This window comes from Mytilus galloprovincialis, chromosome 6 (genome assembly GCF_965363235.1).
Source record: "Mytilus galloprovincialis chromosome 6, xbMytGall1.hap1.1, whole genome shotgun sequence".
Taxonomy (NCBI): domain Eukaryota; kingdom Metazoa; phylum Mollusca; class Bivalvia; order Mytilida; family Mytilidae; genus Mytilus; species Mytilus galloprovincialis.
The window spans coordinates 76,681,165-76,740,951 of record NC_134843.1 but is presented as its reverse complement, the minus strand read 5'-3'; the positions used below and the strand labels follow the sequence as shown (position 1 = coordinate 76,740,951).

Here is a 59,787-nt window from a genome sequence, read left to right as displayed (position 1 = left end):
TTAACCAAATAACACAGAAAGCCAATGATAATAAATACAATCCTATGACACAGCAGGCTAATGATGATAAATACAACCAAATGACACAGCAAGCCAATTATAAATTTAACCAAACGACACAGCGAACCAATGATTTAATAATATACTATACGATATGGGCTTTGCTCATTGTTGAAGGCCGTACGGTGACCTATAGTTGTTATTTTCTGTGTCATTTTAATCTCTTGTGGAGAGTTGTCTAATTGGCAATCATACCACTCATTTTTTTTTATATCCATACAGATGTAGACATTTGTCACTTAACTTTTAAATGACACATCAAGCCAATGATAGATTTAACCAAATAACAGAGCAAGCCAATGATAGATTTAACCAAATAACACAGAAAGCCAATGATAATAAATACAATCCTATGACACAGCAGGCTAATGATGATAAATACAACCAAATGACACAGCAAGCCAATTATAAATTTAACCAAACGACACAGCGAACCAATGATTTAATAATATAACCAAATAACAGCAAGCAGCCAATGAAAAATTTAACCAAATGTCACAGCAAGCGAATGATAACCAAATGACAACCAGGGGTCAACCTACAGTGTTCAGCAAAAGACAGAAGTCAATGCAAATCAAAACATGTGAAAACTTAAATATAGATCATTACTATCTAATCTATTTGATCTGAGTATGAATGCCTTTTACAGCTGCCTTACAGAAACATCTTTATCAGAAAAAAAAGTTAAGTTTTGTAAATAATTGTAGCAACTTTCATATGCTAAAACTTATGTTTAACTGATCTGAACACATGGGGGTCTAGTAACCATTCTTAACATGACAAACGTTCTAATGAAGAATGGATTATTCTTCTTTGCTACATTTGTTTGTAAATGCCTAGTGGCAAATGTGTTATGCATTTTCAGGACATGGTACTTATGTAGATGTTCATATAGTATACATAAACAAGAATGTGTCCAAAGTACACAGATGCCCCACTAGCACTTTCATTTTCTATGTTCAATGGACTGTGAAATTGGGGTCAAAAGTCTAATTTGGCTTTAAAATTAGAAAGATTATATCATAAGCAACAAGTGTACTAAGTTCCAAGTTGATTGGACTTCAACTTCATTAAAAACTACCTTGACCAAAAATTTTAACCTGAAGCAGGACAAACGGACGGACGAACGGACGCACAGACCAGAAAACATAATGCCCCTCTACTATCATAGGTGGGGCATAAAAAGATGTGGTATAATTGCCAATGAGACAACTCTCCACAAGAGACCAAAATAGCACAGAATTTAACAACCATAGGTATGCCTACTTTACAATAAATACACTATCCTTTCATTCTGTCCATGCCAATTTAGTCAAAATTAATCAACTAGAAATACAACTAACACAAATACTTTTCTTTGATATTTTATTGAATAATGTTTGGTTTTTATCACAGAATAATGTATTTCTTACAAACAATAAGCAATGCTTTTCCTAAAGTTTTTTAATTCTTCCATCAAAATAAATATTCACATATACATACTTTTAAATCACAAACAATCATTAAACACTAAACTGTTAAAATACTTTTTCATCAACAGAAACAGATACATTGTAGTTAGATACAAGATATGTACATATTCAAAATCATGCTTTGTCAGTTTTACTGAACCAAGTCCAAGTATTGAATGTTAAAAAAATAAAACAATCAAGTAAGATACTTGTTAGATTACTGTTCTTTCTTGGTTTCAATTCAATTCTTATTTTCCATTGCTCATGAAAACTATAATATAAAGATTAAATTAACACCAAGAAAAAAATTTCATTGCTCATGAAAATCATACATTTTAATACCATGTAAAAAGAATATGTTTCATTGACAGGGTTTGATGTCCAATACTAATAATAAAATCTCATAAAAATCTCATGAGCAAATTTTTTGTCAACAGAATGGAAAAACTGTCATTTAGGATTATGAATATAAGAACTTCTACAGTAACACAAAAACAAAACAACCATAAAAATAGAACCAATCTGACAAGTGTTACATAGATACTTAAAACATGGAATGTTCTATAATTAATCATTCCAAGTATTAAATGTAGAAATTTTTAAAAGACAATCGGAATCAAACCAAATATTTTAATAATGAAGTGCAGATAATTTGTGTTTTTCATAGAACGAAATATTCATTGTCAAGTAGTTTTACATTTATGAGGCATAGAATAAGTTATGTTTATTTTCAAAGAATATTTCTCTGGATTTCTGAAATACTATAAAAACTTGTTTAAGTGAGTGTTGCGAGAAGAAAAAAGACAAAAATTCAAATAGTCATGTACTTGTCAAAATTAGTTAAAACATATCTTTAAGAAATTAGATCAAAAGGACTAAACAATTAAATAAACAGCTGCACCATGAGCGCATGATACGTCTTCTTGTGTTTGAAGTTTATGCAATAATCATGAACAGTTTCTGAGATACAGTGTGACATGTGAAACTCCCCCCCCCCCTTTTTTTACAAAAAAACTCAATAACTCTACAATAAAATTTAGAATCATCACCAAAAAGTATACAGATTTTAAGATTAATCTAAGTAAGAAGTGTGTAAAGTTTTAAGCAATAATCATAAATTGTTTTTGAGATACGGTGTGACATGTCATTTGAAAAAAAACACACCCTGGTTTTAGTTACAAAGTCCCGTAACTCAAAAAGTTTTATTCTAATTTCCACCAAAAAGTATACAGATCGTTTGACCATCATAAGAAACAACTATGTTAAGTTTCATGAAATTTGGATAAGTCGTTCTCAATTTAAGGTACAACATGTTTACATGGGACAGACAGACTGATAGACGGACAGACGGATGCTGGACATTTATATACCATAATACGTCCTGTCAAAATTTTGACTGGTGAATAAAAAGTATCTATGAAAATATGTTAACAGTATGTCAAGTCCACCGAAAATAATCCTAGAAAGACATTGCCTTTTTAATATGCCCTTTAACGCTACATTTTTACAACTGCAATTCACAAAAGCACACATTTCAATTATTTACAGAAATTATTTATCTTACAATAGCAAATGAGATCATACATATATCTAATTATAAAAAAGAAGAATCAAGATTATACAGTTTTCTGCAGTCAGAGAACTATTTTACACTAATCCTAATAAGAATGCTGAGAGCTGATAGTTTTGAAATGGCAGAGATGTTGGAGCTACGTACCTCTCAGATGTGCAAAATATTTTTTTTGTTTCTGTTAAGTTACAGAATTTGATTTATCAGAATGTTTAGAAATGTATGATATGATATGAATCATCATTCAAATAGCAAACATGTGACAACTCAAAATGGTGTCATATCAAAATTGATATGGAAACATGGACAGAGGTAAACCAGTATACCAACCCTTCTTTGTAAAGGAAAGAAATAATAGTTTTTATTGCACTCATAGTGGAACAATATAAATAATATAACTATATTAACTTTATTAGTGAAAGGCAATACATTAAGACTAATGCATGGACTTTTCCTTATCGGCCTGGATATCATCCCGACACCCCCATATATGCCCGAAACTTAATGCAATCCCAAAATTTTATAACAATAACAGATGCTTCAAACAAATAAAGTAGTAACTTTTAGACATAGTTTTTATATGACCAATCAGATTTATGACAAGTTTCAAATTCCTGTACAAATTTAATAATCATGATAATTTTGTTATATATTTTGATACATTACAAATGAATATTAAATTATATTCAAGACATAAATATACTTTCATTGAATGAAGTTGTGACACAATGATTGGTTAACCCTTTCCTCCGTGGAATTTATTTTCTTACATACTTGATTTGCATAGGATTTTTTTAATAAAAAAAAAATCATCGGGTTTAAAGTATTAATGCATTGTGAAAATGAATATTTCATCAATGAAATTCAAATCAGATATTCTTATGAATATCCTTTTCATATTGGATGCTAATTTTTTTAAGTCTGATGCAGACATTTCGTAGTCAAAGCGTTTCAACTGAGGTACTACACAGGCGTCAAAAGGCTTATTTATGGAGTAAAGGGGGTGGCGTCAAAAAACGTCATTATGGAGGAAAGGGTTAACAAGTATATCCTGACTATCTCCAATCAAATTCGCAGTCTAAAATGTCTGACAACAAACAAATCTCATTATTCACTCTTATTTATACATGTAAACCCGTAAAATTGTTACTGTTCGAATTACATTGAAAGGGATTTAGTTTACTATGGAGATATGAAGTATATGTCAATTAAACAGCAACCAAACAATAGAAAAAAACACAAAAGACACCTAGAGGTCAACATATGGTTTTCAACAATAGAGAAGAGTATATTTATTAGACTTATTATTATTATGATTCTAGAAAAATTTTGTTTGAATACAAATGTTGTTTTTTTTTGGGTTTTTTTGCTTTTATATACTGTGGATTCATTATTATTTGTTGGAAACCAATTTTCGTGGATTTTATAGGTACAGGTTAATCACGAAATTAAATAATCAATTAATAAGAATTTTTCTAAAAGCTTGTTTGCAGACTTCAACACATGAAAATAAATATCCATGAACATGTAAGCTCTCCACAAAAATTGGTACCTATGAAGATGTAAGCTCTCCACAAAAATTGGTACCCATGAACATGTAAGCTCTCCACAAAAATTGGTACCCACGAAAATAAGTGAAGCCACAGTATTTACTAAGGGACAAAATTGATAAGAAACAATTTTGTTATTTGAAAATGGTTGATTTATAATAAGCACTGGCAAAATCACTAACATACTAAAGTAACTAAATAACTAGTTAAAATCTGCTATACACACCAAATTCTCTAAAGATAAACAAAGTCATATCTGTTATGTCATTCTGTAGTTAAACTGAAAAATCAGTAGGTTAACAAAAATTATATACACAAAAACTTCTTTTGTTTATGCTAAAATTTTACTCACTTTGAACATCTTTTTTTACTAAAAAGTAATTCTCTGTAAACCCTTAAAATGTAGTCAAGAAATATATAAAACATTTGTTTGTTAAATTGTTTTCATTTTAAATAACTGTATATCTCCCTTAAACAAATAAAACAAATTGCATACATATAATATGGGATTACAACCTACCAGAAACTGTGGTCATTTATAGAGACTTTTTTAATTATACATTTATTTTTAAAAGATAAATAAAGAGCTGCTGAACCAACGCCTCTTATGTTTTGTGCTGGTAGAGTTCCCTTAAGTGGATACCAGATGGTATGCAGGGTTGTCAAATAAAAAAATTTAATACCGCTACAATGACAACAACACTTAAGTAAACTGCATCTTTTATTGTCGACATGTTTCGCCGATTAGATCGGCTTCATCAGGACAAAGTATACAAAATTAGAACCCCTGAAGTACAAAAAAACGGTATCATGTATGTGACGTCATAATTGTCCATTGTTGACGTTGCTATGGGATACTCTATATCATTATGTAATGTTGAACAGAAAATGAATCAAACATAGTACAATGCAAATGAAGTTACTAAATTTAGAGTTAATCTATAATTTTTCGAATTGTCTTTAACTTTAAAATGGTTGTAAACTATTATAATGGTAAGTGTATAAATAAAATGTGTTTTTAAATAGAAATTAAATTTGTGTAACATGTATGTAAGTACAATGTCAGTGTACAGTTTTATAAAGTTTCTTCCTAATTTGGACAACACTAATAGGGCACACCCCTACCACTTCGACTGGGTTCCCTTTGGCCGGAGGTACTACTTCCAATCGCGTCGGGAATGCCGTAAAGTGGTTTACTGTCGCAAAATTTCTTGGCAATGTTGGTTGAACTGGAAATGGTGGTGGGAAGGATTTATGTTCTTTGTATCTTACTTCTTTTAACTTTAATTTGCTGCAGGTTTAAAATAGTACTGGAAATCTATCTTGGCTGTTTTGTGTCATCTTCATTGACTTTTGAAAGATCCTTTTTAAGGTTTCACACTAAAATAATTTTACATTTAATTTTCTGATGGCACAGAATGATGGTACATATAAATCTTGATATATTGGCCGTCCTGTTGTAGGAATGTAGTCCTCTGTTTGTTCTTCATATAAGTTTCCTTTTGTTTGGTGGTTTCTTGGCAGTAATTGATGGTATCAGTTGTTTGTTGGCTTCTTGGAATTCTTCGTTCTTGCTCGGTATAGAGATGGCCGTGGGGTCGGCGCTGTGTGATATAGGCGGATCCGGGGATGCAGGGGTTCAGATGGAATATCAAAAGATAAATAAAGAGCTGCTGAACCAACGCCTCTTATGTTTTGTGCTGGTAGAGTTCCCTTAAGTGGATACCAGATGGTATGCAGGGTTGTCAAATAAAAAAATTTTTAATACCGCTACAATGACAACAACACTTAAGTAAACTGCATCTTTTATTGTCGACATGTTTCGCCGATTAGATCGGCTTCATCAGGACAAAGTATACAAAATTAGAACCCCTGAAGTACAAAAAAACGGTATCATGTATGTGACGTCATAATTGTCCATTGTTGACGTTGCTATGGGATACTCTATATCATTATGTAATGTTGAACAGAAAATGAATCAAACATAGTACAATGCAAATGAAGTTACTAAATTTAGAGTTAATCTATAATTTTTCGAATTGTCTTTAACTTTAAAATGGTTGTAAACTATTATAATGGTAAGTGTATAAATAAAATGTGTTTTTAAATAGAAATTAAATTTGTGTAACATGTATGTAAGTACAATGTCAGTGTACAGTTTTATAAAGTTTCTTCCTAATTTGGACAACACTAATAGGGCACACCCCTACCACTTCGACTGGGTTCCCTTTGGCCGGAGTTAAACATCTTTTCTTCTCATGAAAATGCAACCACAGATGGATTAACAACCATTAAAATATAAGTTGCCTGAACTAGAACATGTTTTATTATTTAAATTAACTTAAATTAACTTTTACAACAATGAAAAGTTTCTCAATCAAATCAAAATTTAACAAATAAACTGATATATTTTAAACTCAGTGGTCACTTCAAATAAAAGTAAGTATTACAAGTAAAAAGAGAAGATTTAATTGAAAAATTAACACAAAAAGGGACTTAATCCATCTACAATGATTAAAATATTATACATATTTGATGAAGGATAAAAACGAAACGAGTAGAGCTCATTTATTCAAACCGTTATTACCCCTTATTTGTGAGATATGGCAAAAAATAAATATCGTTTTACCATATTTCGCATAGGTGTTGTTTTGTAATAAAAAAAAATCAAAATTGCAGAAATAAAATAAACAAATGAATACAGTGATCACTCATAACTCTCTCTGCTTCATTACATTAAATAAGAGTGTCAGTAAAAATATATGAAGTTTCATCAAATACAGAAGTTACTGGTCCGTGCAGTATGAAATCTAACATCTAAAATGTCCATGATTGATAATAAACTAATTATGCATTCAAAACATTCTCTACTTCATTAAATAAGGTTTCAGTAAACATACACCACATTTAATCAAATACAGAAGTTACTGTTCCGTGCAGTATGAAATCTAACATCTAAAATGTCCATGATTGATAATAAACTAATTATGCATTCAAAACATTCTCTACTTCATTAAATAAGGTTTCAGTAAACATACACCACATTTAATCAAATACAGAAGTTGCTGGACCATACAGTATGAAATCTAACATCTAAAATGTCCATGATTGATAATAATACTAATTATGCATGCAAAACATTCTCTCGCTGATTTTATTCTCAATTTAACCTTCCCATATCAAGATTCTCTTCTGTAAGGAAATACCCTTTAACTTACAGTCTACTTCTGACTCACACATCTTCTCTTATGCAACATACACATACAAACATTTTCTCCTTTTATGAATTCCAGCCATATCGTTTTACCATTCTATTAAATGCGTCTCTTGCTTCCTGTTCTCCGTATGGTCTATCTGCATCGTTCATATCAAGTGAAGCCTGTTTATCAGACATTATCTCTGATCGAATTTGAACTAAAATCATCTACAATGGTACAATATGTATATCAGACAGTTCGTAAAATCAGTAGTACACACACACACTTCAAAATTTCGATTACCACAACTTAATTATTTATCAGTCTAAAATTGCTCAGACAATCTGACGGCATTTATGTTACATGATTGGGCTAAGGTTCATTCAATAACCCCATCAAGTCCCTATAAGGCTGTAGGAAGTCAGAGCAATCATAGACTTAAAAAAACATGTTTAAATATAAAAAAATGAAAACTGAAGTGAACTAGTAAATGAATTTTACAATTTCAACTTCATTCTATAAACATCATCTGAGACATCTGATCATAAAAATATTTTGTAATTTTCAGAGGGTTCTCATTGTTTTGTGATCTGAAAAGATCATCTACAGTGATCTCTAACCTGTAAAAACTATGGTTGTGAGTTCAAAACGTGATCTTGGTAAAGTGCATTGGACTTTATTCTTTACTAAGATTGTCAGTTTTCTTGCCAAAGTTTATTGTTCTCTCTTCAAACTATTAACTTTCTCAACCAATAAAAAATGGCTTTCATGTTTGTCATAATGCTTTGTGTTTACTCTTATGAATATGGAGTTAAAAGAAGTAATTGTAAATACTATTAACCATATGTTTTGGCAAAGACAATTTAATGACATATGGCAGGGCCAGTTGTATGTTGTTGCCATATAATAATGTCTTGCCTTTCTCAAGCAAAGGATTTTAAAGTTTCCTGATATGTCACATTTTGATACCATGAAAAACAATTTTTCTTTGTAATGTCATTACCTCCCTTTTACCTCTATTACCCTTAAGTATACCATTAGACATCTTTCCCTTTCTTATATTTCTGTTTGTTGTGTTTTTAGACTGTATTGACATTACCTCACCTTTAAATTCATCATAATATTAACACATACACTGCTCTTATCATTACCTCAATATCATTAATTGGTCGCCAACCTGACTTGGTTAACATTTCCATACAAATACTGCCACCAATTGTTATGTGACCTGTAAATATAAAAATGTTCAGAAAACACATGTCAATTCATATGGAATATTCAATTCTATCAGAAATAGGGAAAGCATATTGCAGCAGAGCCTTCCTTATGTCACAAAGACAACATTCACCAATACAAAATCAACAGTTGTTCTTCTTCCCAAGTCAATTTTTATAGAGTGTTTATAATAAAATCGCCTATTTTTTATATACCAAATTTATCTTGTACACATCATAACACTTCTAGTCTAAATATTTATACATAAATGGTAACATTAAAGTAAGATAAACATTCAATTCTTACCACTTCCCTGCACTATGACTATGAATTTGGTTGACCTCAAGTTGCATTTAGTTTTTTGTGGCGTTACTTTGTAACTGATTGACCAATATTCATATATCTTCTTTTTATAACTTCATAAAATCATAAAACAATTGAGACAAAGATCTCAGTTAGAAATCAAACATGCATTAGATAAAAACATCTATGGATAAATTTCAAGTTCCTTTTTATGAATGATTCACACTAGTTTAATAATCATTGTCACATCTGAAATGTACGGGAAAATACATGACTGTAAAAGTCCTCTTTATCAAACATAGATGTGGGCAAATTAAGATGGTCCTCATTTGTGAGAAATTTAAATCTGGGTCTAACTACTCTGTTAAATGGTGGTGTCATTGGATAATCATGTGGGTACTCACCTGTGAGAAATTTAAATCTGGGTCTAACTACTCTGACAAATGGTGGTGTCATTGGATAATCATGTGGAAACTCACCTGTGAGAAATTTAAATCTGGGTCTAACTACTCTGACAAATGGTGGTGTCATTGGATAATCATGTGGAAACTCACCTGTGAGAAATTTAAATCTGGGTCTAACTACTCTGACAAATGGTGGTGTCATTGGATAATCATGTGGAAACTCACCTAGTCATCCCGTCATACTTTGAACCACACCATTATTTTATTTATTATTATTACTTTTACTGTTAAATCTGGTTTTTGTTATATCTACTTTACGTGAGTCTGCATTTATGTATGCCGTCATACGACAAAATTATTTTTATGTCTACCTGTGCGAATTTCAAACGTGCAATTTTACACCAGTAATGAAAACCTTCTATCATTTATGGGTAGACTTTACATAGATAAATTCAGCCGTATTTGACGTGAAACTGTACTTATGTGTCCCGTCATACTTTGAACCACACCATTATTTTATTTATTATTTTTACTGTAAGTCTGTTTTTTGTTATATCTACTTTACGTGAGTCTGCATTTATGTATGCCGTCATACGACAAAATTATTTTTATGTCTACCTGTGCGAATTTCAAACGCGCAATTTTACACCAGTAATGAAAACCTTCTTTCGTTTATGGGTAGACTTTACATAGATAAATTCAGCCGTATAAGAAAAGCAAAATGAGAATGTTAAATTTGATGTATGCCTTTTTGTGCTACTTTGTTACATTTGTTGTTTATGTAGTGATATTAAGATGATAACACAATATTGACTGTTGTACCCCTATTTTTGACATTTTTACTCTTTGAGTATGTTTGTTTTGTTCATGCATCGTTGACAATGTAATGGAATTTGATGCAACTGTCATACAAGTGAGAGGTTTAGCTAGCTATAAAACCAGGTTCAATCCACCATTTTCTACATTAGAAAATGCCTGTACCAAGTCAGGAATATGACAGTTGTTATCCATTCGTTTGATGTGTTTGGACTTTTGATTTTGCCTTTTGATTTTTGATTTTCCTTTTTGAATTTTCCTCGGAGTTCAGTATTTTTGTGTTTTTACTTTTCACCTGTGAGAAATTTAAATCTGGGTCTAACTACTCTGACAAATGGTGGTGTCATTGGATAATCATGTGGAAACTCACCTGTGAGAAATTTAAATCTGGGTCTAACTACTCTGACAAATGGTGGTGTCATTGGATAATCATGTGGAAACTCACCTGTGAGAAATTTAAATCTGGGTCTAACTACTCTGACAAATGGTGGTGTCATTGGATAATCATGTGGAAACTCACCTGTGAGAAATTTAAATATGGGTCTAACTACTCTGACAAATGGTGGTGTCATTGGATAATCATGTGGAAACTCACCTGTGAGAAATTTAAATCTGGGTCTCACTACTCTGACAAATGGTGGTGTCATTGGATAATCATGTGGAAACTGCATCTCTAACTGTATTACTGGCTGAAATACACAAAAGGGAGTGTTACCATGTACATTCTCATATAAACAAAAAATAATGTAAGCTTGGTTTTTTTTCTAAGCGCTTTAAAAATTTGTAATTAGATATTTAAAACTAAAGCATGTAGTCCAGGGAATACATTAATTAAAACAATTGTCATCTATCCACATGTATATAATAATACATTGCAACGGGTTTGGATCCTTTAGTAATTCGAGCCATACTTTTAGTTACTGTATGTTACCTTGACTAGTCTCTTCCCATAATGATTTATACTGTACATCAAAACTTACTTCTCTTTTGAATTTTTGAGAATATTCTGTAAGGTTTTTACCAAGCTTTGAGTCTACTGGAAAATCTTTCAATTTAATATCCTATAAAACATAAGAAATGTATTTAATTCATGATTTAATCTAATAACCAGTAAAATATTGAAATATAGCAATTCTGCTTGCATTAAGCAAATAAATTATTCCATTACAACTGAACTTATGTAAATATCATAATTTTTTAATAAAAACAGCCAGAACAAAAAAATAGTTATTAGCCCTGAAATTGATAGGACTTATGATGTTATGAGTGAAACATGTATATACAGTTAAGTGTTAAGTAGATCTTCTATATGACATCAACATAAAAAGAAGTTAAAACAATGAGAGTGCATAACTTTAGGATATAGAATTTACACAATCACCAAGGCATACCATTCTAAAATGTAATGTATTACCCATATAAATAAATTATCTCCCCTTGGACTTCCATCAAGTCCAAATTTACATGATTCTTTCTTCATAGTTTTTAAATCTGTAAAACAAAATAAATGCATTTAATTAAAATATAAGAAATGTGTTAATTTGACAAAAGGCAATAAATTTGCATAGATGATATAAGACATGTAGACTCTTTAAGATGAAATACAATCTTCTTACTGTAAATATATATTCAAAACATTTTACCTTCTCATTCTAAATTTTATCAATTAAGTTTTTTCTATTACCTTAATATGCATGTCATGACCAGAGAATTATAAACATTTCATTACAAAACTTGAAGGACAATATTCTCAAAAGGTCATTTTTAACATTATCACATTAATGTTATACAGTATAGCGGGTTATTTTCGCGGATAGAACAAAATCGCCAAAATAAATTCCGCCACTATACGGTATTCCTTATACATTTTGTGCTGCAAAACAACACTTCAAGACTGATAAAAAATATTATCAATAAAACTTCTTTAGATGTTAAGTTTGATAAAGTGTTTAATGTCTGATTCACGTCAAGTCAAATATTCATTCCACTGACAAATTATATGAGACAAACTCCAATTATAAGTCATTCTTAGTGTGTACACATAATAGATGTAGGAGCTCAAGATAAATTTATTGCATAGACACATCATTTGAGGTAAACTCCAATAAAAAATCATAGTTAGATAACAATTAGTAGCAAATTTAAAGCAAACTTACTTATAAATGTTAACCATATTTATGTATTCAATTTGTTAAACATACGCATGATACAAGAATCTTGAAAAAAAGACGTTAATTACCTGACATGAGTCTTGCAACAGCAGCTTTTGAACCAACATCACCAAAGAAATTAGCTCCAAGGTCATCTTCTTCTCCACTTAAATAAATAAAGGAAAAATATAAATTCCTAAAACAGTAGAACTTGCAAGTGATGATGTAGTGTGTTGTTACCCACTTTTCTGGTTATAGGAACTTCGAAGAATCTATGGCTCCCATACTGCTTATACCATTGTATACCCTCCAGTGAGTCCGCCTGTCCAAAGCTAGGAAGGTGTAATCCACTGGTTATTGTTGGTTGTTTGCTTTCTAGATACATATTTTTCATTCATTGTAGTGTAAATTAGGGAGTTAGTCTTATCTTTTTAATTTTTCACATTTTTTCATACAAAGGCCTTTTTTAGCTTACAAGAATAAGACTAATCTGTAAATTTACTGATTTTGTCCTTTTTCCAATTGTGAGTTTTTGACTACAAGCTTATATATGATATGTCTTACCTATCTGCCCCTTCAGCACCTCTTGCCATATCTTGATCAGCCTCTGGCATAGAAGCATCAACATCATCATCAGCATAATAGTCATCTTCTATCTCATCTGCATCAGATTCATTGTCAGGATCAGTTAACTGTAAAAAATAATTTAGAATAAGCTTAAGTTAATTATACAAAAGAATTGAGAATGAGTTATATATACAAAATATCTAGAATCAGTTAACTATCATGACTAAAAGAAATAATCCCCAGAATCAGTTAACTAAACAAAATAATCAAGACTCAGTTAACTATATGAAATAATCCAGAATAAGTTTACTATACGAAATAATCTAGAATCAGTTAATTATACAGCTATCAAGCTATAGCCACAAGAATTTTGATTGCATTTCATGCATGTTTACCTCCTAAAAATTCAAAATCAATTTGTTTAATTATGTTGTAAGAATTGCTAACTGTATACATTTATATAACATAATTCAGTATCATTGTCTGGCTTAACTACTTATATACAATGATAATCATATAATACAATTCAGAATCCACTTTAAAAATATGTTCACAATACAATTTACTTCACATCAATTTTAAAGACCTGTTAACATGTAACATAATTCTGCATCAATATGGTCAAGTTTGTTCACTATATACATGATATAAATGTATTGTTGTTCTTGAATCAGACTGTATTCTTAATCAGCTGCAGTGTTCTCCCCAGGGCCTTTTAGCATCATGGTAATGTGATGTTATAATCTTAAATGTGATGCTATCTCAATTAATTTTCCTATAGTTTTTGTTATGAATGTGATGCTATAATTTTAGAAACAAGATGGTATTTCAATTTCATTTTTTACCAGGATGCTATATGAAATGTCTGGGGAGAACACTTTGCTGTATGTAGATTTCCTTGGTATCAAGATCTTCTCTTTGTTTGTTGATGTCCACGTAAAACTGTTTTGTAAGTAATAATTATCATATTGTCTGACTTATAACCTTGTGCTTAGTTCATTGTATCACAACTGACTTTACTTACTGGTTTTAACAAGCAATCTATTTTTGAAAGAATCTGTAAAATTGATTTTTCTTTACATGCATCTGTGTAGTCATGCATTTCCATTATTTTGTTTAATACATCTTCATTTTCTGACCAAAACATCTAAAAGAGAAATGCTAAATTAAATTTGCCATGTTATATTAAGATAACTTAAAAGCATTGACTTTTACTAACTAATACATACACATTCTCTGGCATTGTCTGGAGAAAGAAAATATTGGTTCAAGTTTTGTTACAGTACAGTAACAATGTGGACCTGCTATTTCTATTTTCTGATGATTTTTTTTTTGTTAGTACCTGTATTACAATATGGCAAATATGGCAGATGTTATTTACATGTAGATAGATACATGTTATTTATATATATATATCTACCTTTAACATGTTTAGAAAAATTTAGTCTGTGTAAACTCTGTACAAGCTGTAATAATCTTGACACAATAATAAACAAGACACAAAATATTGTACTCTTGAAGTTGATCACATTAGCAATGTTGAAATAGCAGCATTGCACATGCATGACATGAGTTACACCATATAAAATAGAGTTTCTGGGTAATATCTATCTATTTTTTGGGTTTTTAATCAATTGTTAAGGAGTTTTTCAGGTTATCTGTGAAACCTCCTTGTAATATTCTTATTCCCATATATGTTAGTAATACGTCCTTGCTTTTAGGAATCTGAGCCCAGAGGCATGGAGGCAGAGAGATTATTCAATTTGGCTGCCTCAGTATCCAGTCAAGGGTCTAACTTAAATAATTTATTAGAGAAAAATAACATATATGTTGTTATTGTGGGCTAAAATATCAAAAAACTGTGATAACATATGTATGTTACATGTTTCAAAGGGAAAATATACAACCTTTATTTTGTTAAATTTTTCTCAAGTTCTATTGAGATTATAATTTTCTTTATGTATACTAATCTTTGCATAGATATAACAGCTCATAGTTTACCAATCATGCATAGTACACCTATGTTATTACAGAAAATATATTCCTGCAATAACAAAAGGGTGTTATTACAGCTTCTCTATATCTCTTAAAAGGCTTTGCTCCGACATGCATAACAATTTATTTCAATTCATTGTAAGAAATGATGATCAGAGTTTATAATGAGGCACTGCGCACGATTCCAAGTCTCTCATTTACTCTAATATAGTAAGTTACATGCTTGTAATAACAAGGCCTAGTTACTACAGCTTAGTTTGCCCTTAAACGTTAAAGGTCTTGTCTCATTGATTTACCATGATGGTTGATCAAAATTGTATTAATGGAATTAGAAAATTAGTTATCAAAGTTTTAAGAATTCCCAAGTGCAAAATATTTATGATATATTTAACTGATAACAAACATATGTTATTACAAATTAAGGAAAAAAGAGTAGACAACTCATGAAAGTGTCTGTAATAACACATGCATGTTATCATGGTTATTTTTCTCTGATAACTTATTTAAGTTAGACCCTTGACTGGTATCCCTCGTGAAGCCCTTTTGAATCTATTTATGATTTTTTTTGCCAACTAGCTCATCTTGCTGCTGACTTTTAATTCCAAAAGGGATGATCATGATACATTTGTACATGTAGATAAACTCATCATAGATACCAGGGTCAAAATTTTATATTTACGCCAGACGCATGTTTCGTCTCAAATAGACTCATCAGTGACGCTCAAATCAAAAAATGTTTAAAAGGCCAAATAGAGTAAAAAGTTGAAGAGCATTGAGGACCAAAAATTCCTAAAAGTTTTGCCAAACACAGTTTATAGTTTATTGCGTTGCATATTGCATGGTGCCCTAATACCTTTATGTAACTTTTGACATGTTTAATTGTAGTGTAACGGCGACCCTATGTTTTAGGACAGTATTATGTCCCTTTAAAATGGACTGTTGTAAAATTAACATTTAATTACTATTGGTAATATGAATTATTGATAAAAATTGTTGTTTAACATGTTTATATATTTAGTTACATTATGGTGCTATAATTCATTGAATTTATTCTCATATTTTGTTGAATTTGCAACTTATAATTTAGTTATAGAGTGTTTATATTTGAATAGTATTTGTTAAATAACTGATGATTTAAATAATTGTACTGGGCTTGTTTTCATAAGCCATTTGGTTGATTAAACGACTGCTTATTTTAGCTTTTTAGTAAGAGCTTACTGGTGTTGCACACCTCGCTGTCTAACTGGTCTTGCACAGACCTCAGTCACTGTCTACACGTAAGGTCCAGCACAGACTTTGCTGACTAACTGGTCTTGCACAGACCTTGCTCACTGTGTACACGAAAGGTGTTGTCTACACGAAAGGTGTAATGCATTTCACAGCATCTAGACACAATGTCGCTATTGTGTCTAGAATTATACTGCATCTAGACAAAGGTTAAAATGACAGATTAAGCTATGTCACTTTTATGTGAATTTTAACTTGCTTTTTATATTCATGTTTCATGTTTTTATCTTTACAAATTGTTGATATTTGTTGAATTATGTAGTTTGCTAATAAACTATGAAAACTTGCTAGTGTTAAGTTTTGCAAAGCCAAATATGAAGGATCAGAGACTCAGGATTCCTATACCTACTCTTTACACGGTCTGGGGTAAAATATGTTAAAGTTGACACAGAAAATACACAACGTAAAAACCCCTCCGGTTACATTTTGGTGGCAGCGGTGGGATCCTGAGGTGAAACATCTGATCTTCTCATTAGGCGGCAATACTATTGATACAGTTAAATATGTTAAGAAAAATTGTCAAATTTTAATATTGTGAAATAAATGTCATTATGCTTGCTTGATGTTAATTTTGATTTTAAAAGATATTGCCATGTATATGTATGTAATAATGATGAGTAATCATTTCAGTTTAACTTTACAAAGACTGATTTTAGATTGGCACAGAGATAAAGTATGTATTGATAGTTATAGAATGTATAAGCAATTAATTGCATAGATGAAAAAATTCAAATGGTTTAAAGAAAGCTTAACTTAGATTGTTTAGATAGAATGGTATATTTTGATCATATTTGTCTTACTTAACACATTCAGTAATTACACATAGCTCAAGATGAATGTGTATGAATCGACAGGAACAGCATTATAAAGTACCTCATTGTTGTATCCTTTAGACCCATGAAAAGGGCTGTCGCTTACATCATTTTATTTTATGCTAACTTGCTTCAAAATTATCATGTTTATGTGGATATAAGCTTGGACGCCAACATAATTGTTTCTGCCCGATTGACGTGTTTTAATCGCTAATGTGAGCCTCTGATTCACGTAATCGCTTTTGGCCTTTTATAATAAAGTGCTGGTTGTTGCATGATTGTTTTATTCTATAGTAAATATCTCTTAAACACATACAGAATATCTAGTACATTTTAGACAGTTACATTATTTCCATAGCATTTGACACAACAGTTTACTGGGTGACGATTCAGTTTAACTATTTGTTTAATTTTGTTATTAAATTTTTCAGCACTTGTTTTCAGTGATGGTGATGATATGAGATAATATATATGAGTGTTATAACTGATATTGGAGATGATATGGCCAGTATTTTTAGTGTTCAATTGATAAAGGAATTGGAATGTGTTCCGTGTGCAATATATATGGATGAATATACTGTTTGTATATAATGGAGATTCATACCAGCCTTGTTTTTAAACTTCATGGCTTCAGTTTTTTTTAAGGAGGGAGGAATGTAACGGCGACCCTATGTTTCAGGACAGTATTATGTCCCTTTAAAATGGACTGTTGTAAAATTAACATTTAATTACTATTGGTAATATGAATTATTGATAAAAATTGTTGTTTAACATGTTAATATATTTAGTTACATTATGGTGCTATAATTCATTGAATTTATTCTCATATTTTGTTGAATTTGCAACTTATAATTTAGTTATAGAGTGTTTATATTTGAATAGTATTTGTTAAATAACTGATGATTTAAATAATTGTACTGGGCTTGTTTTCATAAGCCATTTGGTTGATTAAACGACCGCTATTTTAGCTTTTTAGTAAGAGCTTACTGGTGTTGCACACCTCGCTGTCTAACTGGTCTTGCACAGACCTCAGTCACTGTCTACACGTAAGGTCCAGCACAGACTTTGCTGACTAACTGGTCTTGCACAGACCTTGCTCACTGTGTACACGAAAGGTGTTGTCTACACGAAAGGTGTAATGCATTTCACAGCATCTAGACACAATGTCGCTATTGTGTCTAGAATTATAATGCATCTAGACAAAGGTTAAAATGACAGATTAAACTATGTCACTTTTATGTGAATTTTAACTTGCTTTTTATATTCATGTTTCATGTTTTTATCTTTACAAATTGTTGATATTTGTTGAATTATGTAGTTTGCTAATAAACTATGAAAACTTGCTAGTGTTAAGTTTGGAAAGCCAAATATGAAGGATCAGAGACTCAGGATTCCTATACCTACTCTTTACACGGTCTGGGGTAAAATATGTTAAAGTTGACACAGAAAATACACAACATAAAAACCCCTCCGGTTACAGTAGATTTCAAGTATTTAAAGACGATTATTATGTTGATTGGAACATATATCCACTCAAAAACAAACTGTTACCCATTTACTGCTTGGGTCGTCTTTCATTGGGACTGTGATGCTAAATTTTATATCAGAACTTTCTTCCTCATCCTCTTCTTGCCATTTGAAATGAATTTTTCTTTCTTCTTCATCAAAAAAGTCTACTTTGAAACAGGTTCCACTTTCTAAGCACCATGCCTGTGAAGCCCCTGTACTTTCTTTGAAATCCATAATCCCTGTCATCAAAATTTACCTATTCGTTTATGAGACTGTACTTTCTATTTCACAATAAAAGAAAATAACATATCGCTTACACCACAGAAAAAAAGTATTGCTGGAATTATTTGACAAGTCGGCCCAACGAAATATCGCACCAACACTTATAAGCCATATCGGCATATCAGACCGTCTATAATGTAAAATCAGATATATACTAGCAAGAGATAGATAGGACTAATTAAATGAACAAATGTCATCATGACTTCACCAAATTTGTATCCTCGTATATCAAATCAAATCAAACCAACACATGATTAAAGGGTCCATCAAGGATTTGTATTGAATGAATCTTTATTGCATTAGCAACAACATTGCTTTAGCATAATACATATATACATATATGAAAAATATGACAGAATACAAAGAACAATTAAAGAAATTAAATAATGCAGAGATAACTTATAATAATATGAATAATATATTAACTGATAATTTGCAATTTTAGTTTCCATGCAGCTTTAAGATAATTACATAGATTTTTAGTTAAGCTTTTTGACCCAGCTTGTAGCAGAAAAATTAGCTTTCGTGTATTTGGCCATGAACAATAATACTTTGGCAAAAAATTACATCTAAGTGTTCTATATGCAGGACAAATCAACACAAAATGATATTCATCTTCAATATTATTCATTTTACAACATCTACAAATACGATTGTCTCTAGGAATATTGTCATAGCGACCTGTTTCTAAATATAATTTCAAGCTTCCACTACGTAGTTTTGTAAGTATACTGGTATTAAAATCATATTGTAAATATTTCTCCAAACAAAAATCTAGTTTGAAACATTTATAGATAGACAGTTTTTCACAAGCATTAATATTAGCATACCAGCTTTGATAATATTGATCGTTGATACGTGATTTAATAAGGTCAAATGACACATTTATGTGATCCTGGTTAATCCATATATAATTCAAACCTAAACTAAACAAAAGGTCTCTTACATTGGATGCCCAATTTGTTTTGCCATTAGTAGCATCAATACATAAAACTTTATATACATCATACACAATATTTGGTTGGTCCTTAATTAAATTCAACCAATATTTAACAATTCTATATTTTCTTGAAATACACATCGGAAAGTGTCCGAGTTCACCACATAAAAACAAAATTGGTACAGTTTTACCCAAGTTGAGTATATATCGACAAAAACGATTATGAACATATTCTACTTCGTTGGCCCGATGAAATCCCCACACTTCGGACGCATAGTTCAGAACGGATCCAACCATACTATTGAATAAAAAACACTGTTGACTTGGACCAATGAATACTCTTTTCATCGAGTTAATTAAAGATGATAGAGCTCTAGCTCCTTGTTGTGCCATTCTTTTTTTGAGTTTGAACAAATTTACCATTGAAATGTAGCAGCATACCAAGATATATATATATGATTTGACGATTTCAAGTTCTTGGCCTTCGAAATAAAAATGGTCAGTTACGGGCTTCCAACCATTTCGAAATACGACAATTTTTGTTTTGTCCGTATTTACAGTTATATTCCATCTCCTACAGTAGAATGAAAGTTTATCTAATAAAATTTGCAATGCATCGGGAGACTTTGCTAGCAGAACTGTATCATCAGCAAATAATATCAAATATATGAGATAACCATTAAGTTCGAATATGTTACCATTGTTATCAACTTGTGTATCACTGATTATATCGTTAATAAAAAATAGGAACAAGAGAGGAGAGAATGGTTCCCCTTGTTTCACTCCAAGAAAATTTATAAACGCATCAGATAAGCCGTCTTTCGTTCTAATTCGTAGACGCACGGTTTCATATACTGCTTTAATAATTGTTATAAATTTGCCACTGACTCCACTTTGTAATAACTTGTACCAGAGAATTCTCCGAATTACCTTATCAAAGGCTTTGCGGAAATCGACAAAAGCACAATAAACTTTAGACTTCTGGTGTAATATGTGTAAAGTCTAAGAAAGAAACATCATAGTTTTAAAAAATCTAACAAGAAAAAGAAAACACCTAATTGGGAAAATCTATCTCTATCAGTCCTAAAAAAGCATCTCATTGATAAAGAAAATTTATTTAAAAAATATAATAAAGATCCATATATTCGATCATCTTATTTTAGTGCTTTAAAGCATTATAGAAAATCTAGAAAAAATACAATACGTCTCTATAGACAAAATTTAGTAAATCAGCTTGATAATTTAAAAGATAACAATCCTAAAGCTTACTGGAAACTTCTGAATAAATTTTTAAGTGAAGGTGGTGATTCTAGAGTGCAATCGCAAGACAATATATCAGCCGAAGAATGGTTGAACTATTTTAGGGAATTAAATACTGCTAAAGATATAAATAACCAGGATCTAAATAACTTGTTAGCTGAAGCAGAGAAATGTAAGCAATTTAATGAGCTAGATTTTAAAATTTCTGAAAAAGAGGTTCTTGATGCACTGAAATCTTTAAAAAATAAAAAAGCCTGCGGATTTGACCAAATATCAAATGAGGTTTTCTACATTTTTCTCAACCGCTTTTGAAAATATTTAATAATGTCCTAACTTGTGGAATTTTTCCTAAAATTTGGTGTAAAAGTTTTTGAACTCCTATACATAAGTCAGGTGACACCTCAGAACCTAGCAATTACAGGGGAATTGCAATAATTAGTAATATTGGAAAGTTGTTTACTAGAATATTAAATAATAGATTAGAAAAATATTTAGAAAAGCATGGCATTATATCCCAAGAACAAATTGGTTTCTCTAAAGGTAAAATGACTAGTGATCATCTTTTTGTCTTAAAAACTCTAATAGATAAACACACACAAAAAGGTTCGAAACCATTATACACATGTTTTGTTGACTTTAGAAGAGCTTTTGATACGGTTAATCACACAGGACTGTTTTATAAACTTAGTAAAATTGGAGTAGGAACTCATTTTTATAATATAATCAAAAGTATGTATTCTAATAACATACTATGTATAAAAACACGAAACATGTTAACTTCAGACTTTAGATCATATATTGGAGTAAGACAAGGAGATAATCTTAGCCCAAGTCTCTTTAAAATATTTATAAATGATTTTAAATCTTTATTAGATGAAACCTGTGACCCAGTATTGCTATCAAATGTTTCATTAAATTGTCTTCTTTATGCTGACGATCTTGTACTGCTTTCTGAATCTAAAAAAGGCTTACAGAATGCATTAAATAAGCTGGAAATTTATTGTCAAAATTGGGGGTTAGAAGTTAATTTAAAAAAACAAAGTCTGTAGTTTTTAATACATCTGGCCGTATTAAAGATGCACAGCTTTCATATAAAGACACGTACATCCAAAGTACCCAACATTATACTTATCTTGGCGTAACTTTTAGTGCATCTGGCAGCTTTTCAGAAGCCAAAAACATGTTATATAAAAAAGGCTTAAAAGCATTCTTTAAATATACAAAATATTTTACTAATTATAAACCTAATATCTCCACTCTAATGCACATTTTTGATCACACAGTGAAACCTGTATTATTATATGGTTCAGAAATATGGGGCTGTTTTAATTCAAAAAAGTTAAATAATGACACAGAACTTAATTATTTCTATAGATTATGTAAAGATCTAAAAAATGAAAAAGTGCATCTAAAATTCTGCAGATTTACATTAGGAGTGAATAAGCACGCAACAAATTTAGCCATATTTGGCGAATTAGGTCGTTATCCTCTAATGATAGATATTTTAACAAACATGATTAAATATTGGAAAAGAATTCATATTAAAAATAATATTTTATTAACAAATGCATACTCTCTCTCTCTCAAATACATTATCTAAAGCTGGGAAGAATTGTTGGGCTAGTAGTATTGATGCTATCTTAAAATTACTTGATTTAAAAGAGTATCAGGTGCTCTCATCTAAAATAAACATTAGAAATATGGTGAAAAAGAAATTATATTTAAAGTATTGCAGCATATGGAAGAAAGAATTATTTAATGATAAAAGACAAAATAAGACCTCTGGAAATAAACTTAGAACTTATCGATTATTTAAACCAAATTTTAATTTTGAGCCTTACTTATTGAAATTACCATATATTCAAAGATGTGTTTTAACAAGATTTAGAATTGGAGCTCACAAACTTGAAATAGAAAAAGGTCGTTATTTTAATATTAAACTAGAAAATAGAATATGCAAACTCTGTAATGAGGAAATAGAAGATGAGATGCATTTTCTTCTAACATGTAAAACTCTGGATAATGTTAGAAATCCTTTTCTAAGCAAAATATATAGTAAAAATAAAAATATTTCAAAACTTGATAACAAATCTCTTTTTATTTGGCTAATGGGAAATGAAGATAAAAACATTTTGATAATAATTTGTCAGTTATTAGAGGTTTTAAATATAAACAGAAATACAATATTAAATTAGATTTCTCTATATAAAATTATGTATGATCAAATATGCATTTACATAAGTTATTTCTTTTACATTTGATAAATTATTAGTATTTACTACGAGGTGTGCTGTCCAATAAAGGGACCAGAATAACAGACTATTGGTCATATTGTATTATATATGTTTATTATTTACAAATTGCCTACTTCATTTTCTTTAATATTATATCAATCAACCAAATCAAAATCAATCATATTATGTACTTTGTTTAACCTATTTTGAATTTACTCTACATTATGTTTGAAAATTATATTATAATTATTCTGCTCATTCTGGGCGCCGTGATTGGCAAATAAAATATTTGTTGTTGTTGTATGATTCCATGTAAAATGAATATGGCATCAACAGTTGACCGGCCTGGTCGAAATCCGAACTGATTGTCAATAAGCTTTTCTTCGTCATCGGCCCAATTGATCAATCTGTTAGTCAAAATAGATGTAAAAATTTTAGACATCACACTTACTAGAATTATAGGACGGTAATTATTTGGGTCGGATAAGTCTCCACTTTTTGGAACTGTTATAAGGATTCCTTCTGACCAAAAATCAGGAAAAATTCCCCTATTGAATATGAAATTAAAAATCATTTTCAAAATCGGAGCAAAAAAGTTCGGCCCGGCAATAAACATTTCATTAATAATATTGTCACTTCCCGCACTTTTTCCAGTTTTAAGTTTTGAGATAGACTGCAGAATTTCATTTTCGGAGATTTCATTATCCAGCGAATCTATAACAATGTCATTTAAAAACGAGTTAGATTCAATCAGATTTATAACTTCTTCGCAGATATCAGGAGGGTTTCCACCAAGTAACTGTTCGAAATGTTTAATAAGTAAGTCACTGTCAGCAAGACATTTATTTTTGTTCATTGGTTTAAATGCCGACCAAAATTTTCGAGGGTCAGATTTGGCAAATTCGCAGAGTTCCTGACCTTTAGCTCGCTTATAGTTAGTCACCGCCAACCGTTTTGTTCGGTTGTACTTGTTTCGGGCTAAAATAAAATGCTGGCGATTAGCATCAGTTGGATGACGTTGGTAAAAATTTCTAGCAGAGTTAAAGTCTCGTCTCGCAGAAGAACAGTTTTGGTTAAACCAATCGTTATCATGGCGTTTCACATATGTTGCGCTACGTTTCCGTACAGTTTTACCAAAAACAGCAAAAGCACTGTCATATAAAATACGGTTTATCTCCCTTACTGCATTATTAACATCATCGGCACTATTCATGTTTCTGACCAACGAACTAAGTATCTCATTATGTTGTGATAGCAGTTGAATATAGTCTTGGTTTTTACTAGAGTCCCATTTAAGGTATTTGTGATCACTTGGCAAACTGTTGCACTTGATATTGTTATTTAGACCTATCTCGTATGATAAAGGAGCATGATCAGAAAATTCATTAAAGTCTATTACACCAAAGTTCTTGATAATACCATAATTTTCGGGACAAACCAGCAAGTAGTCATTTACACTTTGACCCCTAGATGTACAAAAAGTATAAGATCCAAGGGAATCATTACCGAGACGACCATTCGCAATAGTTAGTCCTGTATTGTAACATAGTTGTATTAATTTGCGTCCGTATGCGTTTATTACTTTGTCCGTCGAGCATCGTTTTGAAATTGTAGGAGATACATCGGGCTCAACGCAGTCGATATACTTTTCTAAATTATCAGTCTCAAGAATATCATTTAGCTCGCCAGTGCGGCTATTCATATCACCACAAACAATAACTGAACCTTTATATTTATATTCTAAAAAAATATTTTCTATATCATCATGAAAATCATTATCACAAATTCGATTAAAATTAGACTTTTCGTGAGGTATATAAACAAAACATATATATAAATCATCATTCAAATTAAAATATAACTTAGAAAACTTTATAAGCACAATACCATGATCATATTCTTTTTCAATAGAAATACCTTCAAAAATATTATTTTTACAAAAAACAGCAATACCTCCTTCTTCTCTTTGGCCTATATTTTTCTTTCTATTAACAGAAGTTACCATAGTGAAACCTTCAATATTTATCAAAATGTCTTTTTTTAACCATGTTTCACATAAAAATAACACATCATAACTATTTATTAAGTTCAAGAAATCATTGTCATCATAACAAGACTCTAAGCCATTAATGTTCCATGATAAATATTTTAAAGCATGTTCTCTGGGTAACCGCTAAGGTTTATATTCCTGGCCTCCAACATGAATTTTGTCCCTGACAAAGTAGGCTTTTACATTTTGGTCTCTGAGTTCTTTCATGAGTGGTAATAGTTCTTTCCTGCGATTTTGAACATCTGTTGGTAACTGTTCCGATATTCCAAACGAAGAATTTTTCAATGTTTTAGCGTTTTTACGCACTAGTTCACGGTGTACATAAGAAGAGAATTTGGCTAACATTGGTCTGGTCTTCCCGCCTTTTCTACCAATACGATGAGCATCTGACAGCTGAATTTGATCTGAGTTTTCGAGCTTCATTGTATTTTTGCAAAAGTCAAGTATGATATCAGGACAATTTTCAACTTCAGTTTCTGGAATATTGTAAAATATCAAATTGTTCGACATTGATTTCATTTGGACGTCCAAAAAACTTTCTTTTAGTTTGTCATTTTCCTTTTTCATATCGGACAAAGACACGGGGGGGTCTCAACATGGGATTTTGGGTACAGGTGTGCAGCTGGGATTTTAAAAACACCCCCCATTCATATATTGAATAATTGTGAAATCCCTACCTATACATATATTTCACAGCGAAATCATAACCCATTCATATATCTATCAGCTCAAATAGTACCTATATCGGTCAATTACTACCTATTGATATATTTCCTCGGTAAAATTGCACCCCATTGATATATTTGACAGATCAAAAAAGGGACCCATTCCAGCGGCACATATGTATATACCTTTATATAGGAAGAGACCCCCCCCGTGGACAAAGAAGATCGAAATTCATGGCCAACATTTTTAACTTCCTTACTGTTAGTTTTTAAAGATTTAGAAATGTTATTGACCTCTGTTTTAAGTTCCGTTAGATCACACTTGTGTTTGTCATAGTTATCGCTGATGTGCTGCGAACACCTTTCTACCTGTTCCATACGGTCATCGAGAGATTTAGTACCCTGTTCAAGGCGGATAACTTTGGCATTAATTGAAGTAACAATGCTATCAATTTGTTCAAGTTTATCAAGTTTCTCTTGGAATTTGTCCATGCGTCGAAATATTTCATCCACCAATGGTGGTCTCTGTTGTGATATTTGTGACTGTGTAATAGGCGAAACATGTTGCATACTAGGTGGTGGGTACATTCCTGTTGTAGGGCTAGAGCAGAAATATTGCTGTGACAACGGGAATGAAGGACCATGTTGGTACATAAAGTTTTGGTCAGCCTTATTAAACTGTGCTTGATGATTCTGATTGTTCATATTACTTTTGTTTTAACTATTTAATTATATCAGTCGTTTATAGACCTTCTGGAAGCTTATATTTTCCTTGTTATTATATGTATATATGCAATCCGACTTTGAATAAAGATTACTTAACTTTACTTCTAAGAATACAAATCCTTGGGCCCATATAGAGCATGTATATTGTGGTATTTGTAAGCACCTTAATAAATACAATCGGCTAGTTTGAAAATTCTTCTTTGATGGCACTTTATTTTTGTTTATATTTCTTATAAAACCTCTATTAATTCATTTCACAAAGTTCAAACACTAAAAAAGGTATTTGCTGAAATTGTAGTAATTACTATATTGAATTTGTCTTTATCATTTATAGATTTTTTTTACACTTATCCCACCATGCTTGCGTAAGGGTCGTCTTTTTCCTAAAAATTGTCATGGTATTGTCTGGTTTAATTCACCCACTTGATTGATTGTCCCTTGGGATATGTTTTTACAAAATATTTTTTACTATTTTTAGAATAACAGTTTTTTGGTATTGTTATCATTTTTTTTTTTAATTCAAATTACTTCCAATCAGTAAAGTTTGAAAGTGTTGCTGATGTTTAAAGGTTTTACTTTAATGGATGCAGTCTGCATTCGTGGATCCGGTGTGCGGGGAGAGGGTGTTCTGGTGGTTGAAACCCCATTTTTTTCGATTTTTTTTTAATTTTGTGATTGTTTCAGAGTGTTCCCTTGTTTGGACCCCCCTTTTTTTTTATTAAAGCTAATATGCGCCTGGTCTGATATCGTCCATGATAGTCATTGATGACTTAATCATTCAATTGATTTTTTATAGTTGGTCTTGTGTTGTGCAGTCCCATTTTTGCCCAGGAGGACTAAGCGCACACAAATATGTTTAACCTCGCCACAGTCTGTATGTACCTGTTTCAAGTCAAGAGCCCGTAGTTCAGTGGTTGTCGTTGGTTCATGTCTGTCTTATAAGTTTTTCAATTGTTTTGTTTTAAATTAGGCCGTGAGTTTTCGATATTTATTGTTTCAAATTTTTCATTACGGGACCTTTTATAGCCGACTATAATTGATTATATCAAATTCATTTCAACTTTGATGTTTAGTTGTCTCATTGGCAATCATATCACTTCTCCTTATTTTTAGCTCACCTGGCCCGAAGGGCCAAGTGAGATTTTCTCATCACTTTGCGTCCGTCGTCCGTCTGTCGTCCGTCTGTCGTCCGTCTGTCGTCGTTAATTTTTACAAAAATCTTCTCCTAAAATATTTAAATATAAAATTAAAATATACTTTTTCACTTTTTTGGATCTTTTAAAAAATGTTGTTTGTGCTGTATTTAGACCATTCTACAACGAAATTTGTTTTACATGCACACGTATAAAAATTTAAATTTTTATCCAACGCAATCATAGGTTTGCGCGTAGTTTATACTTGTTTATAAATATGTGATCCGATGGATAAATCTGCTGTAGAGTTGTCACTGGCTCAGACGTATATATATATATATATATATATATATATATATATATATATATATATATATATATATATATATTTGTTTTACATGCACAAGTATAAATATTGCGGTTTTTATCCAATGCAATCATAGGTTTGAACGTAATTTTCAATTTAGACTTGTTTATATTTTTTCGTTTGGGCTTGTATCATATTTTCCCTCCGATTTATATGATCCGTTCATCCTATTGACTCTTAAAATTCAAGAGTCTATCTAAAAATGAGGGTACATTATATATGGCCTTTCAAATACCGTTTCGATCCCTAACATCACTGAAGAGACATTTATTGTCGAAATCCGGATCTGGTGTACAAAAATATATTGACGCCTTATGTTTGTGGCATAACATCTTATCCACTAGTTAATTGTTTTCTGTTTAGTATTAACGTTATATTAAGATCCATTTTGTTACATCTTGTGCTCAATTTTATTTGGCAGTCGCCAATGGCAGTCAGCAGGGTTAAAGAACATCAGTTGTTCGACCTGTTAGTCAAATGCGTTTTGTTTAAATATACTTTTTCACTTTTTTGGTCTTTTGGAAAATGTTGTTTGTGCTGTATTGAGACCCTTCTAGAACGAAATTTGTTTTACATGCACAAGTATAAAAATTGCGGTTTTTATCCAACGCAATCATAGGTTTGAACGTAGTTTTCAATTTAAGTACGTCTGGACCAGTTTTAATATAGCGTCGTAATATAGTACATGATACATAACATGTATAAGGCAAGAAGATGGATTGGTTACAGCTCAGCTGAAATATCTATAGTAAAGGACCCTACAAATTAATGTAAGATACAGTAACAGAAAGTAATTATATTTATAAGTACGTCTGAACCAGTGACAACTCTACAACAGATTTATCAATCGGATCACCAGCAGTGATGGTGATACATGGCTGTGTACATTCTGTATATACAACTCGTCTAAACATCAAACCCAACAATGTTAGATCTGTAAATTTGCTTTCGCAAATTTTTATTTCTTCCCTCGCCGGGATTCGAACTCGTGCTACTGAGATATCGTGACACCAAATCGCCTGCACTGTATCCGACGAGCTACGCTATATATACATATTAAATTGCTGGTAAATAATAAATAAGTAAGCTTCAAAATATGCTTATCCTTCCGAAGCACTTAGTCACCTTATCGACTACTCATTTTGTACGCGGCTTATTTTATTTTGTTTGTCTGATTGCTTTACATTTGTACAGTTACAAACTAAAACCGAGGGAAACATATCTACTATAAGAGAAAAACCACGAAACAACAGAATCATTGAAGCGGAAAAAAAACGACAATGCAACATACATAGAAACAAACTATTATATAACAACTGCCATATTCCTGACTTGGTACAGGACATTTTAAGGGAAAAAATATGGTGGGTTGAACCTGGTTGTATGGCTATCCAAAACCTCGCGCTTTATGGCAATGTTAAATATACCGCTAAAATGACAACATTGCATGACAGGAAACAGTACAAATAAATGCAAGAACACTTAGCACAGAGAAATACAAAAAATAAATAATATAATAGAACATTTCGACATGTTAACCACAGAATAATAACGAATACCTAAAACTAATTTAGGACAGTACACAAAAACAGAATAATAGAATTACGAACTGTCTTTACCACTCAACCAACTTGGTTATATAAAACATATCTTTCGTTTGTAGAGTTATGCCTTTCCTCGTCAAAGAATGTAAAGTGAAAAGTAGATAGTTTATAGTTCAGATCAGCTGTTTTGTTTGTCTTAAAGGATGATAAAGTTACTAACAATGTCGCCACATCAAATATCCTTTTTTTTTTAATATACGTCTAAACATGTGACAACATTATAACATACATTTTCTATCGGAAAAAACGTGCTTTTACAGGGCTCACGTCCTAATGTATACATATATTCGAACCATTGCTTCTGTGACTTCGTAGCAACAAAACCAGCCCCTCTGGACTATGCTAAAGTTGTTTTAATAAATTTTAAAGAACAGGAGAATAACAATTCAACACGAATAGTGCGTAGTAATGCTTTTATTTTTTCTGCTTGCTGCTTGGTTTACAACCAATGATCATTGATATCAATCAGGTAAAATTAAGATATTATAAATATTTAAGATATCAAGCATTTTTAGAATGAGAAGCGTGAACTTGTACAGTTTTTGATAAAACGTTAAATAACAAAACTATTGAACTCCTAGAAAAATCCAAAACGAAAAGTTCATGATCAAATAGCAATATGAAAAGCTTTAACATATCAAACGAATAGATACAAACTGTCATATCACTGACTTAGCACAGGCATTTTCTTAAGTGGAAAATGGTGGTTTAAACCTAGTTGAAAAGCTAGTTAATAACAAGATGTTAATGTAGCAAATGTCAATAATTTATTCCTCAATTAGAGTTGAAATAGACAGATATTTATAGCATTTCATTGGAACTATATGCACATGATTTATAATAGTTATCATTATGTAGTTTTTGCTGTGTAGAATATATTTGCCTTTCACTCACAAAATTTTCATACATGCTTTTGGCCTTTTTACTTTTCCAAGTGAGTTGACTAGATTAATTGCACACATCAATGAAATACTTCTCGAAAAAATAACTAAGAGAAATACTTATGTCAATGTCAAATCAAATCTGTCAGACAAATAATTTAACCTTTTATTTGTAAAAAAATGTTTCTTCCTATTTTCTGTAATCATAGTGGTTCAAAGACAACATCCATTAATCAATATGTGATTTCATTAAGTTTAATATACGATGATAAAATGATGTGATCTAAATGAAAATGAAAAATCAGTTCAGGCGATAAGTGTATCTATTGTTAAAAATGATGTTATAACATAAACGGTAAAAAATGTATTCTATCAACTAAGCATTTAACTATTGATATAAGTTGTATGAAAAATTGAATTCAATGATGGCGTCTTTGCATTAAATTAAGTTTTAATTAATTCGAATTTTCAATGATGATGTTATAGCAAAACTGGATACGAAAAAGCACATTTCGAATAATTTAGATGACACAGTATCAATTAACAGAAAAGGGTATACACAGCTTAAATTGACATGTTATAAATTCATTGAATATCATATAAAAGCAAATTTAGTATGTCAATACTTAAATAAGCTAACAAAAAGTTATGTTGTTCAATGGAATAGAATTCCTATTCCACTGCAATAGTTTAGAGACGTGTTTCTTCGAATTCTGTAATAAAGCCGTAGTACTGTACTCCCCAATAAGTGCCTCTCTCTTCCCATTTTTTGTTTCCTTGTTTAAAATGGGCTGTGAATGGAACATCCAACTTGGCTTGTGTTAAATTTGAAGTCAGCTTTAATCTATCAACAATCAAAGCAAAAATATATATTTCGTTGAGTAGTTTAACATAATCCTATATTAGATACAAGTAAAATACGCTGAAGACGTGGTCGATTTTATTTTTCATTGTATACTTATATACTATTGCTTTCAAAAACAATATGCAGTTAAAAATTCTGGACAATATAGTTTGAAAAAAAAACATTATTTGAAATGCATGTCAATTAATTGCATATATCTGTGAAAATATGTTTGATTGGAATGGCCATTTTGTATCTTAACCTTACTAAAATTACTGCATAGTATAAAAATATATTTTGCTTAGTCAGTTCTATCTGTATCTAAATTAAGTCAAAATGTCATAATATGGAATAAAACATATTCAGTAAAGTATTATACTTAAAATAATGACAGTAACTTATTAAAGAAAAAGGAGTGTCAAAAGACATTAAAGAAAACATTTAAGCAACATCAGCAAAATGTTGGTTATCGTTGTTCTCTTATTTACAATAACACATAATTTTTACACATTTCGAGATGCACTAGTTTCTTAATCAATTAAATGATTTTCAAATGACAAACGCAATCTTTAAAATGGGTACCTACTCAGTTTGGGGTAGTATATCCGACGGGTAATGGACTGTCCAGGTCTCTGTTTTAGCAGTTTTCGTTCCTTGTGTTGATCCAATATCGTGGGAAACTTCCGTTCCAATCGACATGCTACCTCCAAAGCCGATTTCTGGGATTCCAAGAGTCATCTCAAAATGTGCTGTAAACGTTATTAAAGATTTCAGAAAAACCATGCAAGCTATAAAAACAGTAGAAATATATCTTCAGTAATTAACTTGAATGCCAATTTTGATGAAAATTTGATATATGAGAAGTGTCTTGAATTTCCAATTTGTCCTTAATAATAATGAAGTTGTATTCTGATATTTTGAGCGGTGTCTGATCGGAACTCAGGCAATACATACTAAAATATCGTAAGTGAGCACAATAGGAGAAGGAAAACATATGTGTAAACAATTGTTTTGAAAATTCTAATTAAGCGAGTTTTGTCTTCTATTTATGGTTAATGGATACCCCTTTGGCATTGCATGACTATTTCGTCTAAGCGGGTTCTGTTAAAAAAATCTTTCATTTGGTTATTTCGCCAGAAAAGTTAAGAACACATGCAAGTTACTTAAATATAAATTGTGTACGCATCCGAAACATATGCATCTCTTAGTAAAACGAATTTGCATATCTAATGAATGTTCATTCTTGAGGCTTCTAAATATGATAATAACATGAATAATAGCTCACATGTCATCTTCGTTCCTTGGTTCCAGCGAAACTCGTATGTATCTTCTGTGGTAATAGACTTTTCTTTGGTGATAGACAACCTTTGTAAAGTGTTTGTTTTGTTTTTCTGTCTCCATAGAAATACATTGACCGGGATATCTCTATGATTTGCCTGATCCAAGTGAAATTCAATTCTGTCAACAATAACAGGTGACAACGGTTCAGCCTAAAACGATTCACAAATTAATTCAATGCATGAGACGATACATTTTTAACATTTTCAAAACAAAAATATATCTGCATCGTCAAATTGAACAAAATATACAACCCAACTTGCCTTGTTTTTGACATTGTACCTACCAAGAAAATTATTTAGAAAATTCTCTTCAACTTAAAAAAACTCATATGTACGAAGATCATACACAAATTACAATATACATTTACCCGAAAAAAGCACACTGTATCACGAACCTATTTTGTTTAATCTCACAGTGTGCAAGCTTTTTTCATCACTGTATTGTTTACTTAGTATCTTCAATTTTCGGTGTTGTCTGTGTATTACGACTAATGAATTATAACTTTTTCACTTTTGTTCTTATGTTTTTACCCGATCCTTTATTGACGGTCTCTTTATTATTTTGAGTATATGCTTTTCTAACTGCTCAAACATTTAAATGACAAAATTCTAAGAATATACAATTAACTTAAAATAAAACATACAATTTGTATCGCTCTGAAAGAAGAATATTTGTCATTTTGAAATACTCCATCTGATGATGTCATTTTATGGTCGTCTGTAAGAAACAGGGTCTGGATTCCACGGAAATTAACATGTTCAAATCCAATCCATCTATTGATTAAAAACAATATATATAAAAAATATATATTTCTTATATCATTTGTTTTTTTTTATTTAAGAAAGTAAAATACTGAACAGCTGTTTAAAAAGTTAATAAAATAAAGTGTATATGATCAATACATTAGACAGTCAACAATACAGAATAACCATGGCTTCGAATTGAACAGTATTGTTATAATAAAATATGTTATATATATAAACTTAGTATATTTAGAATATTTCTCACACAGTAATCCGTGATAAAAATTACAATTTTGCATCATCTTATAATGATAATTAATAAAAGAAAATAGTGTTAGGCGTGGTTTAAAATTGTAAATGTTTTTAAAAACGTATAACTAATTTAAATCAAACACAAAAGAAAGACAATGCCTATTGCTTTGTAATTTTAATGTTATTATATTTTTTATCAAAATTGTCGGATTATTTTTCGGGGTTGAAATAAACAGATAAACCTTAGGTGAAAAAGCCAAATAATGCAATATTTTTATTTCAATTATGTGTTGTAATCAAATAAGGGGGTGTCAAATAATAAGTAATATCTCTATCAGCCCGTGTATAACAAGTATTGGTATTTCAAAGGTGATAACTACGTTGCTTTATATGTAAAGAAATCGATGACTAATTCAGTACGCGTATGAAAACCAATTTGTAATCTAGGGGAAAAAATGCAAAAAGTCAACTTACCCTCCACTTTTGACTCTGATATAAGATACTTTGTCGTTCATGTTATACCATCTCAAGTCCCGAATGTCATCTTTGAACTTAATTGAACGACTTTTAAAATCACCTTCAAACACCTCGATATTTGGTGCTACAGTGAAATCCTAAAATGAAATCATACTGTTTTGACAAGCGTAGTGAGGTCGCAGAATAAGCGCGGTGATAACGTAGTATAATCGTAGCGGGATCGGTGTAGAAGCGTAATGAGGACGTAGTAGCATCGTGAAAGCAACGAAAATTAACATTTTCATGCCGCTCATACCGCGACCTCACCACGATCTGAATTTATTTGAGATCGCGGTGAGCGTGGTGCGATCGTGGTCTAGTGGGACTGGGGCTTAACGTTATATGTACAGGTATTCAAAACTTTGGAATAAAATATACGGGTATTGAGTATTAATGTATGCCACACGATCTTGTTACACAGTTGACATAACCCATATCGAGGGCTTCAACCTCACAACCTCACAGTGACATCAATACAACCTTAACAGCGTTTTCAGTGGAGTAATTTGCTAAATCCACTGTGATATAGATGAGGAAGATATATAAGGAAAATACAAAATCATAAGACATACAAAAAACTAACAACCCCATTCTGAAATCTCAAAGTGACGAAGAACTATCAAGTCCAAATTTTTAATTTTTATCGAGACCAAAATACTGAGCAACGGTAGTACACAGACGGTGATGAGTCCCATTTGGCTATACTATATCAGAATCAATGAAAAGCGTATTGGATCAAGGTTTTAATAATTGGAACGTATCCGTTGTCATATTTCCATTTAGCCATGCTTTAAAGTTGAGATAGCTAAATGCAGATAGTTTATTATAAATGAAGTAAAATCTAAAGATGCTCATTGTTTAAACCGTCATTGAGTTCGGCAATTTTTGTTTATGTCGTTTCACCAAATAATGACCAATTTAAAAACAGAAAATAAAACAATAGTTCTAAAACATAGAAAAATATGATAAAACATATTTAAAAAAAATGAATATAGGATATAAAAAACAAAGTATACTACATGATATACTAGTATGAAAAAAATAGTATATAGTATGCATTTGTATATATATATATATATATTGAAAAAAGGCATGACACAATATATATAGGTCGTTATTGTTTAAACATTTCCTGCACCAAGTTTCAAATCCCTATTTTATTAGTAAGTAACCTGCTTTCTGCTGTTTATTACCAAGGTCGATAAAACATTTTGTTATACATTTGACTGACAAACACATATAAAAACGAAACTAACATATATTAAACCACAGTTTAATATAAGTACTGGCAGTTTCTATGATGAATTTTGCGGTGAATGTATACAGTATAGAATAAATATTCCTTTTCGTATTTTAAAAACTGAATACTAATATTGTAAAAATATACTTACACCTTTCAAAGGCTTCAATGAAGATAGGATATTATCGAAGTCATAAACAATTATGCCTTTGTCTATAGGTTGTACTTGCTTGAGGTTAATTCTATCTCCTTCCATCGCTACGCAAATATTCCCCTTATAGTCATTGTGTTGGTACAATACCCATCTACAATTAAACATGCGGATACCGTTTATATAAAGTTGTGCAATATTTATAGTATTTGAGAAATAATAAATGTATACCACGTAAAACAAAAACAAAACTAGTATTTTAATATAAAAGTAGCGCGATAATATACTTGAAGAATAAACATCATGAGTATCTTCAAGTACAGGTTGATGACAAAAGAGTCTATCTATCTTTTCCTATTATCAATTTTCCTTTCCTTGATGATGATATACCATTGAAAAGTATAAATAAAAACATGTATGGGATCAAATGTAGTGTATATAAATAATATATATAAAAAAAGAAGATGTGGTATGATTACCAATGATACAAATCTCCACAAGAGAGCAAAATGACACAGAAATTAACACACTACATAGGATAGACAGGAAGCACGTGGTCGTAAACGGGGTAAACTACCAGCAAATCATAATACTGTTCATTACAAATATCGATAAATGAACATTTAAAGTTTGTACTGCCAATTAATAAAACCCCTAATATTTCGAATACTCTCAATCGAGGAATATGCAGCCGATGTGATAAAACAACAAAAAGCTGAAAAAACAACAAAAGAGCTGATAAACACATAAACCTTATCATGAGCTGACAACTTAAACAAAATCTTTCAATACATGACTATTTTTTATGAGAAGTGAAAACGATAGTATCATATGATGTAACTTTTTTTTTCACTTAAACGATTTGTTAAACATTTGAAGTTCATCTTCGAAATGACTTTTGTTAAATAATATACGAACACATCCACCCAAATCACAAATATAGAGTCTGCCCAGTTTATAATCGAACAGTTAATACATATGTCTGTTTGGGTATTTGAAATTTATTAAAGTATCGCCGACACATATTGTTCTTGTCGATAATTACTAATTGGATTATATTTCCATCGCTTGTTGAATAAGATGTTCTACACTCAAGCTACACCAATTTCGCCGTTCATTTTTAGTGTGTTTCGTTTTGTGTGGCCATATTTTTGATTTTACGCTTTTTTCATCATACATTAATCATGCAGACATACGCACTAAAATTGCATGTATTGATCTATTTTTCAAACTTTTTTTTATTTACAACTTGTTTTAACATAAACATAAAAAAAACGTACACTCCTGCTTGTACTTCAACACTTGATGCACAGTCAAAAAATCCTGCATCTATCAGGTTTGCATTTTTCTTCGTGAATATTTTCGATCTACCCTCAAAATTAGGCAGTTCATACAGCGTGATCTGTAAAAATAACACGATATTATGTTTTTGGTATATTTCTTTTTTTAAAACAACTAGTTCTTTGTTCACAATAAATTTCATTTTTTTTCCTTTTTATTTTACCTTAAAACAAAAATCTAGTTTTTTCAAATTGTTTTCCGTGATGGATAGAAATGGCTGGCTTGCAGAGTAAATATTGGAGACTAAATAATATAACTAATTAATAGATAATTTTTTAAAAATAAACGCATTTTAGCGAGTAAAGGTTGTTAACACGAAAAGAGTGTATTCAGAAATGTTAATACAGAAGTAAGTTTAATAGACATATGCAATACAGTTTATGAAAACCAAGTAATGAAATAAATTCCATGAGATGTGTTATTAATTTATGAAAATTTCCAACAAATTAAGATAAAAGAAGTAAATTGCAATTCTCAGATAACAAAAAAAACTAGAATAATAATATTCAGAAGAAAAAATTAAAAAGCTTTAACAGAAATATAATAATACTGTTATTACTAGTATCATAAATATGTAGAAGATATGTTTTATACAAAAACGTAAAGAAATACTTGTGGTTGATTGTTCGTTGTACATGCCATGACTTGCTTGGAATTCTAAAAAGAAATGATACATGTCAATTAAAAAGTATGTTTGTTCATATTTATAATTGAAATAATCTTTTGTAAAAAAAATAATAAGCATACTGTTATAATTGTACTCTTATGGCCAAAGCTCGGTACTAAAAAGACATTGACAAAAATAATGGGTGCCCATGTTAAAATGAGCATAAAGCATGGCATGAAAAAATATTTCTTAGTGAATATTTCAATGAATGTTTTGTAATATCGTCTTATGATAATGGATAAGCCAATCAAATTTACGCAGTTTTCAGATCACTTTTTCGTATCATACTCCATGCAGTGTCATACGAGATAAATAATTTCATGCAGGAAATATAATAGATAAAAGGTCACAACCATAAGAGAGTACATTTTCTTACCTTGTATGGAAGTTGAATGGTTTGGCGTATTTCATGGCATTACAGCTTTATATATACTTTTGGAGGGCGAAACTGAGAAACCCGAAATATTTCCACGAATTGTTACACCCTTCGAGATGTTATGGGAAATTATATAACATGTATCTGTATGTTTGTTTTGGCTCCTTGCTTTGAAATGCAATGTAAACATGAAACTAAATAAAACAAACTATCAAGTAGGTCTTGTACCTTTATTACAGGGAAATTAATGCCGCAAATATGTCAGAAAAGAAAAATATATGTTGTTTTAAAATTTAAATTTACGATAACCTCATATTTATTTTAAGTTTTATGGAAAGATTTCCTTCGTAAAAATGTATTATACAATCGCAGCAGCAATAAAAACTTGCAACATTGGAAGTACAAGTAATCACAACAACATTTTCCCACATTATACCAAGGGCATTATACTTGCATGCTTTTTCTCACGGGCACTAGTTTCAGAATATTTTTTATATAAAAAAAATTCTGAGACAAGTGCCTGTGTTTTTCTGTACGTGATTGTCCGGAGTAAGGAGCAAGTAATTCATTGGTTTCTTAATTTTGTTGCTGTATTTTTTCATTTTCGTGCATTTATTATATTGCGCAAAAATCGGGCCGTAAGTTTTCTCGTTTGAAATGTTAAATATATTTGTCATTTCAATGCCTTTTATATCTTACTAAGTATTGGGTTTGCTCATCGAATATGATTTACAGCAACAAATGACAACCACCGAAATACTGTTCTGAAATCTGAAAATGTTCAAGTTAGTATTTGTTAGTATTTGTTATCTCTGTATCGATGAAATGCATTGGCTTTATTGGGCTTTATGGGAATAAAGATATAAATATACGTGTACATATAAAATGCGGCGGGGTTAAATTTTTGGCTGGCTCTTACACCATATATAACCTGGGGCAGTGGTGTAACAGTAACAACAACAAACTATAAAAATCGGCTAAAAGGGGCAAGCTCATCAAATCCATATAAAGCACAAGAAACACAATGAGACACAGATTTGCCTTTTGGATTTTTTGTGAAGTCACCAGTTGTTCCATTCGTTTGTTATATTTGAATCTTTGAGTTTACCATTTGATAAAAGAGGGGCGAAAGATACCAAAGGGACTTTCTGTGTTTAATTTTCCTTGGATTTCGGTATTTTGTTATTTCGCTTTTTTTCAGATTTTCTCTTTTTCCTCGTAATAATTATAATAAGTCTTTCCACATGAAATCCGCGAATTTCACAAAAAATCAGCGATTTAGGATTGCATGTCAGAATTTTTCGTTTTGCTCAAAATTCGTCTTAATTTCAGTCATAATCTTAAAAAGATAATTTTTATAAGAACTATTTTTTTTATCAAGTTGATTAATATATAAGCCTTCAATTTAATACTTATAGGAGGTATTTTCTATATGACAATCATCTTCGTTTTAACATACTATGTAACTAACCCTTACACATATTGAAAAAAAGCTATGATATTTGAGCACTTCTACAACTAATTTGACAATACGTCATTATCATGTGTCATGTGTACTTAAAGTATGATTTGCATATAATAATCAGAATACACATTATTATCTAAATCTGTAAAATATTTATAATAAAAAAATATTTCATCATATTTGCGGATTTCCTATGCAACAGAAAAGTTCTGAAGAACTTGCATGATGACCAGATGAACTTTTTAAATCATTTCATTGGTTCAATAATCTTTTGTACTTGCTGATAAAACATTTCAGTTGTCTGCTTCTTAAATAAAAAATAGTGAACATATGATTAATTCTAGAAAATATAGTAGGCAGTGAAGGGTCATATGTGAAACCTTTCAAAATGCTGCTCCAATTAATGATGGTATGTCTTTTTTTTTTAGCTGCGTGTGAATAAAGCTGTCTATATAATGTCACAAGGAGACAATGTCGTTCCATTCCATTTTATTTGGTTGTTACTCTTCATACAGTATAAATTTTGAGGTAATTGTTTCAAATTTATTATAGTGGAACAATAACCATGGCAATACGTATACAGGGCTTGACTATCAGCCTAATATGTCAAGATGTTGCGAAGTTTTAACCTTTTCAGCGTGACCACAATAACTTCACTACTTAATATAATAATGAAATATCCGCATATATTTATAAATTTAGATCGTTCAGTGTTGTTTATTTGGAATTTTTAATGACTCAATCGTTCTTGTAACATCATAACTGTTGTCATCGTTAAAGTTTTAGAATTGTGCCAGTTCATATCGAACATTTAATATTATTTTTATTTGAAGCATATATTAACATCACAATCATACTGATAAAGGATATCTGTTATCCGAAATATTTATAAATAATTACATTTATAGTTTCCTTTTTTTCTTTTGTAATTGGTGTTGTTTTGTACACTTTTTAGGCGTAAAACATAGTGTTACATTTTTAGCTCACCTTTCCTAAAAGGAAATATGAGCTTTTGCCATCACTAGGCGTCCGTCGTCGTCGTCCGTCCGTCGTCGTCGTCCGTCCGTCGTCGTCGTAAACTATTTCAAAGGTCTTCTCCTCTAAAACTACTGAACCAATTCAAACCAAACTTCATCTGATTGATTCCTAGGGTATCTAGAATAAAGTTTGTGTTTTAATTCCCATTTTATCAAAAAACATGGCCGCCATGGCTAAAAATAGAACATAGGTGTAAAATGCAGTTTTTGGCTTATATCTCAAAAACTAAAGCATTGAGAGCAAATCTGACATGGGGTAAAAATGTTCAATTGAATAGGTCAAGATCTATCATCCCTGAAATTTTCAGAAGAATCAAACAACCCATTGTTGGGTTGCTACCACTTAATTGGTAATTTTAAGGAAATTTTGCAGTTTTTGGTCATTATCTTGAATATTATTATAGATAAAGAGAAACTGTAAACAGCAAAAATGTTCAGAAAAATAAGATCTACAAATAAGTTCAATGACCAAAATTGTCAATTGACCCCTTAAGGAGTTATTGTCCTTTAATGACAATTTTACACAATTTGTTCATCATATTTGCTAACTTTAAAAAATCTTCTCCTCTGAAACTACTGAACCAATTTCCACCAAACTTAAGCTGAATTATCATTAAGGTGTCTAGAATAAAGTTTGTGTTTTATTTTCTGTTTTGTCAAAAAATATGGTTGCCATAGCTAAAAATAGAGCATAGGGGTAAAATGCAGTTTTTGGCTTATATCTCAAAAACTAAAGCTTTTATAGCAAATTTGACAGGTGTGAAAATGTTTATTATGTCAAGATCCATCAGCTGACACAGTAATTAACAACTAAGGGTTACTGTACAGCCTTCAACAATTAGCAAAGCATAATAACCAATTTGGCTATTGACCCCTTAGAATATTGGCCTTTTAACTCAACTTTACACAATTAGTTCATCATGTTGTTTAACTTTTAAAATATTCTTCTCTGAAACTTATAAACTAATTTGAGCCAAACTAAGGCTAAAGGATCCATATTGTGTTTAGTATATATCTATTTTTTTTTAAACATGGCCGCCATGGCTAAGGAGAACATAGGGATAATATATACAGTGTTGGGCTTTAAAAATCTCAAAAACTAAAGGAGTTGAAGCAAAACAGGTAAGGGTTGAAAATATTCAGCAGATCAAGATTTATCTGTCAAGTAATTTTAAGACAAATCAGACCCATTGTATGGGCTTGTACTGCTTTTCATTGCGCTTATGCATTTTTATTTATTATTTTTTTTGCTTTTTAGCTCAACTGGCCCGAAGGGCCAAGTGAGCTTTTCCTATCACTTTGCGTCCGTCGTCCGTCGTCGTCCGTCGTCGTTAACTTTTACAAAAATCTTCTCCTCTGAAACTACTGGGCCAAATTAAACCAAACTTGGCCACAATCATCATTGGGGTATCTAGTTTTAAAAAATGTGTTCGGTGACCCGGCCAACCAACCAAGATGGCTAAAAATAAAACATAGGGGTAAAATGCAGTTTTTGGCTTATAACTCAAAACCCAAAGCATTTAGAGCAAATCTGACAGAGGGTAAAATTGTTATTCAGGTCAAGATCTATCTGCCCTGGAATTTTCAGACAAATGAGACAACACGTTATTGGGTTGCTGCCACTGAATTAGTAATTTTAAGGAAATTTTGCAGTTTTTGCTTATTATCTTGAATGTTATTATAGATAGAGATAAACTGTAAACAGCAATAACGTTCAGCAAAGTAAGATTTAACAAATAAGTCAACATGATCGAAATGGTGAGTTGACCCCTTTAGAAGTTATTGCCCTTTATAGTCAATTTTTAACCATTTTTCGTAAATCTTAAAATAATCTTTTACAAAAATCTTCTCTAAAACTGCTGAGCCAAATTAATCCAAACTTGGCCACAATCATCATTGGGGTATCTAGTTTTACAAAATGTGTGGTGTGACCCTGCCAACCAACCAAGATGGCTGCCATGGCTAAAAATAGAACATAGGGGTAAAATGTAGATTTTGGCTTATAACTCTAAAACCAAAGCATTTAGAGCAAATCTGACTGGGGGTTAAAATAATTTATTAGGTCAAGATTTATCTGCCCTGGAATTTTCAGACAAATCGGACAACACGTTGTTGGGTTGCTGCCCCTGAATTAGTAATTTTAAGGAAATTTTGCAGTTTTTGCTTATTATCTTGAATATTATTTTAGATAGAGATAACCTGTAAACAGCAATAATGTTCAACAAAGTAAGATCTACAAATAAGTCAACATGACCAAAATTGTCAGTTGACCCATTAAGGAGTTATTGCCCTTTATAGTCAATTTTTAACCATTTTTCTAAAATTTAAGTATTCTTTTAAAAAATCTTCTCCTCTGAAACTTCTGGGCCAAATTTAACCAAACTTGGCCACAATCATCATTTGGGTATCTAGTTTAAAAATTGTGTGGCGTGATCCTGCCAACCAACCAAGATGGCTGCCATGGCTAAAAATAGAACATAGGGGTAAAATGTAGATTTTGGCTTATATATCTGAAACCAAAGCATTTAGAGCAAATCTGACTGGGATAAATTGTTTAGATAGAGATAATTGTAGCAAGAAGAATGTCCAGTAAATTAAGATCTACAAACTCATTATGATCACCAAAACACAATTTTGTCATCAATTTATCTATGTCCATTGTTTAATATGCACATAGACCAAGGTGAGCGACACAGGCTCTTGAGAGCCTCTAGTTATTGTTTCCATTTACTTATACTAAAGTTATTATATTATCCGGAAACCATCTGTCCTCGGACGACGCTGACGACGATACGCCGCCGCCGACGACAACGACGTGATACCAATATACGACCAAATTTTTTTGCGGTCGCATAAAAACTTTTCATGATTGATTGATTGATTGATTGATTGATTGATTGATTGATTGATTGCTTGATTGATTGATTGCGAGGCAACTATCATAACCAACCAAATGTGTGCAACTTTATGCCACCTAGATGATTTATGTGGGGCATCAGTAGTGGTTTAAAGTTGTATATGATCAGAGACATATAATACAGTGTCTATGATATGATCAACTAAAAATATTCGTTCTGATGTTTATAGTTTTTCTTTGAGAAAATGAAGCACGAGCAAACTCGGTCGGACTTTTATAAATACATCTGTCTTGAAATGAAAAGTTCCTTCATAATATCAGTGCCGGTGCCAAATGGAACAAATATTATGGAAGATTATTTCCACTGGCACAAATATAACAGTATTTGTTCGAAATGAAAGGTATATAAAGAGCGGCGGCACCATAAGCGCATGATAAGCATACATGTGACTTTTTCAATGTCATCTTAAAAGTTTACAAAAAAATAAAGGGACGTACTTTTTATAGATATAAACCAGTTACCAAAGTTTCATGAAAACTGATCAAGGAACTTATGTTATTGTACGAAAACTGGAAAATCCCTCTTTTTAATGAATAAAACTCCATAACTCAGAAACGTTTTCACCTATAAATCTATACTTGAAAATCGAAAGAGAACTCACGTAAGGCAATAGATATACACAATAAACCAAATGCTAAAAAGTCATACAACTCAATGATGTCCGAAAAGGTGGTCCGAATTGTTTTGAAAACGGGTTGTGTTGTTTTGGTCCGTGTTATCCAAGGTCCGAGCCTTCTTTGGTACGAGTTAACCTTATTCCATAAGATTTTTGGTTTTAAGACAAATTGTGAAATCGCTTAGGATCTTCAAAAAAAAAATGTCAACAGTCAACACCTCAGAAACAGAACAAGAGATATTACAACGTCAAATAAGATATCTGACTGGTACTGTACATTAGCAAAGAGTTCAAATGCATTCATTCTTTAATCTGTTGACTTTGTTGTACTATTTACACGAAATAAATTTTCCTCTCACAACTGATTATAAAATTTGTTGACCTGTTCAGGCTGTTGACAAAATGCTTTAAAATAAAAACAAAAAACAAAGTTTCCTTTCTTTTCACATTATACGACTAAGACTGCATGCCATGTAAACTAATTCTAACACTCAATTTTTCAAATAGTTTTGCTTAACAATGTTAACTGTTAATTTAAGTGACCCATTAAGTGCGCATTGTTTCACTTTTTGAGGAATGTGCATTTAAATTTTTTAATTTAAAGACATAGTTCATTTCAGTATCTGTCATCTGAATTTCCATGATGGAAGTGTCTGCTATGGCTAAAATGCAACAAAATTAACTTAAAACATAACATACATGTATCCTTTTATTTTACAACCATGAAAAATAAATGGCGAACTTTTGATTGGGATGTGTATAAAACCGGAATCTGACTCGGTAAACACACAATTTTTTTCCTGATTTTGACAATCCAAAATAAAAATTAAAAAAAATTGAAATTAAAAATGAATTAATGAAATTGCTGACCTACTAACCCTATTCAATGCTATTTATTTTAAGGATGTAACTGGAACCACACATATATTTTTATGTGGCCTTATTAAACCTTACAGTACGCACAGAGAGTATGTAATCGCGAACTCTAATCACCGATTTCCGTGTGTAGCGGATTGACACCGCGAATCACGGATTATACTCCCAATTTCCTCCAAAGATTCTCTCCCAACACCGCGTGGCTGTTAATTGGTTTATTGCCCATCGTATGTACTGAAAATTAATGACGCGTGACAACATCATCGGATTAGCCAGATTTATTACCTTTGTACATTTAATCGATCTCGATTGCACCTGTGTGCTTTAAAATACGGTATTTAAATGTCCTTTCATTGTTAGATAAAAGTGTGACATTTTTATTTAAAATATGATAATTATGTTTGTATGTATATGTCCATGTCATTTTCATATGACATACAATGTACAACGTATAAAAATACGAATAAAACACTTATTTTGTATTTTCATTATAGTCCGATCCGGTCAAAAATTTTTGTTTTTTCAACAAAGATTATTTTACCACAATTAGAACCTTTTATGACCTACTCAGTGAGCAATATTCGGTTTATTAATAGTTCAATATTATATAATTAATATCAACTGGCTTAAAACAAAATGATGTTTTTTTACGGTTATATGTTCAATCTAAATCAAACACAAGAGTTAATTTATCGGATCGACAAGTGAACTCTGTTACTTTCAATTTATTTTGAAATGTAAAATATTATGTTTCACTACCTTCGGTAGATTACCGACTTAAAATATTTGAATTTAAAAAAGAAACTGTAAAGTGACAAATAGTTCCGTATGCAATGTGGCAGCCCTATATTCATAAATACTGAGATACATTCGCCGCCCAGACACAACACAATAATCACAACCTTATTTTTTTTTAAATGGAGAAAAAAATAATGTGTTTTTTATCCGTTATGATCTGTTATTGATCTTTAATTATTCAAAATAAAATTGGATAAATAGCGCAATCTGTCCGTATTTTACTGCTTGTTAAAAGTCCTCGGTGAAATATAAAAAGAAGTATTTCAACAATTTATAAAATAGAATATTAAAATGAAATTATATAGTGTTCTACAAGAAAGAAATATGTAAAAAAAAATGTGGATCGGATTTTTACAATCGACAAATTTTCACAGAGGATCTCTACCAACGCCCATCAGGAACTGAACGACATGCATCCTGTTTTCATCTACCATTAATATAATATAGTGTTGACTATGGACGTATAAATAATGTCCGGTTTTATGTCATCTGTTGACTGAGAAACGTAAAAATAAAAGACTGATGTTGGTTTATTCAGAAAAGGAATATAACTTAGAATCCGGTTAATCAATTTTAAAAGGACCTTCTAGAGCCTCAATTTTAACGCTCACACATTTATGTCAATCATTACAAAGCAAGTTCAAACCTTGAATGAATTTTCCCACGGTTATCCAGAAAGGTCACCTGAGTTTATTGTTACATGATACTATTTCCCGCCAAATAAAAATCTCGTGGACAAAATTGATGTCACTATTTTTAGCATTCAATATTGTGAGCGAAGTCAAGTTCAAGTTCAACTACGCACTGTTGATCACTGAGATGCGTGTCGTCTTCCCACGGCAATTAATTGCTTTAAAAATATTTAAAGATCACTGTTCTAAATACAACACAAAAGTTTACATTCATTGTGCGTAAATGAATATTATGCAACGAGGATTTGATGCAGCCATAGAAGTATTCCTGTTGTAGCCGAAATGTATTATTTATCCTTAAGTAATGCTACATTGTAACAAACCGTAAAGAGAAAATGCCGTAGACTTATTAAGCATAAGGAATGGTGAATAGTATTTTCTTTTTTTTCTTGCATATTGCATATACAAGTTTTAAGACACGTTATTTCTTTCTTTCTCGTATTTTATACTATCAGCGTTAATTTCCGTTTATTTTCATGCAAGTATGTCTCTTTTCGTAACTTAAGTTATATAAATTTCCGATAAAAAAAAAAACCCGAGGTCATAATCAAGTATAGATTTTTTTTTTATAAAACTTTAATGCAATTGAAAGCATTGACAACAACCTTTTGCTTTTTAAAACTTTTATTTGTAATCGTAAAATGGAAATTGCGTAGACTTATTAGCATAACAGATAGTGAATTATACTTTCCTTTTTACTTGTATAAACAACTTTGAGACTTGTAAATTTTTTTTGCCCTAATTTTATTCAGCGTTAGTCTCCGTTTATTGTTACACAATTATATATCTTTTAGTAAATTAAATATTTATTTACTGATAAAAAACGGAAGTCAAAATCAAATATAGTTGTTTTTAAAACTTGATTTAAATGTACAGTGTAATTAAAAGAATTAACAACAACGTTTTGATTTTGGTTTTAACTTTCAATTGTTTTCAAGCAATCAGATATAAACTGATAATCAATAGACAGGAAATACAATTGTTTAATTACATAAGAAATCTCGCATATCTTGACTGTCGCCTGCCGGCATAGATCAGAAGGATTAGGGCAATTAATTACCTGGTGTGACACCGAGTCACTCCAGACTGGGAGAGATGTCGCTAATACAATAAACAAAAGGTAACGGATTTACGCGAAAGTCGGAGAGAATACTCCCAAATTTCTCCGAGAATTTAGGGAGTGATGTCGGAGTTTCCTGGTTTTACACCAGGAAAAAACTCGGTGTATGGAGTTTGGGATGGCTTTCGCGAAAATTGTACTGTATATTTAAACTACATGTACATGTACAATAGATAAGCAGTATTTTAAATTCAATTAGGACATGTAGGAGTTGATTGGGGATAACACTTACCATTTTTTTTTATAGTTGGTGTGATTAGTACACAATGTTCAGCTTTTAAGTTACAATTGGTTATGTTTTCAAAAAAATTATCATGTTAATTGGTTAAAATATAAAGAGTTTTTAACAATCCAAAGCTGACACAAATATGAAGATATGGTATGATTGCAAATGAAACAATGCTCCACAAGAGACCAAATGACATAGAAGTTAACTATAGGTCACTGTAAGGCAGTCAACAATGAGCAAAACCCATACCACATAGTCAGATATAATAGACCTTGAAATACTGACTGTGACAATTTCCGTATTTTGCATCTATATTAAAAAAAGTCTAAATCACATATATATTTCATATACAGAATTAAGTACTAACCAATTATAAAAAATATAATGGACCGAAAACAAACAAGGCCCAACTGGTGTATAACATGTATAATGGAATGACGTAAGGCCAAACAGTTTCATGACAGAAGCGTCTCGAAATTAATGATAAGTACATGAATTTTGTTGTGCTAAAAGAAAAGTCTGATTAAATTTGGACATGGAGCATCTGATTTTTTTGTGAAATTCTGATTGAGTTTTTTGACAATTATTTTATAATTTAAACATTTAATCACATACCGTGGTACATCCATGTATAATTCATATGTATTTTGTCATTTTTCTTAGATTTGATAAATACCACTGCAGGATCATCAAAATATAGTGAAGTAGGACCAAACTCAGCAAGTAAACTGTTATATAAACATGAAAAAGATGGAAGGCAAAGTGGGCATGTCAGAAATTCAGGGAAAGAGTCTGATAAGGATTCCTCTAAATTTTCCTGGAAGAAAACAAACATTGATTACACTGTAGCTAAAAAGAAAACTATATCTCAACCATGTCGGCATCAAACTATATCTCAACCATGTTGGCATCAAACAATGATTCATAGATCATCAACAATTGGTACACAAGATAATAAGGAAATAAATGGATCCTCCACAGGAAACATTGGAAAACATCCAACCTTGAGCATTCCATCAACTTCTCAAAAAGCAGCAAATCATTCCAGTAATCATGGTAATCAGTCCTCTCAAAAATTGGAATTAAGATCTCACAAATCAGACAACCACATACCAGTATCTAATAAAATCTCAAAGCCTGCTCTAGTAAAAAATTCTTGTGAGGAAAATACCAGATTGAAAAATGAAATGTTGAAAAGGTCTTACTCAGTACCATTAGATAAAAAATTACCAAACCAAAAGGAAACTGAAAATTTGGTGGCAGATAATAGAGATACAAGCAGCTTACCTCAAAATGGATGTGTTTTACAAAGACTAAGAAAACACCCCTTTATGAATAGGTCTAAAAATCAAACATTAGTGCAGACACACCCACCAAATAATAAGGCAGAAATAGCATCAACCAGATTGTGCAGTGACAGTATAAGTGATTTGAAATCTTCAGAAACAAAGTTAAGTGATATCACCAGAAGTCATTTTGTGAAACCAAATTTTCAATATTCTAAGTCATATCAAGGAAGTATTGATACAGTGAAAAGTACAGATGAATCAAAAGAAATTGGCAAATCTAAGAAGTCGGCAGCAGTAAGTCAAATACCTGACGGAAAACAAACAAGAACGAAATCAAGTAGTTCTGAAATTTCACCTTCAAAGAAAGAGATGATGGAGGTATTAAATAGGAAGCTGTCCGAAACATCAGATAAAATTTCAGCATTAAAAAGGCAGTTATTATTCAAATCAGACATTAGCAATCCACGGAAAACTACAAATACAGTAAAGCATAATATAGTTGTCAAAAATGGAGTAAAAACTGAACTTACCAAGGATTTCACAAATGACACATCTGGCACTATTCAAAGTCAGCAGAAAAATTCTGTTAACACTTATTCTACAGATAAAGTCGTACATCATTTGTCAGGTTTAAATTCAGAGTCTGCTTGTAGAAAAAGTGATTCAAATACTGCTGATAGTTTTACATATAAGTCAAGATTTTCATTGCAGAAAAGTTTGCCTGTGGAAACTTCAGTTACTTGTTATACTTTGCCGTCCAAAACTGGTGTCAGTGAGTCTTATGTGAAAAACATGGAGACTTCAAAAGTGCCATTTAAATCAAAATATAAACTGAGGAAAAATATGTCTGAAACTGCACCTCCCATCAAGCCAAAACATCACCAAGTATCCATTGATTCAAAATACAGCTCAGGAAATGTGTTACCAGAGTCTTTCAACCCAGGAAATGTTTTATTGAAGTCATTAAGGTCTCAAACAACAAACATTATAAAATCAAAATACAAACTTCAAAAAGTTAGTTCTTCAACATCTTGCAGCAATAAATTATCATTATCTCACAGCCATCAAACATCAATGGGAGGAAATCAAAGTCCTGTAGTTTTTAAATCAAAATTCAAATTAAGAAAAGAAAATTCACAGAAAGAAATAATGAATCATTGTACTTTTACAAATAGCAATACACAAGTTGCATCCAACATTATAAAGTCCAAGTACAAATTGAGAAAGATTGGTCCTAATAAAAGTTCAACACTGAAAATAACAGCAAATAAAAAGAAACCAGTATTCAAGTCTCAATTTATATTTAATGACATGTCCACTGTCACAAGTACTGCTGGAGGTGAAAGTGGTCAATGGTATTCTGGATGGTATCATAAATCTTCAGGAAATTCATGGCATCAACCAAGGAACCAGTTTTATGGATCCAGTTCACACAGAAGAAAGAAAGATTCAAGCAGGATTAGTTACCATGGGAATGGTTACCATGGCATTAGCAGAAATAAACCAAAATATAACAACTATAATCAATGGATCCATTCTATACCAAATAAGGGAAGGAACTGGACATCCAAATACAGATTGGGTAAGAACTAAATACATGGTAATCAGTTTAAATAAATAACTACTGTGAAAAATGTGTGAGTGAATGAGTAAGTTAGTCCCATTTAAAAAAACATATTCATATACATGATAAAGGTCAACCTTGGCACCATAGAAAACTGACATTATTTTTTAGTTGAAGTTTAAAATGCATAAGTACAACTATACACCTTATTGCTATTCCAGATTAACCTGAGAATCTGTCCCGCTTGAACTTTTGATGTCATACAACAATAACTTTTCCATTGTGGTGTCAGATATTTTCTGTTATGACCTCAAAATTTTATAGTAACTTTTGAGTGTCCCGTTATGGCGGACAAATAGCGATATAGCGACATATAAAGTATGTTTGACTATAATACATGTAGCTACATGGAAGTTTTTTTTAGTTTTTTTTTTTTATAATGAACTGCATATATATGCACACATATATCCTATTGTGACAACAAAATGTAACACAAAATGGTTTGCCTATGACAAACATGACAAATGTATTATCAGCTAGAAATAGAGCAGTAGAGGAAAAAACATGATTATAGCTACAATATTCTTTTGAAGTGGAAAGAATCTTTTACATAGGATATATATTTCCTAAAAATGTTACAGGTAAAATCATGAAAATTCGCAAGCCTTTTAATAACAATTACATTTATATTTTTCTTACAGGTTCAGACAGAAATATGTACAAATACAGTCGTCAAGGAAATACATCAAAAAGTCCATTATTGATAAATAAAAGATATGTACTCAAACGGCTACAGATGACAACAACCAGTCCTACAAATTACAAGAAAGTGTAGGTTTATTTTATTACTGTTGTTATTTCTATTTTTCTATAAGCTTTGGACATAAATCTGTTTATTTTTATCTGTATTGCCAAAATACCTTGGGTAGAAAACGTTGTTACACTTTTCTTGTCCTCTTATAGAATGAATGATTTTATATTTGATCAGGAGCTTGATAATATTGAATTGTAGCTTGTAAGCAGATTTTACATCAGCTGTGCAGGCTCTTCCTTTTTGTCGATAGTTTAAAATTTTACAACATTCACCATACAGCATTTGACAATGAGAACCCCCATATTGTATAGTTATTTTAATATAAGATGGCAGACATTTTGAAATATCTATGTTATATAATTTTGAGTGAAATATGCCATGAAGTGTAAATCTGGTTTTAAATATGAACATTTAAAAATTCACCAACTCAAATGTATTTAATATCTGTGTTAAGTAACTATTGGTACAAACAGATAGAAGATATTAAAATGAAATTGACAAAGCAGTAAATCTTTTTTTTTCTTTTCAGACATACTATCCAGAGCAGTAAAGATAACAACAAAATGGTTGTTATAAATGGAATGTTATATAAATCAAGTGGACACAGTCTGGTGAAGACAAATCAACAAAACCCAAACAATAATCAAATTGTTGTTAAAAGTATGTAATATAAACAAGTCCTCTTCAGTTAAAATGATCTAACCATTAACAAAAGAAAAGAAAATGGTTTGTCTGGAAAAAAAGCATTCAAATACAATAGGAGTTAAATCAATTTTCAATTTGTCTCTTAAATTCATAACATCACTCAATTGAGAATGGATGGTACATTTGAATGTATGTGTGGTGGTGTTTTATAAGGAATTGGAAAAAAAGCATTTTTTTATGTGGAAAGACATCTGTAGAATTTAAGCTCTTATGTGTTAGGCTTAATAGTTATTATTTTTCCAGAATTTATTTTTACTGATGAGAAAAACAAAACATGGCATTGAACACAATATTCTTTACATCCTATGCATGAATATTCAAGAATTTATCAATGAATTAAATACACAGATATTCAATTACAAAATGATGTGAATGTGTATAACCATACTTGTCAAGAAAGTTACAGGAATTGTGTACAAAAACATGTAAGATGCATGTTCTTAAAAAATCAATGTTGTCAATTTTAGAAAAATATTGAAAATTGGAGTTTTCTTCCTTTTCCATAATGGTATTAAATTTAACATGTATTGCCTTCTAATAATTAAAACAATGAAATGGTTAATTTAAAGTTCCCAAGGCCCAATAAGCTAGTCTATACCATCCAGTGTTTACAGACTCTATTAATTTTTAATATTATGTTGTTATTTTTAGAAATGAATACCTCAGCAATGAAGATAGTGAAAGTCAGAGGAATCAAATTCCAGATGGATACTTCAGGGAAAACCTTGAAAAGGATGGATTCAAGTCCTGTTAAATCTGGTATAATTAATGACACAATTGTATCTGAATATTTTAATCAAAAGACCACACCAAGAATAAAAATGAAAATTGTCAAGAGAAAAAAAACATACTTACAAAGACAACAATGAACAATACACATGACACATGGTCAAGATAGCTCAATGTGGTACATGCACACAATGTAGCTTGGTTAAATCAGTTTTGAGTGAACACAAACTGCCTCCTTTGCCAATTAAGGCAATATTTAGTAAAAGTTAAAAACACAATTGAAATGAAATCTTGTACAGTCTAGATACCAAGATGATGACCACTACTTTAATCAAGAAATCAGTAGGTAGCACCTGATTATGAAAGTAGGTTTAAAACTTACATATACATACTACTTTAAGAAGCTAGCTAATAAAACCACAGAAAGAAATCTAGGCCCATATCCAGAGAAAATATCTAGGCTGATAAAATATCTAGACTTGAATTCAAAAAAATATCTATGCTTAATTGAGATAACTTATTTTACAGATAATAAAATTTCAAGGCAAGCTTTCAAATCTTCTGTGAACAGAATTGATATAGGTGGAATGACTTATATCCAGACAAAACCTGGAACATTGGAACAAGTTGGCTCTAACAAAGCCAAAGCAATTGCTAGGTAAATTGTCTGATCGTGCATAGCCTGCTTTATAATAACAAAACTGAGAATGGAAATGGGGAATGTGTCAAAGAGACAATAAACGGACCAAGAGCAAACAACAGCCGAAGGTCACCAAAGAGTCTTCAAAATAGCGAGAAACTCCCGCACCTGGAGGCGTACCACAGCTGGCCCTAAACAAAAATGTATATTTGTTCAGTGATAATGGACGTCATACTAAACTCCAGAATATACCCAAGAATCTAAAATTTGAAATCATACAAGACCAACAAAGGCCAGAGGCTCCTGACTTGGGACAGGCACAACAATATGATAGGGTTAAACATGTCTTTTCAAATCTCAACCCTTCTCTATAACTCTAGCCAATGTAGAAAAAACAAACAAAAAGCATAGTCTTGTATAAAAGTATCTTTTCTCCTAAATTTTCACATCAGAAATTTGATCTTAGAATAAGAAATTAATGATATTTCCTCCTGTAAATGCTAAGGACCCATTTGAACCAGCTATACTTTAGATAAATTCATACAAGTTTGTTTTTTTTCCTGTCCTAACAGTATCAATTGTATGGACATGGTCAACTCCAATTCAGAAAAAAATCCCAAAGTCATTTTAGATGGTAAAAAAAAAAAATCCCTTGCACATTGACTTGAGATGAGTAAGAATTACTGGTTTAGGAGGAGTTACAGATGAAAAACCAGTAATTATCATTGAAAATTATGGAAAGGACACCCCGAAAATCTATATAAGAGTTCTGATTTTCCACGAAGGAACAGGATTAGAGGGAGTTTGATTATTGTTCCAGTCATTCACAAATTTGTCTCATATCTAACAAAATATGATGAATAGTGTCAGTTACTTGCTAAGCTATATTGTACTATGTACTGTTCATATCATCTTGCAGCTACATAATTATGTTGAATGCAAGTACTGGAGACCTTTAATTTAAAAAGTTGTTATGTTACTTTTGTTCTTGGATAATCATGCTACAGATTACATTATACACTTATGTATTTTATATTTTTTCTTGTATATAGAAACGTTGTTAGTTATGCAATAATTTCAGAGACTATATTTTAATCTCAATATCTTTTGTAGCCGAATGAAACACAGAAGTATCCTTACTGCTGCAGCAAAGTATAAGAAGGACAATACAAAGAAGAAAGTAGCCAAGAAATGCTGCATGTTCTTTAACAGATTTGGAAAGTGTGAAAGGGGAAGTAACTGTCCATTTGTACATGATCCAGACAGAGTAGCTGTGTGTACAAGGTCAGCTGATAATTTCTGTGTCATTTGGTCTCTTGTGAAGAGTTGTCTCATAATCTCATTTGCAATCATACCACATCTTCATTTTAGTTTCAATTCCAATCATACCACATCTTCATGTTATAGTATTAAAAAGAGGGGAGATAACTGCTTACATGGTCAATGTAGGGTGGCGTGTGTGCTGAGTTAGTATTAAGGGAAAATGTTAGTCCACACATACATGATCAAAACACAGTGGCTTTGTTTTTGAATAAGTACAAAAAAGAGATTATAAAGGGGATTCAAGCAAGTGTGATTGTGTATTTAATAGTGTTGTCAAATCGTACACTTTTTCCTAACCAGTTACCCGGATAATCGTTCGACCAATTAACCGGTTAACCGGTAGTTTAATTTGGTGTTTGAAAGCCTTATCAATAGTACCCTCCACATAGATAAGATGTGGTATGAGTGTCAATTTGACAACCTTTCATCAAAGTCATAAATTTGCGCTTATGGAATTAAAGTTTGTCTTTTGGCATTATAAGGCTTGTCTGTGAGGATTCCTGGCGAAGTTTGTCTCTTAATAATCGAATACACCGTATCAACTATAGCGTTTGTACCCACTTCAGATTGAAAAATAAAAAAAACCTTCTTGATCTCTTGGAATTGATTATGTCTGAAACCAATTATTCTTTCCTTTTCTCTTGTTATCTCTGAAAAAAAGGTGAAGCGTTTCAATTTTAAATGATTAATTATTAAAAAGAAGATGTGGTATGATTGCCAATGAGACAATTCTCCACAATAGACCAAAATGATACAGAAATAAACAACTATAGGTTTCCGTACGACACGTTTCTTTACTTTGTTTGCTTGTTTCTTTGAGCATGTTACTCGTACTATCACATATACATTGAGAACATTCACAGTGGTTTGCATTTCACAATTTTTGAGTTAACATTTTGGTTAAAGTAAGACTAAGCCTTGCACTACGGAGGTTGCACATTTAGATGTAGGTTTACACAATATTAGATCAAAAACGAAATAATGAAGTAATTAGTAAAATTTAATCTCATTACTGATTTAAAGTTACTGTTAAAAACATGTGTACTAATTATGTTTTTTTAAGATCCTGCCCTGAGCTCTAATTAACTTTATATTTTTAGGATTAACAAAAGCAATCAACATACTGGACAATTGATCTGTCAAATTAATTACCACGACGACATTTTTTAAATAAAACATAACTATTTATTGATTTCAATACAAATTTATATCAAATTTATCAAAATTGAAAAAAGTCCGGTTAACCGGTTAGCGTTTTTGGTATTTGGTATTCGGTCCTTCAACCGGTTAACCGGTTAACCGTTGACAACACTAGTATTTAATGAAGTATAAAGGGGAGATAATCGTCATAACATACATACATACATGATCCACAGATTTCACACAGAGTGATTGTGTTGGTATAAGGTTCACTATGAATGAGACACAATTATTCATAGAGGATACATCATTGTGAAATAGCAAGGAAAAAGACACTAATAAATTCAGATGTTATAGTTAAAAGTAATTATAGTTATTTGTCTTATGGTATTTGGCTATAAATAACAGTCAATTCATATTTTTTCTATATTTAGATTCTTAAGGGGAACCTGTAAAGTTGATGATTGTCTGTTTTCTCATAAAGTGGCCAAGGAGAAGATGCCAACATGTTCTTATTTCTTGCGAGGAGTGTGTAACCGTGATGACTGTCCATATCTACATGTAAATGTTAGTAAAACGGCTAAAGTTTGCCAAGATTTTATCAAAGGATTTTGTCATCTGGGAGAAAAGGTAAGAGGATAGCTTCTGTCTTAATATACCCAGTATATTGAGAAACGAAAGATTTGCTACAATTTTTTTAATACCATATTTTAAAAATATATAATATTTCTAAACATAGCAATAAACACACAAATTTGTTATGATAACATTGAGTTTTGCAAATGCAAGAAACGCATATTTGTCCTAGTCATATTCCTGTCATGATGTCATAAGCAATTATTGTGCATGTCAAAAGCTTTCGGAAAAAGAATAACAGATGAAGATCTTTGATAAAAATGACAGCGGAATTTGTTAAATAAATAAAGAACACCAGTTCTAAAAGAAAAATCTGACATTGACATTATGATATTCAAGGACTATAAATTTGACTGTTTGGGAGCTCTGTAATAGCGAAGATATTTCAATGGAGGACAAAAAAACATGATCTTGCCAGACAGAAGAATAAAATTATCTTTAATTGTTAAAAGTGTTTATAAATTAAGTGATAAATAGATTATAACATGTCCTTTTCCATATGGGCCCTGGTATTATTCCAAATCTCCCATATTGGCCCAAAATAAATGTAGCCTATATATTGGACAAATCAATATAAATCTATATACTGTTTTATGAATAAAAAAAACTGGATTGATTTTTTTCTTCTTCATTTTAGTGCACAAAGAAGCACACAACAACTTGTCCATCTTATTCAAAAACTGGTGTTTGTTCAGAAGTAAAGCCATGTAAATTAAAACATATCAAGAGAAAGCAAAGAAATGTATCATTGGATGGTAAAGAAACTATGTAAGTCATTTTAGGTTTATTGCATAGAAAAACAAAGGATATGGGGTATCCATCCATGACATAAAATCTGTACATAGCACAGCAAACACACAATATGGTAAGCAAAAGAACATTGCTTTATTCACTTTTATTTCAATGAACTAGGATTTTTATACGACCGCAAAATTTTTTGGTCGTATATTGGTATCACGTTGGCGTCATCGTCGTCGTCGTCCGAATACTTAGGTTTTTGCACTATAACTTTAGTTTAAGTAAATAGAAGGTTGGGAGTAATTTTGGAAGTTTTGGTCCCAACCGTTTTGGAATTAGGGGCCAAAAAGGGCCCAAATAAGCATTTTCTAGGTTTTCGCACTATAACTTTAGTTTAAGTAAATAGAAATCAATGATATTTTGACACAAGGTTTATGACCACAAAAGGAAGCTTGGGATTGATTTTGGGTCCTTTGGTTCCAATTGTTTAGGGATTAGGGGCCAAAAAAGGGCCCAAATAAGCATTATTCTTGGTTTTTGCACAATCACTTTAGTATAAGTAAATAGAAATCATTGAAATTTAAACACAAGGTTTATCAACACAAAAGGAAGGTTGGGATTGATTTTGGGAGTTGAGATCCCAACTGTTTAGGAATTAGGGGCCAAAAAGGGGCCCAAATAAGCATTTTTCTTGTTTTTCTCACCATAACTTTAGTATAAGTAAATAGAAATCTATGAAATTTAAACACAAGGTTTATGACCATAAAAGGAAGGTTGGGTTTGATTTTGGGAGTTCTGGTCCCAACAGTTTAGGAATAAGGGGCCCAAAGGGTCTAAAATTAAACTTTGTTTGATTTCATCAAAAATTGAATAATTGGGGTTCTTTGATATGCTGAATCTAACTGTGTATGTAGATTCTTAATTTTTGGTCCGGTTTTCAAATTGGTCTATATTAAGGTCCAAAGGGTCCAAAATTAAACTTAGTTTGATTTTAACAAAAATTGAATCCTTGGGGTTCTTTGATATACTGAATCTAAACATGTACTTGGATTTTTGATTATGGGCCCAGTTTTCAAGTTGGTCCAAATCAGGATCCAAAATTGTTATATTAAGTTTTGTGCAATAGCAAGAAATTTTCAATTGCACAGTACTCAGCAAAAGCAAGAAATCTTCAATTGCACAGTATTGTGTAATAGCAAGATATCTTCAATTGCACAGTATTGCGCAATAGCAAGTATTTTCAATTGCACAGTATTGCGCAATAGCAAGAAATATCTGATTGCACAATATTGTGCAAAAGCAAGAAATTTTCAATTGGAGTTATCTTTCTTTGTCCAGAATAGTAGTTGAATCAACTTAAATCATTGTTTTATACAATATACAATGTATATTCACTTTTTTTTCTCATTTCAGATTTCATAAAAAAAATAAAATTTCTTCAAACATTATTTTGAGAGGATTAATATTCAACAGCATAGTGAATTGCTCAAAGGCAAAAAAAAAATTTTAAGTTCATTAGACCACAATCATTCTGTGTCAGAAACCTAGGCTGTGTCAACTATTTAATCACAATCCAAATTTAGAGCTGAATCCAGCTTGAATGTTGTGTCCATACTTGCCCCAACCGTTCAGGGTTCAACCTCTGCGGTCGTATAAAGCTGTGCCCTGTGGAGCATCTGGTTTACAATGCAAACCCAAATTAAATTCTTACTTTTAATCCTTTTTTTCAATTATGTCACAGTTAAGCTTTACATATCGAGCAAAAAGTCTCATCCAACAGCAAATTCTAGATTATCACTAGCACTAGTTTTAGCAGCTTCCTTCCATATTTCATTTAAGCTACCGGGTACATCTACAACTGCAGGTAATATGTACTTTTCATTTTTAATTTAGAGAAAAAGATGCACAACAAAAACTACAATTGAAAAGAAAACATGAGGAAGAGATTACAGATGAGTC

At 31.2% G+C, this 59,787-nt stretch overlaps 3 protein-coding genes across 5 annotated transcripts in view; 1 reads left to right on the top strand and 2 right to left on the bottom strand.

The window, feature by feature from the left end:
* Positions 1 to 1,410: 1,410 nt before the first annotated feature.
* On the bottom strand, positions 1,411 to 19,193 carry LOC143080365 (uncharacterized). The gene is made up of 10 exons (XM_076256182.1): positions 18,929 to 19,193; positions 14,308 to 14,430; positions 13,281 to 13,408; positions 12,806 to 12,882; positions 11,981 to 12,057; positions 11,547 to 11,627; positions 11,162 to 11,255; positions 8,980 to 9,056; positions 6,842 to 8,055; positions 1,411 to 5,221 (listed from the first exon to the last, which is right to left on the bottom strand). Exons 1-9 carry the CDS (start codon positions 19,130 to 19,132, stop codon positions 7,912 to 7,914), a joined length of 1,005 nt encoding a protein of 334 aa, XP_076112297.1. The 5' UTR covers positions 19,133 to 19,193; the 3' UTR covers positions 1,411 to 5,221; positions 6,842 to 7,911.
* An 11,352-nt stretch (positions 19,194 to 30,545) lies between these two features.
* Positions 30,546 to 38,131, bottom strand: LOC143080364 (epidermal differentiation-specific protein-like). Its single transcript, XM_076256180.1, has 8 exons — positions 38,069 to 38,131; positions 37,396 to 37,517; positions 36,116 to 36,269; positions 34,683 to 34,822; positions 33,857 to 33,986; positions 33,158 to 33,362; positions 32,459 to 32,621; positions 30,546 to 31,872 (listed from the first exon to the last, which is right to left on the bottom strand). Exons 1-8 carry the CDS (start codon positions 38,096 to 38,098, stop codon positions 31,719 to 31,721), a joined length of 1,098 nt encoding a protein of 365 aa, XP_076112295.1. The 5' UTR covers positions 38,099 to 38,131; the 3' UTR covers positions 30,546 to 31,718.
* Positions 38,132 to 44,716: 6,585 nt separating this feature from the next.
* Positions 44,717 to 59,787, top strand: part of LOC143080363 (uncharacterized) — an 18,228-nt gene continuing 3,157 nt past the window's right edge. For all 3 annotated transcript variants that reach the window (XM_076256178.1, XM_076256179.1, XM_076256177.1), the window contains exons 1-10: positions 44,717 to 44,803; positions 48,914 to 51,121; positions 51,805 to 51,934; positions 52,447 to 52,577; positions 53,274 to 53,381; positions 53,880 to 54,009; positions 55,105 to 55,275; positions 56,889 to 57,084; positions 57,728 to 57,858; positions 59,722 to 59,787. The exon at positions 59,722 to 59,787 is cut by the window's right edge and continues 98 nt beyond it. In XM_076256178.1, coding sequence (XP_076112293.1) covers positions 44,737 to 44,803; positions 48,914 to 51,121; positions 51,805 to 51,934; positions 52,447 to 52,577; positions 53,274 to 53,381; positions 53,880 to 54,009; positions 55,105 to 55,275; positions 56,889 to 57,084; positions 57,728 to 57,858; positions 59,722 to 59,787 — 3,338 coding nt within the window. In that variant the 5' untranslated portion in view covers positions 44,717 to 44,736. The remainder of the gene's footprint in view (positions 44,804 to 48,913; positions 51,122 to 51,804; positions 51,935 to 52,446; positions 52,578 to 53,273; positions 53,382 to 53,879; positions 54,010 to 55,104; positions 55,276 to 56,888; positions 57,085 to 57,727; positions 57,859 to 59,721) is intronic.

Coding starts and splice junctions, on each gene's coding strand:
- LOC143080365 (XM_076256182.1), bottom strand. CDS start 19,132: ATGACAGGGATTATGGATTTCAAAGAAAGTACAGGGGCTTCACAGGCA. Junction 12,058..12,805: donor TGTTGCAAGACTCATGTCAG/GTAATTAACGTC, acceptor TTTGTTTTACAG/ATTTAAAAACTATGAAGAAA. Junction 8,056..8,979: donor GACCAATTAATGATATTGAG/GTAATGATAAGA, acceptor GTACCATTGTAG/ATGATTTTAGTTCAAATTCG.
- LOC143080364 (XM_076256180.1), bottom strand. CDS start 38,098: ATGGCATGTACAACGAACAATCAACCACAA. Junction 37,518..38,068: donor CAACGAACAATCAACCACAA/GTATTTCTTTAC, acceptor TTATTTTTACAG/ATCACGCTGTATGAACTGCC. Junction 31,873..32,458: donor GATATACTACCCCAAACTGA/GTAGGTACCCAT, acceptor GATTGTTGATAG/ATTAAAGCTGACTTCAAATT.